Source organism: Anolis carolinensis, chromosome 5 (genome assembly GCF_035594765.1).
Source record: "Anolis carolinensis isolate JA03-04 chromosome 5, rAnoCar3.1.pri, whole genome shotgun sequence".
NCBI lineage: Eukaryota > Metazoa > Chordata > Lepidosauria > Squamata > Dactyloidae > Anolis > Anolis carolinensis.
Genome location: NC_085845.1, coordinates 11,234,887 through 11,306,975, shown reverse-complemented (window position 1 = coordinate 11,306,975; position 72,089 = coordinate 11,234,887). Strand labels below are relative to the sequence as shown.

At 40.4% G+C, this 72,089-nt stretch overlaps 1 protein-coding gene and 2 long non-coding RNA genes across 3 annotated transcripts in view; 2 read left to right on the top strand and 1 right to left on the bottom strand.

Annotated features, from left to right (window-relative positions):
• The window catches only part of LOC134299734 (uncharacterized), a 17,677-nt gene extending 17,310 nt beyond the window's left edge, over nt 1-367 (top strand). Inside the window, exon 4 of the long non-coding RNA XR_010006978.1 lies at nt 1-367. This exon is cut by the window's left edge and continues 1,199 nt beyond it. This is a non-coding gene — a long non-coding RNA (uncharacterized LOC134299734).
• A 17,335-nt stretch (nt 368-17,702) lies between these two features.
• LOC134299754 (uncharacterized) lies at nt 17,703-26,032 on the bottom strand. The gene is made up of 2 exons (XR_010006997.1): nt 25,894-26,032; nt 17,703-19,849 (listed from the first exon to the last, which is right to left on the bottom strand). It is a non-coding gene; the product is annotated as an uncharacterized LOC134299754 (long non-coding RNA).
• Nucleotides 26,033-30,400: 4,368 nt separating this feature from the next.
• suclg1 (succinate-CoA ligase GDP/ADP-forming subunit alpha) lies at nt 30,401-43,758 on the top strand. The gene is made up of 9 exons (XM_008112181.3): nt 30,401-30,558; nt 36,070-36,173; nt 36,941-37,057; nt 38,316-38,528; nt 39,039-39,096; nt 40,566-40,649; nt 41,832-41,983; nt 42,973-43,161; nt 43,495-43,758. Exons 1-9 carry the CDS (start codon nt 30,504-30,506, stop codon nt 43,519-43,521), a joined length of 999 nt encoding a protein of 332 aa, XP_008110388.1. The 5' UTR covers nt 30,401-30,503; the 3' UTR covers nt 43,522-43,758.
• Nucleotides 43,759-72,089: the final 28,331 nt, after the last annotated feature.

Below are 72,089 nucleotides of genomic sequence, written 5' to 3'. Positions count from 1 at the left end.
TGTCTAGAAGTATGTGAGGTTATCCAGAATGGTGGGGAATACTTTCAGATCTGGGAATTGTCTCTGGGTGCATCTCCACTGTAGAATGAATGCAGTTTTGCACCACTTTAATGGCTGTGGCACAATGCTATGGGTTTGAGAGTTATAGCTTGGTAAGGCACTCTTTAGCAGAGAAGGTTGAGACCTTGTAAAACGAATACACCCATGATTCCATAACATTGAACCATGGCAGTTAAAAGACTGTCAAACTACACTAAATAATATGGTGAAGGTGCAGCCAGAGTGTCTGTGTATAAATATACATATGGGGGACATCAGCACAAATCGGAGTCCTAAATCAGCATTGTGCGCTGTAGATCTCTGCCTGTGAAATTATGCATTCATTCTGCTACCCAACTCTTGTATTAGATGACAGTATTGTACAATGCTTGGATCTGTCAGTAAATGCACAACTGAAGGCAAAACCAAAAGTGGAAATGTGTCTATGTCCAATGGCGTGGCACGTGCAACACTATTCCCGCAACTTTGAATTGGATGCAGACCTTGAGCAAGTCCCACACGGTTGGCCTCAGAAAATCCCACGATAGGTTCACCATAAGTTGGAAATGACTTCAAGTCCCACAGCAGTAGATCCATGGAGAATGGCTTTGTGAAGGTAACTCCACCACCACAATTTTGAATTGGATATAGACACTCCACATTTTGGACAGACCTCCATAGGGGTACTTTATATGTAAAATTCAAACAGAAATCTGGCTATTTGTAAGTTAGTATCATTTTGTCCTGTTTTAAAGAAGGAAGACTCTCAGGAGCATAAAGCTGCAGTGTGAAGAGGCCAGAGAAGAACTCAAATATGATACCAGTGTCAACAGAAACAGAAACACAATCCCAACAATCTGAAGTCAAACAAAGTAACTGAAACCAAATCTGAATTTGAGAAGGAACTTACTATAGAGGTTAGTCCAGATTCAAGTCAAAGGTCAGAGATACACAAAGCTGAGGATATCAGATAAGGTAACAGGGAGATATTGGATCTGTTGCCCACAGCTTCATAATGACCTTAGCTGAGCCAATGTACAGCCGGCAGTAAATTAACCCTGCTAGTCTCATTAAGTTATATATTTGAATGGCATTTTGTAATGTTGCAATCTTTCTATTTTGATTTGCCTACTAAAAACTCTTTGTGACTTACATAAAATGCTGAAGAAATTGAATATAAACCATCTGCTTCAAACGAGTTTCAAAATAGTTGTCCCACATGAACTGGGAAGATGGCTCAAAACACATTTGAAATGTTTCCAGAGAAGGACAACCAAGATAACAAAAGCATTAGAAATGAAGCCCCAAGGGGTTGGGCTGGATTGGATAGCCCTGACGGATAATGACTGCCACCTTCAAAGATCTATCTGAACAGATATGTAGAAGATGGAGCAAACTTATTTTATGCTGCTCCAAATGAAAGAAAGGGCCAAAACCATCAGATTCAGTGTACAAAAATTGAAATCCTGACAAAACAACTCACAGTAGTAAAGGTCCTTAAAAATGAAATAGATTACCTCAAATGATGGTGGACTCTCTTTCAATGGGGGCTTTTAATTAGAAGTAAGATGGATACCTGTCAGAGGTGTTCTAGTTTTGATCTACATAGTGGCACAAGGTTAGACTAGTATGACGTTTACTACATGGTCTTGGAATACTTTCCAGTTCTATTATTTACTTTATTTATTTACAGTATTTATATTCCGCCCTTCTCACCCCGAAGGGGACTCAGGGCAGATCACATTACACATCTAAGGCAAACATTCAATGCTTTAACATAGAACAAAGACAGAGACAAACGCAGGCTCCGAGCTGGCCTCGAACTCATGACCTCTGACCAAGAGTGATTTGTTGCAGCTGGCTGCAGCTGGCTGCTTACCAGCCTGCGCCACAGCCCGGGCCTATGATTCAGTTATGTGTAATATGGGTGTATATTGAATCAGTAGTTTCCAGTCTTTAGTCCTCTAAGTGTTTTGGGCTTCAGCTTCCAGAATTCTTGGCAATTGGCCAAGCTGTTAGGGACTCTGGGAGTTGAAGTGCCAAACACTTGGAGTACTCAAGGTTAGAAACTATTCTATTAGATGGATAGTAGTGATCAAGCAGTTTTTCAAGGAAGCTTTTATTCACTTTTTCATTGAGGAGCTCGCATTAGCATTTCCTAGAATGCAGTATGGGAAGCACTGCTATATCTTAGCAGAAGGTGCATGGTGGAAAAACAAGCTTAGTGATATCTATCTATCTATCTATCTATCTATCTATCTATCTATCTATCTATCTATCTATCTATCTATCCATCCATCCATCCATCCATCCATAGAGCAGTGCATAGATCATACTGTAACAGAATTCAAGTCAATCTTGTAATGCACAATGGGACTTAAAGGAATAACAGTGTAAATGATTGTAGGCTTATTGCTGTATGACAGGATCTGTAGTTAAGACCGCATTTTAGGTGGACAGATGACTATAATTGGACTTAGGGAACAAATAATGTAGAGGTATTAGGATATGTGTGTGCATATCTCTGAGAAAGACTCTAAGAAATGAACAACCATGCTTTTTCCTCAAATAAGTTCTGTGAAAACATAATTTAGAGATGTAAAAAGTTTCCCAAAGAAGCTGTCAGACTCCCAAAGTCATTTTACAACTGACAAGATAGGACAGAAGTTTGAAGGGTTATGCTGAATTAAGCTTCAGAGCTTAAGCTCATCACAACCACCTGGAAGAGGAGAGAAATCCATCCCCTCTCTTTCCCCATCCGGCCCTTCTCTGATGCTTTTACAGATATAACCTTACTGAATTAAGGACCCTGTGCAAGATTTGTGGCTTCCTTTAAAGGGTTTGCAGTTGAATGTATTCTGGAGAGGAATAGTCAGCCAGATGGTACATTGTCTGTTCTGATAACAGGTCCAGTTCTATCTGCACTGTGATCTTGAAACACTTTTCAGGCTGTTCTGCACCTGCAGAATAGACCAGGAATTACTCACTACATTCCCTTTGCCATCTAGTTGTGTATCTTTCTCCTCCAAACAAGCATGCCTTGCCGATTGGCTTCCCTCTCAGTCACTCAGCTAATTGAACCCATAGTTTGCATCGGAACACTTGAAATAGTTCAAGGAGGGTGCAATTTTTCCACCAGAAATTCAAAAAATGTTTTGCATCCTTAAAATGTAATTATGACTAGTAAATATAGCAATTTACAATTATGTTTTAAAGCATAAACACTTCTAGTCCATTGCCATCATTAACAGATGAAGGCTGTGTGTGTGTGCCTTCAAGTCACCAATTGACTTATGACAATCTCATCAATTTCATATAATTTTTTAGGCAAGTAAAATTCAGAGATGGTTTTCCCAGTTCCTTCCTCTGAAATATAGCCTCCAGAACTTAGTATTCGTTAGTGGTCTCCCATCCAAGGACTAACCAGGGTTGACCCAATTATTACCCAAGATCTAGTGCTTTTAGAGTATTAGGCAGCTAGATCCTGTTAAAGATATGACAATATCCCAAGTCCTACTTCTGTGGCTCTCTAGAAATCTCTTTGAATAAATTCATTGCCCCATTTCTGACTAGAGGGACCAAGTCATCAGTCACTAAAGGTCCACAGACAGGGAGCTCCTGCATGTAAAGGTGGGTTGAGAAGAAAGAGGGGAGACATAACATAGGTAGATCTACCTGCAGAGGATTTACACTTTGTATCTGAGAAGTAGCACCTCAACTCAAATCTTATGTAGGTTTGCCATGTTCTATATACTGCCAGTTCACTGTTTCCACAGAGTTCATATCGGTCCTAACTGCAAGACATCTGGCACCTTTTTGCATGGATACCGTTCCACCAACAGTCCATACAACATGTTCTGGGAATCATATGTAGAAAATGGTGTAAAATGGTGGATTCTCCATGTGGCCAAAAAGATGTCAGTTAATTCCCCTTTTCCCCCTGCACTCTTGACTTCTAAATTTCTGGGTATCACACTGAGAAGGTGGAAATGGCCATTAGGTTACAGTCATAATTTTTGAAATAGAGAAGTTTCATAAGGTACAGGCTATTCTTAGCCTTTATCTTTTCTGACTACAGATAGGGGATTTCTGTGTAAAAACCACTGTTGTGTTTCATTAAAGCTACTTGGACAACTGAGTGTGGTTCTATACTGACCATATAATGCCATTAAATATAGTTGAAAGGAATTATATAGTCAATGCAGAAGCAGCCTGAGATGCAGCTTGCACAACTAGAAATTCTTTTGGCCCTATTTTTCTAGTGCCACCATGATATCTAAGACTACATTCTATCCATTTCAGCAAAGAAAGTGGGGTGTAGCTAGACACATTCAACAGGCCACATATTGTGTTTTGTGGCACAACCAATACACTATGCCTGCTTCTATAACCTTGATATCTGGAGATGGTGTTCATGCAATTCAGATTAGGGTGAGGAAATGCTGGAGGGGAACGGAAATAGGACTGTGAAACCTGTGTCCTTTGGAAGTGTTTGAACTCCAACACCCATCAGGCTCAGTCAGCACGGCTCATTGTTAGAGAAAGTGGGAGCTGTTGTCAAGCTACATCTGGAAAGGTTCAGATTTGGCAACTCAAGAGTCAGAACAATACTGTGGCAATTTAAAGACTTATTTGCCTGTCTTGTCTGGTTTTGTGGTATTATCTCATCAAACCTTTAAACCGCTCATCTTCTGGTCTGAAAAGTTTCCAAAGCTGCTACTTGAGCCTGTCATTTTACAGGCTCTTCCTGCCTTGAAACCCACTCTCAGCCGCATCTCTTGTTTCACTCGGTTTCACAGCCTGTTGGGGGAATAATAAATGCCATTCGGGATACTTTGGGTTTCATTTTTCCCTCTCTGGATCTGCCAAAAGACAAGATGAATATTTGTGGCTCTTGTCACACCAGAGCCAATAAACTATGTGTGTGTGTGCTTTTAAAGCCATTGCTTTCTAATCATTTCTCCAAGGAGGAATTTTGAAAATATGGACCAGACGGGGTATAGCTGAAGTTATTTTACAGGGGTTTAGCTAAAGTGGGGGGGGGGGGGGGTGTGAAGAGGGCATAGTCCATTAGTAAAAATTCCCTTTCTCCCAAAGTTTCTATCACTGCAATAACTTAAACTTTAGTTTAGAAATAGTTTAAGCATCCAGAGAAAAGGGGCAGTCAAGTTACCATGGGAAAATGAACACAGCTAATAGAAGAGTTCTAGATGTGAATGATTTTTCAGTGTCTCACTCTCTGTGGGGATAAACATTTGGGGCCTTTAAGAGAGCCAGCATGGCATAACAGACTGAGCATTGGACTAGGACTCAGGAAACCAGGGTTCAAATAATAATAATAATAATAATAATAATAATAATAATAATAATAATATTTTGGGTCATCAGCTGATGACCCAAAATGCAGACTGTGCAAGGAAACCGACGAAACCATTGATCATATCCTCAGCTGCTGTAAGAAAATTGCACAGACAGACTACAAACAGAGGCACAACTATGTGGCCCAAATGATCCATTGGAACTTATGCCTCAAGTACCATCTCCTTGCAGTAAAGAACTGGTGGGATCACAAACCTGCAAAAGTATTGGAAAATGAACACGCAAAGATACTGTGGGACTTCCGAATCCAGACTGACAAAGTTCTGGAGCACAACACACCAGACATCACAGTTGTGGAAAAGAAAAAGGTTTGGATCATTGATGTTGCCATCCCAGGTGACAGTCGGATTGATGAAAAACAATAGGAAAAACTCAGCTGCTATCAGGACCTCAAGATTAAACTTCAAAGACTCTGGCAGAAACCAGTGCAGGTGGTCCCAGTGGTGATGGGCAGACTGAGTGCCGTGCCAAAAGATCTCAGTCGGCATTTGGAAACAATAGACATTGACAAAATTACGATCTGCCAACTGCAAAAGGCCACCCTACTGGGATCTGCGCACATCATCCGAAAATACATCACACAGTCCTAAACGCTTGGGAAGTGTTCGACTTGTGATTTTGTGATATGAAATCCAGCATATCTATCTTGTTTGCTGTGTCATAATAAAATAATAATAATTTTATTTCTTACCCATCTATCTTCACGACTCGGGGTGGGTTACAACAATGCAGCAATGGAGACTCACTTGTGTAAAACATCATCTCAGCTAAATTAATGAGGGAAGACACACAAGCTAGGGGAGACTGCAGCAGTTTTCTTTTGCCTCAGCCTACTGGGAAAGGCATGATTCTGTCTTTCTCTATTGCTGAGTTAATTGAGTGCAAACTACTTGCGCACTTTGAACTCAGTTTTGCACAATTGAAATTACCTGAGGAAGAATGAAAGAGAAACTGGGGCATTTTAAAGGAGCCAAAACATGGTGCCGTCCCTGCCTCATTGGGAGACTTTAGGGTGTTTGTCACCATCATTCAACTGAAGGTAGTAATAATCCAAAAACCATAAAAACTGTCCCAGCCAAATCAGAATCCTTGGAGAGTATGCAAAGTATCTCCTGCCAACAGCTTTATTCTCAGAGTGAGGACAAGTAACATTTCAGGAAAGGGTCAAATTACTTATTTCCCGTTGCTGCATAAATGTATATAAATATACATTTGCAGTCCTGAAGGAAGACGCCTGGCATTCACAAGGGTAGCTCATGGATGCCTTTTCAACCCTTCTTCCAGTAAGAAAGCTCAACTACTAATATCTCACCTCCACCAAATCATATTCATAAAATAAGTCTTTTTGAAGTTCCAAGTGAACTAGGCAATCTCAGAGAGCTTAAGTGACTTCAGAAAGATTGGGAAGTTTAATAAGAAGGAAAGAAGGGGAGCCATGGTGGATCATTACCATACAAATATCCAGGGCCAACCGATAGATGAGTTGAAATGTGGCATTGCACTAAAAACTTTCTTTTCTTTCTTTGCTGTTGTTATTAAAAGAAGGATAGCATTTGATTCAATACTTTCAGAGAGGTCAGGGATTCCAGAACTGTTTTTAATCTGAGGGGGTTGGAAATTACTGTATTAATTTTGACTTGCAGGTATGTGTACAAAACAAGGAACACCCAATCTGTTTCTTGAAAGTCATCATTCTCTTCTTCCTCTTCACATGCCCTCCAAAAATGTTATGGATGAAAACCAGGACACACGTGTCCAAGCAGTATCAGAATGTGGTCAAGATGACAAAAGTTATTAATGAAAAGTATTAAGGTACATGGTTAAATTCCTGTGGGATCACTACCGGGTGCATGTGTTAAGAGGAAAAGACTCAACCTGATTAATTGCAAACCACAGGCTGAGTAATTAAGGTCAATCAGTTTGGGCCACTCCCAAAGGGGTATAACTGAGGAGTGTTTGTTCTGTGATTTGGGCTTACTGAATGTTTGCTCCTGGCTTGCTGAATTCTTGCTACTTGGCGTAAGCACCTGATTTGCAGCCCATTTGATGCTGGCGAGTTTGTCTCCACATCCAAGGAAGGAACATTGGAAGAGACCTATTTTCTACTGGAAGAATTGCATGAATCAAAAGCATGGACTATATGTGAGTGAAATACTGTGCAAGAACTGTGACTGCATTATTGATTTGTGTTGAAGTTGCTATTTTCTTGAACTCTGCTTATACAAGAGGAAATTTGAGTTTTGCATTCTTCTGTTTTGAACAAACAAAGGGGCTAGTCTTCTGGACCTGCATGCACTGTATAAACCGCAACAAAAAGCACACAAGTTAAGAGATGCTGCAGCAATTTGCATTTGCCTATATCCCTTATCAGATGGCAGTATTGAGAGGCATCATTAAGTTAAGTAAAGAGAGGAATCGGGCGCTGATTGTACCTTTCAGCCCTCCCTCGCTCATTTTCATTTGTTTTCCCCTCATCAGACTTTTAGTGTTTCTCTGTAAGTGCTATCTTCCTCATCACACATAAGCAATAAGTATATGAAGGTCAGCAGTTTGAATCGGCAAGATGGGGTGAGCTCCCATCTGTCAGCCCCAGCTTCCCATGCGTGGACCTACGAGAAACCTCCCACAGGATGGTAACACATCCGGGCATCCCCTGGACAACGTCTCTGTAGACTAGTGGTTCTCAACTTGTGGGTCCCAAGGTGTTTTGGCCTTCAATTCCCAGAAATCCTAACAGCTGGTAAACTGGCTGAGATTTCTGGATGTTGTAGGTCAAAACACCTGAGGACCCACAGGTTGAGAACCACTGCTGTAGACCAATTCTCTCAGACCAGAAGTGACTTGCAGTATATTCTCAATTCACTTCTGACATGATTTTTTTTTAAAAAAAAAAAACCTGGAATGCTGTGTCCAGTTTTGGGCACCATGATTCAATAAAGCTATTGATAAGCTGGTACCTGTCCAGAGAAGGGCAGCAAAAATGGTAAAATGCCTGAAAGCCAAGTCCTACGAGGAGCGGCTTGAGGAATTGAGTGTGTTTACCCCGGAGAAGAGAAGGTTGAGAGGTGACACGATAACTATGTTTAAATATCTGAAAGAAATTCCTGATGGTAAAAGCTTTTCAAAGGTATTATATGTTGCCTCAAAGTGTGATGGAATTTCCTTCTTTGCAGAAACCAGATAACCTTGTGTTGGAAGTAATTTGACTGTGTCTTCTTGCATGGATGGCCCTTGTGATCTCTTCCAAATCTATGATTGTATGATTCTACAGCCAAAAAAAAAAAAGAGTTTCAAGATAGCTTCTTGTTAGTTTGTGCAACCTTTCCTACAGAAATTGCTTGGATAAACATCCACATTCAGTTCATTGTGTATAGAGTGTAATTGTCCATGGCTGTGTCTATCCATTCCACATTGTTCATGGATATACATGCACATCTGTGGGCACATTTGTCATTTTGGTTCAGTCACATCATGCTGCTATCCAACAAATCTCCCTGCAGAGATTTCCACTACACAATGCAGTCTTTTTCCAAAATGAAAATGCCAATACAAATTGGGAAACTCCACAGAGACTTACAGGCCAGTCGAAAGCTCTTTTCCATTTGCAGGCAGGAAATTGGTATCAGGCCTGCAGCCTAAGCAGAAATCTCCCTCCGAGATAATACAGAACCAGGGCAGTCAGCCAGATCCATGGGCAAGTTCTTTCAAGATAAAGCGAAATGCTTAACACATTTCATGACACCTCCTTCATGCACTAGACTCTCTCTCTCTTTGAGTGTGCATTTATGTGAATGTACACACATGTAAGGAGCCAGGGGCTTTTATTGCTTTCTTCACATCCTTGATCTAAAATAGTCCTCCACATTGAGCCTAAGAATGACTCTTTCCTCCATCTGAAATATTCTTGTTGTTTGGTATTGTGCTCCACTTATACCAGATGTGCTTGATGAATTGTCTCTGAGAGCATTTCAATGTTATTGTTCCAGGAGTGGACTACAGCTCTTTAGCAAAGAATTCTTAGTACTTTTGTTTTTATTGTGTGCCTTCAAGTCTTTCTCAACATAGGATACCCTGAGGTGAAATTATCACCACATTTTCTTGGCAAGATTTGTTCAAAAGAGATTTGCCATTTCCATCCTCTGAGGCTGAGAAAGTGTGACTAGCCCAAGGTCACCCTGTGGGTTTCAAAGCTAAGGGGGATTTGATTCCCTAAGGTGGAATCATGATTGTTACAGTGCTAACAAACCATTATAATTATGTACAACAAATTGATCCTTGGGTTTGTGGTTTTGGTAAGACTTTTTTGACAGTCCATTTGGCCCTAGAGTAGTGGTTCTCAATCTATGGGTCCCAGGTGTTTGGCTTACAACTCCCAGAAATCCCAGCCAGTTTACCAACTGTTAGGACTTCTGGGAATTGAAGCCCAAAATATCTGGGGACCCATAGGTTGAGAATCACTGTCCTAGAGAATCTCAGGGACGTAAAATTGGCCCCAGCAGCCCATTCTTGAATGGGATCTACTCCCTTCCTCTCAAGGTGGAAGTATAATTCAATAAAATACCTTCCAAGGACCAACCATCCTTCTGAGACCAAGATGAAAACCATTTCTTGCTGAACACAAAAATTGACAGTGATGTTAAACACAAACCAAGTAAATAGCATCAACTCGATTTCATATGACCTTTGGGAAAAACAAGTTAGATTACTGAAGGAAATAATATCTTCCTTTGATGCTTTCACAGTTGGATAGGGGATTCAAAACTCTGGTGAAAAATGTTTTGTCTCAGCCTTGGAACATATGGGGTCATTACGGATGAATTTATCTCTACTGCCGAAGATGCTGAAATTTAGAAAATAAATTGAGCCAATAGCTTCTGATCTGTTCATTTCTCTCTCCCTTCATTGAATGGAATGTAGCCTTCCAGTGATTTCTTGTTTTCTTCTTCTAAAGAGCTGATCCCATGGCCAACACATTTCGCTTTGTTTGTTTGATGTCTGACCATATTTAAGGTCAAAAGAAGCAGGTGCAGGTCCACTGACAGATGGCAATTCCAACATAGAACATAATGTACGCTATGCTTTCTTCTGCAGACAACCTAATTGCCATTTGCCTGTTGGTGGAACACCAAGAAATGTTCCAGATTTCACACCATTGTTGGTCTTCATGATTTTGACTTGATACATATGTGCATGGAGAAACTGGCACCTAACACTATTTCTGTAGTTTTGATTATTCTGTCCTGCGTTTTAAGGCCAACTTGTACCCTCAAGGGACTGATACTTCTCCAACACAAATTAAATTGAATTGTGGAAAGGAATCTTCATAAATGAGAAGGTAATGGGAAAACTAGATCTCCATCAAGCACAGGTGGTGCCCTTGTTGAAACCGGTGCCCAGCTACATCTCTTGGATGTCAGAAAGAACATTTCAAAAATGAATCTGGGAAGAAAGAGGTTGGGAAGAAAAATTCCTGTGGCCAACGTCTGGCTACAATTAATGGGAACAATATTCAGACAGTAATGGCTCCAGCAATGTACTGGCAAGGGCAGTATCATAAAACTCACTTTCAGGGTAAAATTAAAAGGGCTGTTAAGTTAAGTAGCAAGCTAAGCACTCAACAGGGAAAGAAAAATGTGGTTAAGAAAGGCCATAGGATGTGTAAATGAGGTGGCCTTGTGCCCTCATCTATATGTGGTGACTTTCATGGCAAAAGGATGGTGAACCCATTCTGAGTGCTGGCCCAATCCTTATGGGAACTCTCCAAAGTGCTGATCCCTAACCTAATTACAGTCTCATTACCCTTGATAGTACAATTGCATCTCCATGATTATACAATTGTATTTCTAGGAATGTTGACCAGGAGAAACAAGGGGTCTCGTTATATACAGTATGTAGTGTCAGTTGATTGAAAGGCAGTGGCTAAAATTCTGTTGATTTTTTTACCCATGTGTAATCATAACTCTAGTTTTAATCCATTGAAAAACAATAGCTAATATCCCATTAAGGACCCTTCCAGACAGGCTCTATATCCCAAGATCTGCTCCCAGTTTTTGTTTTGCTTTAAACTGGATATCAGTCTGCACTGCCAGATAATCTGGGATAAACAAAAAAACTTGAGATCAGAATCTGGGATATAGGGCCTGTCTGGAAGGGCCCTAAGAGATCCAGCATGGTGTAGTGATTTGAGTTTTGGACTAGGATATTGGAGACTACAATTTGAATCCTCGCTTGGCCATGGACATGTCACACACACTCAGCCTCAGAGGAAGTCAAGGACAAATCCATCCTGACTATTTGTGCCAGAAAAAAACAATGATGGGGATGCCATAAATCAGAAATGTCTTGAAGGCAACAATGGAATCCTGTTGGTATCTTATTTGTGTGTAACTTACTTCCCCTATGAAAATGGGTGGAAATTTTGGTCAGCTTTGGAATGCCTTCATCCAGTTCAAGACTGCAGAAGTTGTGCACTTAGTGGACCCTTGGTATCTTTTGGGGTTTGCTTCCAACTGGAACCTACATGAATCCCAAAATCTCTGGATGCTCTAGTCCAAATATATACAATGGCATAGTAAAATGGCATTCCTTCTATAAAATGGCAAAATTAAGGTTGCTTTTTTGGATTAAAAAATATTCTCAAGCCATAGATAGTTGAATCCATGGATGCCGAATCCATGAATGTGTGAGACTGATTGTACAAGGCTGTGGAGTATTGACATCCATTGCACATGGATCCACATCCTCATAGAGATATGAGCACATTTGGTTATGTATTTTGTTACATATTTTTGTTCAATTTAGCCATGTTGCCTTTCAACTCAAGAGCTTCATAGCACAATTAGTGCAAAATGCTGCATGTGAAAATGTGTGCCATGCAACTTGGGTGGAGAATCTCAGGGTTATTTTTCTGTCTGTCAAATGGGAAAATGTCTGTTTCAAAGTTGGAAAGATGTAGGAGCTAAAACTTGTAAAGCTCTCTAGTACCCCAGGAAGTCCTGTAGAAATAGCCACATATATTTTTAGCTACCTTTTATTCCCATATTACAGTGGTCCCTGGTTTTATTAATGACAACATCCCGGAGGGATTTCCCAAAACTTCCCATCGTAAATCTGAACAACTGAGATCATACTGAAAGCTCTTTTAATAGCCCCCGGAAACTATTCAAGTGCATGCTTAACCCCCCCCCCCCCTTCCTGGTAATAATAAAAGCCATCTATAGATCAATGGAACCTCAAGTCTTTTTAATACACTTTATAGTTGAGGGAGGGGAGTATGCCCTTGAATGATTAAGTGCTAATGTTGCAGAGACAATCAACTTACTAATGAGGTCAAACTCGACAAACATATGGAGACAATTTGAAACCTCAGATTGGGACCCAGAAATTGCGCTTTTGATTCTGAAGCTGGAGAATGTTCAACTGTTGCTTGAAACTTATTATTATTTTTTTGGTGGGGTGTATTTGCTCAAGGTGATTACAGAATGGAAAAGATAGAAAAAGAGAGAGAAAGAGAGAGCCAGACGGTGGTTGTAATTTAAAAGAACGAAAACACAACCCATTTCCAAAGACAACGCTGCTGACAGACAATCAAGAGTCACATCAGTGCACACTGCACAATTGTTTTCTCAAGCAGTACATTTCTATCAGCAGTTCATGAAAGCCTCGTGCAGCAAAATGGACAGCTGCTAATACAGTATGGTGCATCGTCAGTCTATTTAGGCTGAATATTGCTTAATCTAAACTCCTTTTTATTGCATCATTGTGCAGATTAAAGTTGTGCAGACTAAAACAAGATCAATTGCGAAAGCTTGCTGTTTTCTTTTGACATTGCAACAGCATAGTCTAAAAAGTTCTGTCCCTCTATATTAGGGTTGGAGAAATGTGGAAAGTAGGGCTCCTTAGCTCCTCAAGAGATATTTAGTTCTGCACTTGCATCTGTAATAAATAAATAAAATAAAATATTTTGCCCCAAAGCCTCTAGAGCAGGCATGGGCAAACTTCGGTCCTCCTGGTGTTTTGGACTTCAACACCCACAATTCCTAACAGCCGGTAGGCTGTTAGGAGTTGTGTGTGTTGAAGTCCAAAACACCAGGAGGACTGAAGTTTGCCCATGCCTGCTCTAGTGGCATGGGAGCATTTTAACCATGTCTTGAGTTTTTTAAAAAAGTTTCATAAAAAACATTGAGCCATTTGTAGTTAAAGTGGTGCCAAACTGCATTCATTCTACAGTGTAGATGTATCTCTAGTCTCCTGTCTCTGTTTCTGATAGTGCTGACTGGCTCTTCATCAAAACACTCTTCTCAGAAGCCGCTTTTACAAACAGGATTCCTGTCTGGCGTTTGCGGGCTCTGCTTCCAAAACCAGAAACAAAAGGCCTAACAATAGCAAATCCTTTAGCTCCTCGCTCAAGAAACACACTTCATTGTTTGCTTTAGTCCTATTTTTCTCTTGGTGCTTTCAAATGTTTGCTTGGTTTGTTAAGAAGATTTAGGGAAGTTAACTCCTTCCAAAGAAACCATCACTTAGCTTGGGTGACACATATACTGCCACTTGAGGCCAGCCCCAATGTCCTTTAATGTGGGGTGGAGAGTCTTAAGTCCAGGGCCAAATCTAGTCCTCCTTGAGTCCCAATCCAGCTCTATAGGTTTCCTATTATCCTCCATTTGGTATCGTGTTTTTCCCCATTCTAAAACACTGAAATCCTCCTCCTGAGGGTGGATTTACACTGATGGTTTATCTCAGGGGTTCTCAACCTGTGGGTCCCCAGATGTTTTGGCCTTAAACTCCCAGAAATCCTAACAGCTGGTAAACTGGCTGGGATTTCTGGGAGCTGTAGGCCAAAACACCTGGGGACCCACAGGTTGAGAACCACTGCCTTATCTGGTGTGTAGCACTCCAAACTGTCCCCTCCTGCTCTCCTTGTCATGGTGGTCTTTGTCACGGCTGTTTACATGGGCCCAAAGTTGCAGATTGCTCCAAATTCTGGAGTAATGTTTGGAGCATTCTTCAGCTTTGGTTAATGTGCCTTAAGGTGCCCTTGCTCTGAGTTATTCCGGATCAGCGCCTTTCTTAGTTTGGCCACCAAGGAGCTGATTGACATGCTCTCCTCAGTAAGAGGTCAGTGTAGGGTGCCCTAAGGCTTCATTGATCCCATTAAGAGCTTGAAAAGTGGATGGAATTATTACATTTCCCCTGAATATATGGGTTGACAGTTTGGGTATACTCCTGGACCCAGCACAGGCTTCTGTGTTGTCCAGAATTGCATTTGTACAACTAAAGCTGCTGTACTGGATGCACCCATTCTTGGAAATGACACATCTGGCCACAGGGATATTACTCAAGGGTTTATGGGGGTGTGGACTGCACTCTGTGACACCATCAGAGGGAGTCACTCTGTAATTAGATATAATCACACACAAACATTCACAGCCCAGTTTACATGAACTCTGGCACTTTAGATCCCACAAATACCAGAAAATTAGCCTTGGTCCTGCTGTAGTTTCTCCCATTAGATGAAGCAAGTGAAGGGTCAAAATGTATTCAGTGAATTTCACCACTGAAGAAACTGAGCCCCCGGTGGTGCAATGGGTTAGATCCTTGTGTCAGCAGGACAAGTTGGCAGTTCAAATCCGGGGAGAATGGATGAGCTCCCTCTCTCAGCTCCAGCTCCTCGTGCAGGGACTAGAGAGAAGCCTCTCACAAGGATGGTAAAACATCAAACATCCAGGAGTCCCTTGGGCAATGTTTTTGCAGATGGCCAATTTTCTCATGCCAGAAGCGACTTGCAGTTTCTCAAGTCACTCCTGACATGAATAAAAAATCACGGAATTGGGGCACTCAGACAATTGGGAAAACTGTATCTCTCAGCATGAGCTCAGGTTATAAGATCCTTAAGGGAGGATTACCTCTCAAGCCAGTTACCATTGTAAACTCATTTGGAGAAATCATAGGAGAGGGCCTTCTTGGTGGCTGCCCCTGTGTTATTTCTTCGCATGGAAGCCTAGGTTGGCTTAATCACTACTCTCCTTCTGCCAGCAGGTGAAGATCTTTCTGCTTATATAAGGGTGATCACTGATTTTGGCAGAAGGTCTTTTGATTCAAGTGCACTGAATTTATATTATTATGTTTTGATGACCCTTTAAAAACCATATTGTTTTAACAATTGTTTTTTTTTAAAGTGTCTTTCACAGGCCAAGGGCAGCCAATGATAATACAGTAGACTCTCAGTTAGCCGGTACTCTTGGGGATTGGTAGATGTCAGATTAATGTTGGTTGAGAATTACTGTGAGAAACAGGCCTAACTATTACTCAGGTTAAACCACTGAGCTGCTGAACTTGCTGACCGAAAGGTCGTTGGTTTGAATCCGGGGAGTGGGGTGAGCTCCCACTGTTAGCCACAGCTTCTGCCAACCTAAGGTAAAGGTAAAGGTTTTCCCTGACGTTAAGGCCAGTCGTGTCTGACTCTGGGGGTTGGTGCTCATCTCCATTTCTAAGCCAAAGAGCTGGCGTTGTCCATAGACACCTCCAAAGTCATGTGGCCGGCATGACTGCATGGAAAGCCGAACTAGCAGTTCAAAAACATTCAAAATGTGAGTAAAACAATAGGTACCACTCCAGTGGGAAGGTAATGGCTCTCCATGCAGTCATGCTTATGGCCACATGACCTTGGAGGCATCTACGGACAATGCCGGCTCTTCGGCTTAGAAATGGAGATGAGCACCAACCCTAGAGTTGGACATGACAAGACATAATGTCAGGGAAAAACCTTTACCTTTACTATACTATACCATCGAATAAACTCTGTATTGACTTGATATTAATATTGAAATACAGTAATTAAAAGCAAATTAAGACAAAAAGACAAACTTAATATAATATTTCCACTAAAAATGTTTTTATTTAATTTTTATTTTAAGGATTTGTTCAATTTTTTGCTGGTTGATTGAGAGTTCTGGTTAACTGAGAGTCTACTGTACTATAACTATTGCAGCCTTGGTTCTGTGGGCTAGCTCTTTGAATCGGCTGTAACTTTTTTCCCTCTCATGAGACTTTACGCAGAACTGGGACACCTGCAGCAGGTTTGGATTGTAGGTTAATGGAAACATTCAATGGCAGGTGGAGAGCTTAGGAGAGATATTTCAACACTGTGCCAAGTGGGTGCAGGGTCATTCCTTTGCAACCCCCCTTCCTGCAATCCATGTCAACAAAAGAACATCCTCCCATCCTCCCTTGCCTGGGAAGATTTCTGCTTTTTGGAACAGAGAGCAAGGAGACTAAAGGGCCCTTCCAGCTGAAATACTGTAGCATTGTGAGACACGACATTCTTTCCCTTGTTTCTCCTGGACGTTAACAGAGAAACGGGCACTTTATAGGTGAAGAATTTCCAGTAAAGCTGCCCACAAGAATGTGCTGTTCAGGCTAAAGGAGAAAAGCGTGTGAGCTTCCATGGGCGAAAAGGGAAATGGAGAGCAGCTTGCATCGGATCTAATCAGTCGACTCGCAGGTAGTGATGGAAACACGACAGACTGTTTACGAATGGCAAACTCACTCATTCTCTTGTGCCAACTGGGGATGGGAAGAATATTTGAAAATATTCCCACCCAAAATGGTTGAAAAACATGTTTATCAAATGTCAAGAAACTCTGATGAGAAGAATCTTGGACTGATGAATATCTTCACAGTTTAGATCTTATTCCATGCAGAATTCGCACGTCTTTGTATTTTGCGGAAAACAACATTTTCTGCATAAAAAAGCTATGTGCTGAAAATGACAAAATGATTGTGCGTAAATACTGTGCAAACTCTGAATTGTCAACAGAAAAGATAGTTTTCTCACAGGGAAAAGAAAATTGCAAAACAAATTGTTTCTTCCTTTGAGAATAACATTAGCAAAGAATTACAGCCCTACTGTACACCTTTAATAATAATAATAATAATAATAATAATAATAATAATAATGCTTTATTTTTGTATCCTGCCACCATCTCCCCGAAGGGACTTGGGGTGGCTAACATGGGGCCAAGCCCAGAAGAAGACAAAGTGTAAACAAGTTAAAATATAAAACAAAATGATAAAATAACAGAACAATATAATAATCAAAAAGGAATTCAAGCACAATTATACAGATAAAACCATAAAACAAGATAAAAAGTTATAAAACAATTTCAGTTTCACCACCAAAGGAATAAAATGGGGGTTAAGAACAAAGTGCCTAATAACTAGATTATTCCATAAAGTGCCTGAACGAGTGTTTCCATGATAGTAGCAGCCATACTCAAAAGAGATGCATTTGAAGATGTGTGTATGCTCCAAGATTTGCAGAAATAGTATGCATCCATGCATCTATTTTTTTGTTGGATGGGATTGCAATATCAGTCCAAATATTTCCCAAGCAAAACATGGAGCTGGAATGAGCTCTGAAAATGAGCAGGAAGCCAAATAGACAAGAAACAATAACTTTCAACAAATGATCTACCAAACTCCAGCACTGCTTTTAGGCCAAACTACTCACAGCAATGGTTAAGATAAAGCTTATTCTATGCATCATTGTGTTTTAGAATTTCACAGTTATACAGACAATGACACCGTGCCCATGAGTAATATCTAACGCATACATGTTAATCATCTATCTATGAAAAGAAAACTCTAAGGGATGAGGGTTAGAGATACTAAAGCTGGATCTACACTGCCCTATATTCCAGGATCTGATTTATATGAGGCCCCTTCTACACTGCCATATAATCCAGATGATCAAAGAAGATAATTCACATTATTTGCTTTAAACTTGATTATATGACTCCTCAATGTCGTAAAATCCAGTTCAAATAAAAATAATCTGGATTTTATATGGCAGTGTAGAAGGATCCTGAGGCCCCTTCCATACTGTCCTTATATCCCAGGATCTGATCCTGGGCTATCTGGCAGTGGAGACTCATATAATCCAGTTTAAATGGGATAATCTGGGATCAGATCCTGGGATATAGGTTAGTGTGGAAGGGATTTGAGTTTCCACTGCCAGATAATCTGGGATTATCAGATAATCTGGGATCAGATATATGAAATAATTAATAACACTAATGACTCATCCTGGGCCCTTGCACACAGCCATATAAACCAGAAAAGCAAGGCGGATAATCCAAAATAACTGCTTTGAACGGGGTTATTTGAGTCCACACTGCTATATATCTCAGTTCAAAGCAGATAATGTGGGATTTTATTCAGCTGTGTGGAAGGGGCCTCTGACAAATATATAAAAGAGTAATAATTATTTAAAGCCATTGTCAACCTTTTCTTCACCATAGACCCCCTTTTAAATACTTTTGTGGCCGCAGACCCCCAAGACTTAACTCAAGATTTAAGGCATATCAAATAATTATTTCAGTTGTCTCATTAACGTTCCTTCAGATTTAGATAGAAAGGAATATACATTAATCTGTTAATGCACACACTCCTATTATAATATTATAATGGTTCTATATCAAATTTAAATAATAGTACCAACACTAATTTTTATCATGTCCGAAGCGACTTAAGAACATACTGCAAGTCGCTTTTGGTGTGAGAAAATTGGCTGTCTACAGAGACATTGCCCAGGGATGCCCGGATGTGTTACCATCCTGCCTGGAGGCTTCTCTCATGTCCCTGCAAGTTAGAGCTGACAGACGGGAGTTCACCTCGTCTTGTGGATTTGAACCGTAACCTTCAGGTCAGCAGTCCAGCCGGCACAATGGTTTAACCCATTGCGCCACAGTGGCTCCTATCAGCACTAACAATAGTTAATAATGTAATCCTTCACCGACCACATGTGACAAAATCATGCATCCCCAGGGGTCCCTGGACCCCAAATTGAGAACCACTGCCTTGAGCCCCATCAAGATTATTTGCTTTGAACTGGATTATATGGCAGTGTAAACTCATATAATCCAGTTCAAAGCAGATAATCTGGATTCAGAAACTGGATTATGTGGCAGTGTAGATACAGCCTTAGAGAGATGGAAAGAGAATGATAACATGCCAAGTTTTTCCTAAAGACTTTTGGCTGCCTGCTTCTTTGGCGTCCGTCTTTTGTTGGCCACTGCCAGGGCCCGCATGTTTGATTGAATCTTGGCACAATGAATTTAATTCAATTAAACGCGGCAGGTCTTCCCGCTCAGTAAGAAAACAAACCCAAGAGGCAGAAGGGATCTATTCTTCTCCCACCTGGGCATCTTGCTACAAACACAGAGGGCTTTGCAAAGTCAGCTGGAGCCACAAGAGCGATTGCAGAGGCACTTGGCAGCTTCCCCTTGACCCCTCTGTCCCTGAGACGTGGATCAACGAGGTTGGTTTTTCTCCATTCATCTAAGGATCAGGTTAAAATATCAAAGGCCCATAGCAATGAAGTGGAAACAACAGCAGGCTGGACACTGGAAAGAAATAGGGTGGTTTTAATCTGAAAGAGAGAAGAAACAGATTTTTGGACCTCAAGGGGTACTTCTCTCATTGTTCCATCATGATCTTAACTCGTTGTTCTATTCTGATCTGCAATCCATCTGTTGCAAAAACCATTTTAAAGAAAATTTTAAAACACATAGATATTCAGTAGCCTCTCCACATTCATTGGGGCTAGGGGTGCAAGACCTCTATAAAAGTGGGAAAAGGACCAAATAAACTTCTTTTTACTTGAGAGAACCATTTTTGGACATCTCTAGGTCCTTCCACTAAAAGTTGAGCAAAAAGTTGTGCTTGACAACCTAGAAATTACTGGAGCGATATTCTCTCTAGAAATCTGTAGCTCCTCCAGTGCAACTTTATGGTCAATTTCCAGCAAACGTTGACAATATAGACACATTGGAGGATCTAGAAATTCCTAAAGAGATCATATTATTCAAATCTGCCAATAATAATACTGTATCTGCAAAAGCTAGAATCATAGATTGTATGAGGAATGGAGAAGCCAACTTTGGAATAAAATGCCCTAAGCCTTTGATCTATTTTACAATGTAGATAAGGCTACATGTGAACATGATACTCAACTACAGTTTCAAATTGCATCTGGCTAGATGTAGCAGACTCTCACATTAGATGTTTGAAAAGGACAATATTCAGTCACCCATTGTGCAAAGCGAATATGAATCTAATGGATGACTGCCTGACCTTCTATGATTTGATGATTCGGAAAAGTGAGAAAAGGCAGAACTGCAAGCCCTGTACTTCTGAAATGTCACTCTAACTTCTATTATTCTGTTGCCTTGTGAAGTGAAATGCTTCTTTAAAGCAAGCGAATGGCATTGGCTATGGCTATGTCTGAAAACAGCTTCAAAATCAAGTTGCGCCTTTACTTCAAGACGTGAAATACTAGTGACATCTCGTGGACTATTAAGGAATTTAAGTAACTAGGAAAAGAAGAAATAGGGTTGCATCTACACCATACAAGTATGCATTGATATCCCCAGTGGCGCAATGGGTTAAACCCTTGTGCCAGAAGAACTGCTGACTTGAAGGTTGGGTTGCTGATCTGAAAGTTGCGGGTTCGAATCCAGAGAGAGTGGGTGAGCTCCCCCTCTCAGCTCCAGCTCCCCATGCAGGGATATGAGAGAAGCCTCCCAGAAGGATGGTAAAATGTCCCCTGGGCAACATCCTTGCAGACAGCCAATTCTCTCACACCAGAAGTGACTTGCAGTTTCTCAAGTCGCTCTTGACACACACACATACACACACACACACAATTTAAGTGCCCTGGACTGATACTATGCAATCCTGGGTTTAGATTTGCAAGGTCTTTAGGCTTCTCTGCTCATGAATACTAGTGCCTTAGCAAATTACAACTCACAGAATATCATAGCATTGAGCCATGACAATTAAAATAGTGTCAAAATGCTTTAGTTCTGTATTATTTGAACAGGTTTTATCATGTTTCCCTGGGGTCTGAGGAAGGATATTAGTTTGGGACGTTAATAAATACCTCTTGCCACTTATAAGCCCCTGGATTTGGGAGCATATGGGAAGGAGGTAACCATTCCTATTGGATGGATAGTAAACTTCCCAGCTATCTCGATTTGCCGATAGATTAGAGATAGAGAAGGGAGGGGGAGAGATGCAATTGCTTGATTCAATGCTATTCCACTTTTTGAGAAACGTTTAAAATATTTGTTTGCCATCTTCCCCCTTTCTTCCTTTGTTTGCTGATTACTTAACAACAGAATAGAAAGCATGTGTATCAAATTTGCAGGTGACACCAAATTGGGAGGGATAGCTAAGATTCCAGAGGACAGGATCCAAAATGAAATTATACAATAAGTAGCAGATTAGACAACTGAATGGCCAAAGTTAACAAAATGAATTTCAACAGGGAGAAATGTAAGATGCTATAGTCTGACAATAAAAATGAAATGCACAGATATAGATGATGACACCTGGCTGCAAAATGGTACATGTGGAAAAGTATGTAGGTGTCTTTATGGACCACAAGCTAAACCTGAGCCAACATGTATTGTGGCAGCTAAAAAAGCAAATGCTTCTATTGATACTCCTATATCAATAGGAGTATAGTGTTGAGATCAAGGAAAGTCATAGTCCCACTCTATTCTGCTTTGGCGAGACCTCGCCTGGAATAACCCTGTGTCCAGCTCTGGCCAACAAAATTCAAGGATATTAACAAACTAAAATGTGTCCAGGAAAGGGTGATCAAAATGATCAAAGGTCTGGAAGCTATGAATCCCTCTGAGGAGCAGATTAGGAAGCTAGATATGTTTAGCTTGGAGAAAAGAAGGCTGAGCAGGAACATGTCCAAGTTTAAATATTGGAAAGGAGGTCACATTGAGGAGGGAGAAAGCATATTTTCCGCTGCTTTGGAAACCAGAGCACAAAAGAGACACAGATTGAAATTATAGGAAAAGAGATTTCACCTAAACATTAGGAAGAACTTCCTGATGATAAAAGATGTTCATCAGTGGAATAGGCTGCCATAGAGTGTGGTGGAGCCTCCTTCTCTGGAGGGTTTTAAACAGAGGCTGGACAGTCATCTGTCAGGGATGCTTTGATTGTGTGTTGCTGCATGGCAGAATGGGGCTGGGCTGGGCGGCCTATGATTTGATGACATTAGCTAATAGGATTGACTCCATATTATTAATGCCTCTGAATACCGAGGCTTTATTTGCTAGACTGGCTAGCCACAGTGTAAGGGTGCCAGATGTAAAAGATGTTTCATTTCACCTTGTGGTGAAATTCAGTTGCACTGAAATTCTCTCTTCTACATAGCAATTAAAGCCGCTTTGAGTCTTCTTCGGGAGAGATAAGTAAAAGGTAAAGGTTTCCCCTGACATTAAGTCCAGTCATGTCTGACGCTGGGGTGTGGTACTCATCTCCATTTCTAAGCCGAAGAGCGGGCGTTGTCCATAGACACCTCCAAGGTCATGTGGCCAGCATGACTGCATGGAGTGCCGTTACCTTCCCGCCGGAGTGGTACCTATTGATCTACTCACATTGGCATGTTTTCGAACTGCTAGGTTGGCAGGAGCTGGAGCTAACAGCGGCCGCTCATGCTGCTCCCGGGGTTTGAACTGAGCTGCAAGTTCAGCAGCTCAGCACTTTAACACACTTCACCACTGGGGCGATAAAGTGGGGTATAAAGAAACATAATAATAACAATTAAAGACACAAGATCTTTATTTTCTTTCCCCCTCCTCCTGGATTTCCAAGTACTCACTGGAATTGCATGGACTTCATACAGTTACCTTCACTCCAATTTATTTTGTTGGGATGCAAGCAAATCTACCCTATTTTATTCACCTAACCTCAGATCTAAATGGAAAAGTGCATGGTTTCACATAGTGAGGAGAGCTGAACTGTCATCAATTCCAACTCTCAAGATCCTCTAGGCACTGGCTCTTCTGGCTGGGGAAATTTTGGAGTTGTATTTCAAAAAACTAAAACTGAAATCTCCCAACTCCTATAAATTTTCCCAAGTTAACATTTCCCAAAGCCATGGTGGCGTTTTGCAATTTGGTACTGGTCAAGCATCATCATAGTGTGTTCAAGAACAGAGAAGCTAGAAGGTGCTGCACTTTCTTTGTAAGTTTTTAAAGAGTTTGGATGGCCATCTACTGGGAGTGATTTGACGGTGTATTCTTCCATGGTAGAATAGGCTTGTATTGAATAGCCCTAATGGTTCCTTCTTTTCTATGCTTCTATGATTCCATGACAGAATTCGGGACATTTTAAAAGCAGCTTCAAAGTAGCATGACTTTTTATGAGATTGCACTCCTGGAGAACCTTTCTTTGCTCCTAAAACCCTTGGTAAACTGCTTTCATCTCTACTACTTAGTGAAAACAGAAAAGTCATTGAATCGGAACGAAGTCTAGCCCATGTTTCAAAGTCTTTGTTTTACTTCTCGGTCTCTTGAGTTTATTACCTCTGAGGAGGGTATTTACCTAAGTCTAGCAGCAATGCATTTGTTTTCACAATGTTTTACAGCCTTGGGCTCCTTCATAAAATGGGCAAGATGGTCTTATTGGGTTGTACATATTTGAGAAGGAGGAAATATCCTACTTGAAAGTGCAGTGTATATCACTGGTGAAGCCACCTTTTAAAAAGACAACTCAGTATATGGCAGCTGTAGTTAAAGAAAAAGAAATGGAGGTGCAACATGGAACTAAGCATCACCCAAAGACTGTTTCTCTTCTATTTTTATTACTTTTTATTATTACTTTAGTATTAAACCTTATAAAAGGAAGGCAAATGTGCATGAATCCAAAAACTATGAACTCCAATAACCTATCCTTTGAGAGCCTTCCAGACAACACATCCATACCCCAGATGCCAACCAGAGGTGGGTCATGATCCTTAGACAAAGGACCTTTGTGAATCCCAGCAGGAGGAAATCTGTTCATGGCCCTGGGAGATCCTCTTGGAGATCTTGGACAGTAACAAGACAAAGGTCCACACTGAAACTAGGATTGCAATCCCTTCCGCAAATCTACATCTCTGGATTCTCCCTTTGTTTGTGGACATGGAAACCCATCTGGGAAAACAACTGATTGATTGACTGATTGATTGATTTACAGCATTTACATTTTGCTCTTCTCACCTGAAGGGGACTCAGGGCGGATCACAGAACACATATATGGCAAACATTCAATGCTGTTATACACAGACAGGACAGACAACAGTACAGTGTTCCCTCCCTACTTCGCAGTTCACTTTTTGCGGCCTCACTGTTTCGCAGGTTTTCAATAAATATTAATGTATTATCACGGTATTTTTGCTGCTTTGTGGGTTTTGGGGAGGAAAGGAGGGGACAGGCTTATAATAAAGGGTTTTGGAAGGGGGGAAAGGGAGAAATAAAGGGGGGAGGGAGGAGGGGAGGGAAGGGTTGGAAATAACAAAGGGATACTTAGCTTCCCTTCTTCTTCTCTGCCGGTGTATATTGTAACTGCTAAAATGAAGTATAAATATTAAAATAAATATAGCGTCCCTACTTCGCAGATTTTCACTTATTGCTGGTGGTCCTGGAACATAACCCCCACGATAAGCGAGGAAACACTGTACTTAATTATTGTTTCGTTCAGTCGCTTCCAACTCTTCATGATCTCATGGACCAGCTCACATCAGAGCTCCGTCGGCCGTCGCAACCCCCAGGTCCTTCAATGTCAAGTCAGTCACTTCAAGGACACCATCCATGCATCTTTCCCTGATCAGCCCCTTTTCCTTTTTTCTCAATTTTCTCAACAGTACAGATAGAAATATATAAACATTTCCCATATGCAGCGTCCTGGAGATTGTGCTTGATTCCAGCCACTGGGGGGTGCTGCTGCTCCATCCTCCATGTCAAACAGCCCTGTTCAGAGAATTCCTCCTTTTTTGATCGCCGGCATTTTTCTGGTATTTCCTTATCGTGCCATTAAAATACCTCCCTGCTTAAGCGGTGTCTATTTATCTACTCACAGCTGTATTTGACCTTCTAGATGGGCAGTGATCTGGGTTGAAGGTTGGGCGCTCACCCCCAACCTGGGCTTCAAACTGCCAAACTTTTGGTTGTCAAGATTTATTGCAGCTGGTGGTTTAACCTGCTGCGCTAAAGTCCGGCCCACATTATGTCATTCAGCAGGGCAACACATCTACATAATCCTGTCAGATCAGCTTTAGAGTTTTTCTTTGCTGCATTCCTGAACTACAAATCCAGCTGGGGGGAATCCCCAGTTAGGTCACAAATGCCTCTACCAATCGGGGGGAAGTATGTCAGCTTGGACCCGCCTCCCAGCCAATCAGAGGCCAAGAAAAGCACTGTCCGGCTCCACTGAACTGGCTAATCAGGGAAGGGGGAGGGAAATTTTGAAATGGGACAATGTCAGTGAATGGGAACTTATGTCTATAAAAATGTCTGCTTATTAATGTATTTTTACAATTGTATCCTTTGAGCACCTGTGCTGTAGAAGTGTCCCTTTTGCACAAATTAATTAAGTAATAATAAATAATAACCAAATTTCATTTCTAACCTGTACTCTCTCCCTGAAGGGACTCTGTCACTTGCCTTCATCTTAGTGAAATCTTCGGTTCCTGATTGTCTTCAACTCAAAGTCACTACAATGGGATGAGTGGGAGGAAGAAATGGCATGGTTACTATATAAAGATTAGGAAATATTGTTCAAAAATGCATATGTTTATGTGTGTGTATATGCATATGCACTTTGAATAATATGAGCACTTTATTATTATTATTTCATACATTTATATTCTGTCCTTCTCACCCCCAGGGAGTGGGGGGTGGGAATCAGGGCAACCTCACAACTGGAAGCCATTACATGCTAAACACAACAATTACAATAACAATTACAATTAAAACAGATAGTTAAAGCATCACTCATAAAAACATCCATTTAAAATTGCAAAAATTCAAAATCATAATCCAAGGTCTGTCCATTGTCAGTCACATAAATCATTATCATTATTACCACTACGTCTGCTGCTCAAATGCTTGGTCCCATAACCATGTTTTAAGTTTTTCGTAAACAACAGGAGGGAGGGAGTTTCATTTATTTTCATTAGAGAGGGGGTTCCACAGACAGGGAACCATCACCGAGAAGGCCCTGTTTCTTGTCCCTACCAATTGCTTTTGAAAGAATGATGCAATTGAGGTGGATCATAGAGGGAGATTTGTTCTGACAGGTAAGCTGGGCCGGAACCGTTTAGGGCTTTATAGGTGAAAGCCAGCACTTTGAATTGTTCTTGGTAGCAGACTGGCAGCCAGTGGAGTTGACATAACAAGTGGGTGGTACGCTCCCTGTACGCTGCTCTGATGAGCAATCTGGCTGTCGCCCGTTGGACTAGTTGAAGCTTTCAAAAAATCTTCAAAGGCAACCCCACGTAGAGTGTGTTGCAGTAATCTATTCAGGGTGTAACAAGAGCGTGGACCACCATGGCCAAGTCGGACTTCCCAAGGTATGGGCGCAACTGGAGCACAAATTTTAATTATGCAAAAGCTCCTCTAGCCACTGCCGAGACCTGGGGTTCCAGGCTCAGCAATGATCTAGGATCACTCCCAAGCTGCGAGCCTGTGTCTTCAGGGAGAATGTAACTCCATCCAGGACAGGCCATAGCCCTTTGCCCTCTTCAGCCTTTCAACTAACAAGGAGGGCCTCTGCCTTGTCTGGATTCAATTTCAATTTGTTCACCCTGATCCAATCCGACACAGCTGCCAAGCAATGGTTCAAGACCTGAACAGCCTCCTTAGTAGCAGGTGGGAAGGAGTGACAGAGTTGGATATAATTCTGTATACAGATGACATTGTACTCCGAAACTCTGGATGATCTCTCCCAAAGGCTTCATGTAGATGTTAAACAACATGGGAAACAGTACTGAGCCTGGCGGGACCCCACAGGACAATGGCTGCAGGGCCAAGCAGGTGTCTCCCAACAAGACCTTCTATGTACAATGTTCCCTCACTTATCGCTGGGGTTAGGTTCCAGGACCACCCGCAATAAGTGAAAATCTGCAAAGTAGGGACATTATATTTATTTTACTATTTATGCATTATTTTAGCAGTTATATACTATTATAAGTCTTTATCAACCAATTGTGTGTTGATAAATCACCTCTTTCTCCTCCCGTTGCCGCTTGGTCTCCTTTTCTCTCCCTTTGGCTTTTCCTTCCTCCCTTCCTTAGGCTGTAAATTGTAATTTTTTATGATTTATAATAGTCTTTTAGAGTTTATTGAAAAACCGCAAAACAGCAAATCCGGGAAAAGTGAACTGTGAAGTAGTGAGGGAATACTGTAAAGATTTTTATTCTTTTTGATAAATGTGCAAATTTAAAATTAAAATTAAATCTTGATCAAAGGAAAAGGAGGAGCAAATCTGGCAGGCCTACCCAGCCAACTTTTAACCGTACATTTTATATTATTAAGTGTATTTTAATACATTTACTTTACAGAAATATAGATACTGTTCCATTATCTGGGCAGAGGCCACAAGGGGGTGCTGGAGAGAGGATAGTCTATTTAATGGGGGAAAGGGGGTTGAAGGAGTAAAACAATTTCCCCCTGTTTTGCTGTCATTCGCCCCACCCCCATGTCCCTGTTGTCAAGACAACCGTAGTTTAGGGGAAGCGGGGGGGGGGGGGGTAACCAGCAAATCTGGGGGAAATGGTTTTGCTCCTTCAATCCCCTTCCCCATAAAAGCACCCCCTTGTGGCCTCTGCCCAAATAATGGAACAGTACCAAAATGTGTTTTGAACAAAATCTGGTTACTACTACAGTAGAGTCTCACTTATCCAACACTCACTTATCCAACGTTCTGGATTCTCCAATACATTTTTGTAGTCAATGTTTTCAATATATCATGATATTTTGGTGTTAAATTCATAAATACAGTAATTACTACATAGCATTACTGCATACTGAACTACTTTTTCTGTCATTTTTTTTGTTAAACATGATGTTTTGGTGCTTAATATGTAAGATCATAACCTAATTTGATGTGTAATAGGCTTTTCCTTAATCCCTCCTTATTATCCAACATATGCGCTTATCCAACGTTCTGCCGGCCCATTTATGTTGGATAAGTGAGACTCTACTGTATTAAAAAATAACAAAATTAAGACAGTAAATAAGGAACACCACTAAGAAACAGGGGAACTCCAGACAATAATCAATCAAGGGCCAGTTAACACCTCCCTGAGGATGCCTCCAGGCAACATTGGTCAGGCTACCTCTATGCAAATACCCTCACTGATTTACTTTGCAGCTTCACGGCTAATTGAGCTAGCTAATTGAAACGTTCATACTTGATTTAAACAGAAAAAATGTTATTTCTCCCTCCCTGGACATTATTCCACAGGTATATATACACTCCACTTGCTTCATTTCCAACAGACCTCTGAGGATGCCTGCCATAGATGTGTTGGGGTGGAGAGGTCAAGGTGCGTGCTGGGTGTGTTTCTTCAAACTCCATCAATCATCTTCTCCAGCACCCTGATGAATTGGTTGCAATCGTCTGCTACACCAATTCCTCTGTTCAATGTTAGACTCAAGCACATCTGTAGTCTGAAGTCCAAACATTTATTTAATATCTATAATACATATTTACAAAGCACAGCAATAGCCATCGCTCTGAGCTGGCATTCTTCTATAGCCTCTTCGCTCGGCAAGCACCAGCTCAAATCACACAGAGATAAGAAAACACATTCCTCAGTCTGCAGGAAGTTCCGACCTCCAAAGCCGGAAATCATGCCTGATAGGTCATAGCAGTCACAACAGGCTGTCAGTCAAAACTAGCCTGCTGTTAACTGTTTCATTACTGAAACACACACTCTTGCAAAACAGTAGAAACACTTGATTTACATTTCATACACATACAACCATAATCCAACAAGATGCAGGTGAAATGTCAGGAGAGAATGTTGCTGGAACATGGCCATACAGAGCCGGGCTGTGGTACAGCTGGTTAGTAGCCAGCAGCAATAAATCACTACTGACTGAGAGGTTATTTGTTCGAAGCCTGAGTCGGGGTTAAGTTCCTGATGTTAATAGCCTAGCTTGCTGTGCACTTAAGCAGATTGAAAACAGTTGTGTCTGTGAGTAGAGAATTCTAGGTACCGCTTAATACGGGGAGGCTAATTTAACTTAATTTACAATACCATAAATAGAAATACTTTAAATAAATAAACAATACAGCCCGAAAAACTCACAGCAATCCAATAAGGAAGTCTGTCGTTGTGTGCCTCCGAGTTGCTCTTGATGTACGGCAACCCAAAAGCGACCCTATCTGGGGCTGAGAGTGTGTGACTTGCCCAAGGGAATCCATGCCCAAACGAGGAATCCAACCCTGGCCTCCAGAGTCATGGTCCTGCATTCAAACCACTATACCATATTATCTCTCATAAAGAGATCTGGGTTTAAACGGTCATGGAAACCCACTGGGTGACTCTGAGTTAGTCACATTCTCTCAGCCCCAAAGGAAAACAAAGCCTTTAAATCCCCAATTTTCCATGGAAATCCACTGGGCGACTCTGAGTTAGTCACACTCTCTCATCCTCAGAGAAAAGGCCTTTCTACCTAAAACTCTTCAAGAAAATTAAGGTCTAACTAAGGGCCCTTCCACACAGCCATATAATTCCTAATATCAAGGTAGAAAATCCCACACTGAGAGTTATCTGAGTCCACACTGCCATTTAGTTCATTTCAAAACTGAAAATGTGGGATTTTATTCACCTGTGTGGAAACGGCCTGTGCATTAGTGCCCTGTGTCAAGGAAGGGGCGGCAGAGAGCCATACAGCAGGAGTTTCCCAATCTTTGATACTACAGGGTTAATTTTGGACTTCAACTCCCAGAATTCCTACCAATTGCCCAAGATAGCCGAGGCTTCTGGGAGTTGAAGTCCTTTGGAGGACCCGTTTGGAATCTCAGGCACCTCTGCAGACGCCTATGTGTAGATATTGTTTGATGACGATCTCCGTAGCTCACTCTTTTCTGAAGGTACAAAAAAAATCAGGCGTTGGCCACAGACAGCTAAATCCCGCTCCGCGCGCAGGCGCAGTGAGGAGAGGAGTGATCCTGAGACGGCGGCGAGGCCCTCTTGTCATTGGCACCCGGGGCGAAGGAAGGCCAGGATGTCCGGCTGCGGGAGCGGCGCTCGAGGCCTGGCCCGCCGGCTCCTCATCCTCCGTAAGCGAAGGCCTCGTCCCAGGCTAGGCCTCACCTTCTGGGGTCCTTTTGCGTCATGTGACGCTAGGGGGGAATACTCCCTCGACCTTGGAGCTTTGGAAAAGTTACTTATTTAGGACTACAGCTCGCTTTGTAGGGCTAAGAAAGTTACTTTCCCAAGCATTGCAACCGTGGCCTGTTGGGAGTAGGCCTGGTGGAGGTTTCTGAGGTTCGCAGCCTCAAATGAACTCACTGCCTCAGGCCCCTGTAGCACTGCCATATCAAATCCAGATTATCTGCTTTGAACTGGATTCTATGGCAATGTGGACTCATATAATCCAGTTCAAAGCAGATATGGATTATCTGCTTTGATAATCTGGATTATATGGCAGTGTAGACTCATTATCCAGTTCAAAGCAGATAACATGGATTATCGTATTTGATAATCTGGATTATATGGCAGTGTAGACTCATAATCCAGTTCAAAGCAGATAACCTGGATTATCTGCTCTGATAATCTGTATTATATGGTAGTGAAGACTCAGAATCCAGTTCAAAGCAAATAATGTAGATTATCTGCTTTGATAATATGGATTATATCATAGAATAGTAGAGTTGGAAGAGACCACATGGGCCATCTAGTCCAACCCCCTGCTAAGAAGCAGGAATATGGCAATGTGGACTCAGAATCCAGTTCAAAGCAGATAATGTAGATTATCTGCTTTGATAATCTGGATTATATGGCAGTGTGGACTCATATAATCCAGTTCAAAGCAGATGATGTGGGTTATCTGCTTCGACAATCAGGATTATATAATAATGATAATAATTTTATTTCTCACTTCATGGAATAACTAAAACAGATAAACATTGTAATTTCAGTAGAGCCTTGCTTATCCAACGTAAACGGGCCAGCAGAACGTTGGATAAGTGAATATATTGGATAAGGAGAGATTAAGGAAAAGCCTATTAAACATCAAATTAGGTTATGATTTTACAAATTAAGCACCAAAACATCATGTTATACAACAATTTTTACTGAAAAAATAGTTCAATACACAGTAATGCTATGTAGTAATTACTGTATTTATGAATTTAGCACCAAAATATCACGATGTATTGAAAACATTGATTACAAAAATGCATTGGATAATCCAGAACATTGGATAAGTGAGACTTTACTGTATTATTATATTTATTTATACCCCACTTTATCTTCCCCAAAGCAGCTTAACATAAAAGCATCAGCATAACCATTTAAAAATATACAAATATACAAACATTAAAACAGGATTAAATATAACCAGTATTTTTTAAAATTCCCAGTTGAAGTACTACAAATCCACATATTAAAATGTATTTCTATAAAATCTACATATCAAAGCATTTTTCTATAAAATATTACTATTATTTATATCCTGCTTTTCTCCCAGGTTGGGAATTCAGAGCGGCCAACAACAAGGTATAAAACATACAGGTACTTTAAGACAAAAAGGAAATAGCCATAGTCAGTAATAACTTTCTTAATTGGACTTCATTGGTTTCATCAAGGAGTGGCTGAGATATTAGTGTAGCGTAGAAGGAGAATTCATTGGAATGCAGCCTCCTAGTGTAGGAATTGTCCCCCGTTTCTTGCAGTTTGACTTAATCTTGAGGGCAGTGAGAAGGTACTTTTCATTTCAATATAAGATAAGCCTCTTTTATCCAGAATTTGTACATCCAAAATTCTCCCCAAATCCAAAATTGTCCAAATGGGTGGCTGAGATGGTGACATCTTTGTATTCAGTGCATGCAAATGTTGGTGCATGCACAAAACCATTTCAAATGTGCATAATATTCACATGTATAAGGTGAATATGAATCATACAGACCCCAAATTAGGAACAAGATGGGTTCTGTAGGTTTGTTCTTAAGTTGAATTTGTTTGTAAGTTGGAACAGGTACATTTTAAAAATGTAGCTCCAGCTATATATATGCTTTGGATAGAGTAGGGAAGGATGAACATCCCTGTGATGTTTGTTTTGGTCTCTATGCCGGTTCAGAAGATTTCATTTCATTTCCTGTCTCTGTAATAATTGGATTTTTTAAAAAATTAGCCTGTTGTGGAAACAAGGATTGGTGAAAAAGCTACAGTGGAGACACCTTTTCGCCATGATAACTCTTTCAGAAGTGAATTTGCCTTCCAAAGGGTAGATTTCTTTCACTTCATGTTGTCTCACCCCCATTCTTAAATATGAGTCTTTCATAAGTCAGATGTTTGTAACTCAGGGACTGCCTGTACATGAATTTCCTGTATAGATTTGGTTCCCATCTCCCAAGATCTTTTGTTAAGTATTCAGAAATCCGAAACATTCTGGTCCCAAGTGTTTTGGGTAAGGAATACTCAGCCTGCACCACTGACAGTAACAGTTTTTTTTCCTTTTAATAGTCCTGGGTTCTCTTCCAGTCTTGAATGCAAATACTGTCCTAGCATTTCTTCTTTTTACTCCTATTCCATTCCCAGATTGCTTTTCTCTGTTCTCATATTTCTTCGTTGCTATATTAAAACAAGAGTTTGATTTTAGAACTGGAATATAAGGGAGACAGTAGAGTGTATTGGTTTGAACATTGGACTAGGATTTTGGAAAGCCAGGATCCAAATGTATATGGAAGCACACTGGATGACCTTGGGCAAATCTCTTAGGGTGTATCTACACTGTAGAATTAATACAGCTTGACACCAATTTAACAGCCATGGTGCAATGCTATGGAACAGTGGAAGTTGTAGTCTTAAAAGGTCTTTAGCCTTCTCTGTCAAAGAGTGCTGGTGACTCACTGGAGATCCCAGAATTCTATAACATTGAGCCATGGCAGTTCAAGAGATGTCAAACTGCATTAATTCTGTAGTGTATATATACCTTAAAAATAAAAGTGCTAGTAAAAGAGGATGATTGCATTACAGTGGATTGATTCAATAGAAGACAAAATCAAAGCATCAATTCACATTGATGTTTTGACTGTGCTTTTCCTGCATGGCAGGAAGTTGGATGAGATGGCCTATGTGGTCTCTTCCAACGCTATGATTCTAAGAAGAGTTTTCAAAATCAGAGGAGAGTTGTCAGTAATAAGAGTTTTTTTGGAGGTCTCTCATTCCTAGAGTCAGTGTAACTTAAAGCTGGCTAGAAGGCATATAACAGCAATAACAAAAATGCATTTCATATCCTCTTTTCTGGAACTGTTCATTTTGTTCTACACAGTTAAAATGTGTAGCAGTGTGGGATTAGTTTAGAATTTTCCCCTATGAAATATAGGAACTCCTGGTTCTTTGTGGCATCCACAAAATGTGAAGACTTGACAGTTTGAAAAATAAAACCCTAGCAAGCCAGAATGGTTGTCTGCAGTCCTGGAGAGTTTTAAGATTAGCTATTGTAATGATTTCCCTGAAGCATCTTTCTACACATAATCGTTTTCTATAATGGCTAAGATTTCATTGCCTACAACCTTCTGTTCAAGAAAGAGCCAAGAAGGACGCAGAATGAGTATCTATTTTCTATTTTGTTCAAGATGTGTGAATTCAAATCTTTCATCGCTAAGGCTTGAGATCTGAAATCAAAATTTCATGAGCTATACCTAACTTGGCTTTTTTGAGGCACACAGTTAACAACAATTGTAAGTTAGCTTTGAACTTTGAACTCCAAACTATAGCTAAAGGACACATCCCATTTGGCGTTTTAAAAAACTCTTCTAATTTTCTCTTTTGCTGTAATAACAAATGCCTCCTTGGGATTTGGCATACATGTCCTTGGAATTACAATTAATTTGGACAGTTTCCATTTTCTCCTTGTTTCATTTTTTTCCTGCATTCATGCTGTTGAGCTTTGTTTCTCTTCCTGTTTCCAGGCAGCCAGCAGGCTGCAGGAAGCTGCCTGAAGAGAACTATGTATCCCATACTGCAGCTGAAGAACCTTTGGAGAGCAGGGAATTATTCCAAACCTTTAGTTTAAAGGAGATGCCACAAATGGACAACTGTTACTCAAACTTATGAATAGGACTATTTGCAAAATGAGGGAACAAAAAGCAAACCTTTTCTTGCTTGGGACAAGCTAATTCTTCTTGAGAAAGTTAGTTGAAGTTTGTACTAACAGATTATTTCTGCTTGCTTTGGCAAAATACTCTGTTCCCTAAGAGATTTTGCCTTTGCCATCTTGTGCTCATAGCGGCTGGATTTGTTTCCAAAATGACACAATGCTGCCTCAGATTTATTCTTGCAAACTGCATTCTTGGTATTGCTTCAGGTGCATGTCCTCTTTTTTCAAAGCGAAAAACAACTATTGTCCCCATGAAGATCTGTTTCTAGTGGAAAATATAATCCAGGAAAGGCAGCTGGTAGCAGTCATAATTGTTTTATAGTCTCTAAACACTGCAAATGAAGAAAATTACCTGAGAGTGGGATAATAAAGTCAGAATAACACCTGAGTTTTATGCAAGTTTATGTTCTGTTATTGGATAAGTTCTCATATTCAAAAAACTCAATATACACTTTTTAAAAACAATTGGGAACCTTTTATGTCTTATGTTAAAAAGAAAGAAAATATGAATATACTTGTGGGATTTGAAGAGCAGTAAAATATTAATGAAGTTAGATGATGGAAATTAAGTTTTTTTTCCCTATAGTACGATAGTGAGATAGGTAATTTTGCATTTAGTATATCTTTGGTTTGGAAGGTGGAAATAGATTTTAGTCTCTTTCCCCTTTTTCATTTTAATAAGACTGAGTGGGATAATTTTTAGAGCGTAATGAAACAGTATAAGTACGATTTTAAATAATTATATACAAAGTAACAATATGTAACATGAAACATATACTTGCAATATACATGTATTCGTGTTGTTCTATTTAAGGTCTAAAGGGTGTTTTCTAAATAATAAATCATAGCACATAGCTTATCTTTACTGATTTATCACATTTGTTATACTCTCATCCAGTAGAAAATGCACATTAATACCTTGCTTAATTAGTCCCATCTAAAGTTAGACTGCATTACATTACTCTTTCTTTCTTATTTTCCTTCTCTCTCTCCAATGAAAACTGTCTTGGATAAGTGACCAGTTGACAAAATGTACAATTCAGTTTAATTTGCGAGTACTATAGAAGTGCATAGTGAAAGTATGTGTACAGTGTTCCCTCACTTATCGCTGGGGTTAAGTTCCAGGACCACCCGCAATAAGTGAAAATCTGCAAAGTAGGGACACCATATTTATTTTAATATTTATACATTATTTTAGCAGTTATACACTATTTTAAGTCTTTATTAACCAGTCGTGTGGATAAATCACCTCTTTCTCCTCCCGTTGCTGCTTGGGCTCCTTTTCTCTCCCTTTGGCTTCTCCTCCCTTCCTTAGGCTGTAAATTGTCATTTTTTATTATTTATAATAGTCTTTGTGAGTTTATTGAAAAACCACGAAACAGCAAATCCGCGAAAAGTGAACCGCGAAGTAGTGAGGGAACACTGTATAATGTTTTCTTGTATCTTTTCCTCTCTCTTTTTTTAGTGCAAAAAAATGGGGTACGGCATTGTTCCTATTCAGCAACACGGAAGAATCTTTACATCACGAAAGACACAAAGGTCATTTGCCAGGGTTTTACTGGCAAACAGGTATGTATTTCAGTGACCAATTGGTTCCTTTACTCATAACATAGCAAAGTGACTCTCATACTGTGTCTAGGGAGCCCAACGGGGTCATTGAACTTGCATAAATAATTTGTTTATATAGAAGCTGATGCTGCCTGTGGGTACAGTGAAAATGGAATGAAGAGATACCATTTTACTATGCCATTATATATAATGGGACTTGCTCTTTTAAATTCAAATGAGCCATAATGCCATCTAGTGGTCAAGAATTTTCTTTGCTTCTTGGGTGTCCTGAGACAAACCATTTTCCTTCTGTACTTCTTGAGTTCATGACATTCTTTGGCTGACCTTGAGTAATAAGTATCAAAATGCTATTACTCTGTAAATTTGCTACTTTATTTTGAAAAATTGCATTTTTCTTGGGTTTGAATTTGCAGAGTTACTTCCAAGGAAAATATCTGTGATTCTTCTTTCAGTACAGAGTTAACTTTTTTTTTCTTTCCTACAAGAGTGCTATAAAACTTACTGGCTGTCAGAATTCATATGTGAATTTAATCAATAAGTATTTTATGCTTGGTCTTTTCCAAAGAGTATGCTACATTTTTGAAGTTATAACAGTTTAAATGATTGCTGTACACTTTCACCATCTTTCTTCCATCAGTATTTCCTTATATGACAATACAATAAACATGTATCTCAGTTGTGACAAATTATTTCAGTAGGGCTTGTGCTCAGTACCATTTCACTTCTGTTCTAATCTGGATTTTGTCATATTTGTATCTCTCTTGCAGGGCACCTTTCACAGTCAACAGGCATTGGAATATGGCACTAACTTAGTAGGAGGAATTTCACCGGGCAAAGGGGGAAAAACTCATTTGGGCCTTCCAGTTTTCAACTCTGTGTCGGAGGTAAGTGATGACACTACGTTTGGTTCCATGAAGTGTAGATTGTAATGCTTGTTTCATAGGCATAGCAGATCCAAAGATTGATTGGTGGGGAGCGCAGCCTCTAGGATACTTTCAAAGTCAAATGTTTGGATTCTGTACCAGTTGCATTAGTTGCTCCTTAAAGTGTTTCACCTTTAAGGCCCTAAACTGTATGGCACAAAGTTACTTCAAAAACTGCCTGCGTTCATATGAAGCTTACCTGGGTCCCAAGAGACTATATTCTTTGGACTGGTGACTATTTTGGATGGTCTCACATTAATTGAATTCCATTCCCCAGGCAATGTACATGGCCCCCTCCTTCGTGACTTTTATAAATAATTGATATTTTTTTAAAAACAAACAAACATTCACCTTTTATTGACTTTATTTGGTTTAATGTTTTAGTTGCTGTTTTTTGAGTTATCAACTTCTGGCTTTTACTTCTAAAGTTTAGTTGTTTGATAACATGTACTTATTCATTGCTGCAAGCGTTTTTGTAAAGCTTTTACCTTCAGGATAGAATATAATTTAATAGCATTCCAAAACTTGGGAAAGTTTCTGGGAAAACTTGCAGTGTCAGAGATCTGCATCTTAAAGCCTGCTTATCATCCTGAGCACTTGAATCAGCTGAAATAGCGAATTTAAAATTTAAATTTAAACATAAAAAATGGGGGCTATGTATTTGAGTAAGTGACTGCCTCTTGGTTAACTCATAGATCATAAGGATGGGTCTAACATACAGCGACTTCCTAATAGCTCAGAACCATAACAGATTGAGCACTCCTTCTCTGGAATTCCAGAATCTAGTATACTCCAAAATCATCCACATGGGTTGCTGCGATAGTGACTGCTTTGATTTAATGCAGTATATGCCAACAATGTTTCATGCACAAAATTATGTAAATCATTGTATAAAATTACCTTCAGATTATGCGTATGAAACATATATAAATTTCTTGTTTAGATCTGGGCCCACCTCCAAGATACCTTATTATGTACATATATGGAAATGCAGGTATTCACAAAATCCCCCAAAAATCCAGACCTCAAAAAACTTCTGGTCTCAAGCATTTCGGAAATACAACCTGTACAAATATTTGGATGGCAAGAGAGAGAGAGAGAGAGAGAGAGAGAGAGAGAGAGAGAGAGAATTATTGGTCCTGTTGACATGAATATTCTTATGGCAAGCTGAATATTTCCCTAATATGACACAGTTTTATTAATGTTCTTGAATCTTTAGGCTATAGCAAAAACGGGTGCTTCTGCCTCTGTCATATATGTGCCACCGGCATTCGCTGCTGCTGCAATCAATGAAGCCATTGATGCCGAAATCTCCCTTGTTGTGTGCATTACAGAAGGTATTCCTCAACAGGACATGGTGCGTGTCAAGCACAGGTTGCTTCGCCAGAACAACACTCGGCTTGTGGGCCCAAATTGTCCAGGAGTTATCAACGTAAGAGCTCAAGTGACATTAAAACAGAATGGTATCCTTTTTCTTTTAATTATTTTTAAGAGCATGAAAGGCTATAGATTTTTACTGAAGACTAAAAGACCTTGCAATGTGGGATCCTTGTCTATATATTGCGATTGTAATCTTGATAACCAGACATCTTCAGATAAAGCTTTCTCCCTGCAATGATATATGAATTAATGTGGTGTAGAACTTGGTGTTTCCAACCAGTGGCATTCTGCAAGGCTTGAAAACATCTTATCTGCATAATCCACTGCTTTTGTACACAGTCTGACAGTGTATTCTGTGTACGCAAAATGCTCATGGTGGGAGCAAAACATTTCTTCACAGAGCAGAATGTATGACCTAGAATGAATCCAGAATTTTCTATAAAGTTTAGCAATTCTGAACTGGGTAGACTCTTGATTTCCTAATGGCTTTTGGGCTAGAGTAGAAAAGAAAGCCTGATATGATCAAGGTCTTTTTCTTTTCTAATCTTATTTTCTTTTTCAGCCTGGAGAATGTAAAATTGGTATCATGCCTGGACACATTCACAAAAAAGGAAGAGTTGGTAAGATCTCAGTTTAGTCTGATGAATTTATTGGAAACTGCAGAAATATTTATCATGTAGCACATTTGCAGCTCATTTAATGTATCAGTATAGGTCCAAAATAATTGTTAGTGTTATCTAGAGTAGACTTATTGAATCACTGGAACGTACATAATTGCTGACTTTCAAGATCCTATTGATTCAATAAATTGATAGTTAAGACCAGCAATGATTTTGAATTTTCAGTAGTTGCTGCTGCTGTGGTTGTGTGATATTCATGCCAGTTTCTTGTGCAATGTTGAGCACATTGCGGCAATTTATTCAGTCCCTATGACTCGTGGTGCACTAGCAAATAGTTAGGTACCACCCAGGAAAATTGTGTGAGGAGTATACAGCTTCACTTACACAAGTATAAACTAAATCTGATCATTGCTAAGAAAGTGCAACTGCATGGCTAAGGAGATGGATGTGTTCTTATAGTGCTAACAGGTTTCTTTCTTGGCAAGGGGTTGGGATGGATGGCCCATGAGGTCACTTCCAACTTTATGATTCTACCCTGGTTGTTTTTGTTAAGTGCTTTAAAGTCATTTCTAACTAGTGGCAAGCCTGAGACGACCCTATCACAGGGTTTTCTTGGCAGAATTTGTTTAGAGAAGTTTTGCCTTTGCCTTCCTCAAAAATCAAAGAGCATTAACTTACACAAGGTCTATTAACTGTATTGCCTCTCCTAAACTTCATAATGGTAGGAAGTACATTCAGTTAAAACATGCTGGTATTTTTGATTCCAATCTTTTGCCTACATCCACCATTGGAATATAGCCCTGAAAGTTGGGATTTGAATTTGGATGGTTGCGTAGTTGTATGCTATTATTTATTTCCTCCTGGCAAAAAGAGAATCAAAGGGATTTCAGATCCCACTTGCTGAACTTGTTACTGTCAAAGCTTATTGTTGTTTCAGCCCTACATCTGCCATAGACAACATATAAACAGAATTGTGAAAACTTGAAGTTTCCTGTGTTTCAGATCCAAAGCATTTCAGTAGATGTACAGTTCTGTGTCTATTATTTATGGGATCTTTGATCGATTGTAAAATCAGGGAATGATAGCAGATCTTATTAATATTTGGGGATGTTTTCATTTCTTTTCTCTCACAGTGTATAAACTTGTACAGTGAGTATATAGGCTCCAACTGCTCAGAAATCTTTTCTGTAGAATGTCTCATCTCCTGCTGAAATGGTTTTAGTCCACTTGTGCAAATCCATTTCAGCAAAGCTGATGCAACGGGGACTGCAGGTTTAACAGGGCCCTCTGTATTGCATTTTGGCTTAGGAAGTGTTCAGTGTCTTGTAAGAATAATTGAATAGCACAGTGGATTTTTATAGACTGTTCACTGTATATGCATTGTGGCATAGATATGAATACATATTAAGGCTAGCTTGTCATTTAAGCTGTTTATCTGCAACTACTCTTTTTTCCTCCTTACCCTTCAGGTATTGTATCAAGATCTGGCACATTGACATATGAAGCTGTTCATCAGACAACTCAAGTTGGACTGGGACAATCCTTCTGTGTTGGTGGGTTTTGAGAGAGACTCAGTCCATGTGTAAGAAAACACATCAAATTGTAGAAATTACTTAGAAATGCTAATACACTTTTCCTTCTGCCTTTTTTTTTTGGGGAGTAGTGCTCATTTGAAATTCCTCTGCTATAGCCTTTGCAATGGGTGTTATTCAAAAGATGTTATAGCCATTGGGATGTGTCATCAGAGTTTAGTTATAGGAATCATAGTTCCAGGTTCTTCTGAATACTGTTTAAGACCCACACACTGCAAGAGTGGGAACTGTTGCAGCCCCTCTGAATTGCCTTCAGGGCTACACCATGCATTGATGTCTGAAGCTCATCTGGCAACACCTCTGGCCCCTTCTCTCATGTTCTGTGGGGTAAACAAATAAATGGTATCTGGAAGCTTGGGACCCATTAACAACTGAATCATAATAATACTGTGATGGGTTTGTGAAACCTTGCCCTAGAGCCCATTGTAAATAAAAAGATTCCTATTAGAGCTTTTGGCACAATTCTTGTTTAGAGATATCTCAGGACGCTTCACAAGTAACCTTTTCTTCTGAAGATGCCTGTTTGGCATCATACAAAGAGGATCTGAACCAAGGTGTGATAGATGTCTTTCTCTTCACAGCATGAAAGAAACCTTCAGAGATATGTGATGCTAAAAGTAGTTATGGCTTCTTTCCTTGCTTGTTGGGAGTATCGGAACATTGTGTAAACATCATATTGGCATTTTGAGTATGCAAAATGGCTCAAAACTTCTTCCAGACATGTCCATTTCACTCCCCTGTTCCATCCCCACTCCAAAAATGTATCTGAAAATATATTTCAAAATGACTTTACATCAAGTTTTGTTAGGAATGCCTGAGTTCCATCTCTTAGATTATAAAATGCCCCTGCCTTCTCCACTGGCGTACATAGTACCAGTTAAATGACCTATTGGTTGTAAGACTGTTTGAAACAGAATACAACTACTTTTAATTTTATGTATCTGAAAACTGTTTTTTTAAATAGCAGTGAAAATGTTTAATATACTGAAATAATTGTTAGGAAGTACAAAAATGATATTGCCATTGAAGTAAAAGCAAGAGTTTAAAAATATAACCTTGATAGCCAGCAGTCCCTAGTGTCTCTGAAGCACGTTTTTTGCCTCTAATGGTCTTTATTTTATTATTATTTTTTACTCGCTTCAGGAATTGGTGGAGATCCATTTAATGGAACAAATTTCATCGACTGTCTGGAAGTCTTCTTGAAGGATCCTCACACTGAGGGGATTATACTGATAGGCGAGATTGGCGGAAATGCTGAAGAAGATGCTGCTGAATACCTAAGGAAAAACAATTCTGTAAGGTTAAATGATCAAAAGATTTGGTTCTTGAGGAGGAAGAAAAAATAGTTGTTTTTTAAAAAATCACTGACCTTTATTCAACTCTAAATCCATTGTTTTAAATTCAAAGATGCCCTCCCATTCACGGAACAGCTTTGACAATTTTCACTAATACATAGCATAACAACAGGGAAGATAAGTCCAAATAAGTGCTGCTTTTTGCACAACTCCTTGCAGAAGCATGGCTTACTTTAGCAAAGCTGTTTGTTGTCATTTTGCACAGATTGCCAGTTCTTGGCCTCCTAGGTAGTTTTAACCACGTCTAGTAAAATTCCAGATTTTTTAAAGTGCTTAAAAAGTTTTGCTCAAAACATTGCAACATACCTTTGCCCACGGAGTGTATTTAGATCAGGCATGGGCAAACTTTGGCCCTTCCTCCAGGTGTTTTGGACTTCAACTCTCACAGTTCCTTACGGCCTACTAGCTGTTAGGAATTATGGGAGTTGAAGTCCTAAACATGTGGAGGGAGGGCCAAAGTTTGCCCATGCCTAATCTAGAAGGACAACACATTTTTGGAATTTTTGCAACTTTTTAACACTTGGGAGCTATAAATATGCTGGAAGGTGTTTTGATTTTTTTTCATCCATTTTTGAAATACTTGGGATCCTGGGAGCCCAGGTATGCCTATGTGCTTTCACATCACCTGTCAATTTATGGTGATCCCTGAGGCCACATTTGGCCTGTTGGTCACAGATTTCTGGTTTAAAGATTTCCTTGTGTTTTAAAACCCATTTTTGCTCTGTGAAGGATGTCTATTGCACATCCGTACTCTTTTTTTTTTTTCTGTTCATGATCTTCAGAAAAAATAGTGAGCAATGCCTCACTATTAGTTAGGTAGAGTTTTGTTGTCTCTTGACTGCCAATACAGTTAACTGCACTTGCTGTAGTAATTGAATTTCTTGCCTTCTCTCTTTTCCTTTTATGACACAAATCCTCTTTCCTCACAGGGCCAGGACTCCAAGCCAGTTGTATCATTTATAGCAGGCGTTACTGCTCCCCCAGGCAGGCGAATGGGCCACGCGGGGGCTATCATTGCTGGAGGGAAAGGTGGCGCAAAAGAGAAAATCATGGCCCTTCAAAACGCTGGTGTCATTGTCAGTATGTCTCCTGCTCAGCTGGGATCTACTATATACAAGGTTAGTTAATAGATTTATAGCTGCGTTAGTCTGGAATGTCTTACAGCAGCTTTGAGACGAACGTGTCAATATCCTCTTTGAATTGTGTTGCCCAGAACTGGACACAGTATTCCAGGTGAGGTCTGACCTTAAAGCAGAATAGAGGGGTGCTTTTACTTTTGCTGATCAAGAGCTGATCAGTTGGGACCATTAAGAAAAGGCAGAGAGCATTCAGGACAAGAGTTTATTTGCAGATATGAAATTACCCATTCATATAGAGAAAGAAGCATCTGGCAAATACTTGTCATGACTATAACGAAGCCTTGTTTTCTTTTATTTAAAAAAATCCTCAAGGAGTTTGAGAAGAGGAAAATGCTGTGAAAGGGGAGGAAGAGAAGGTGCTGCCGTCGGAAAAAAAACAGGCCCCAACAGAAGTACCAGCACAGCCCTTGCTTCCGTCCATGCTCTGTGCTTTTCTCCTTGTCATTTTTCTTTGCTGAATACAGCCAACATCAGTCTTATGGCTCCAGCTTTAAAGCCACAAACTTTTCTTTCAGTGGCTCCTTTGTTCAGATATGATTGTACATCATAGCAAATGAATAAATCTACCACTATGAATCTTTGTACCTTCTTTTTTCCCCTTCAGTCATTCTAATGCAAGCAATTAGAGTTCAATACCAAAAATACCTAGAAGCTTTGAGATTGCAAATACAGTAGTCTAACTTATTCAACCGTTGCTTATCCAACATTCTGTATTATCCAACACAGTCTGCCTCCCGCCTAGAACCACAGCTGCTTCTCTAGGCAGCAATGTGCAGCTGGCCAGCACGCCCAGTAACAACACAAGTGCGGCCACACTCAAGTGGCAGACTTGTTGTAAAACATGATGTTTTGGCGCTTAATTTGTAAAGTCATAATGTAATTTGACATTTAATAGATTTTCCTTAATCCCTCCTTATTATCCAACATTTTTGCATATCCAACATTCTGCCAGCCCCTTTATGTTGGATAAGTGAGACTCTACTTCAAAGGAAAAGCACTTTCCCCCATGATGTGAGTTTTTAAACTTTATTTTGAATGTATGATTGTGGGCTGTATAGAAATTGGTAACAACCACAGGTTATATCCAGTTGGTCCAGTTGCACACAAATACATGGTTAAATTTTGCTGCGCTGCATAGAACTTAAGTCTAATATTGGTGAGTCCCTTAATAAATAATAATAACAATAACAACAACAATAATTTCGGGGTAAGATGTCATCTGTACACAGATGATGTCCAGCTCTGTCACTCCTTCCCACCTGTTACTAAGGAGGCTGTCCAGGTCCTGGCCGCCTTGTCGGACTGGATGAGGGCCAATAAATTGAAATTGAATCCAGACAAGACGGAGGTCCTCCTGGTTAGTCGCAAGGCTGAACACGGAATAGGGTTACAGCCTGTGTTGGACGGGGTCGCACTCCCCCTAAAGACGTAGGTTCGCAGTCTGGGGGTGATCCTGGACTCATCGCAGAGCCTGGAGCCTCAGGCTTCAGCGGTGGCCGGGAGAGCCTTCGCACAACTCCGCCTTGTGCGCCAGCTGCGCCCATTCCTTGGGAGGTCTGACTTGGCCACGGTGGTCCACGCTCTGGTCACATCCCGGCTGGATTACTGCAACGCACTCTACGTGGGGCTGCCTTTGAAGACGGCCCGAAAGCTCCAGCTGGTGCAGCGGGCGGCAGCCAGGTTAATAACGGGAGCGGCTTACAGGGAGGGTACAACCCCCCTGCTAAGCCAGCTCCACTGGCTGCCGATATGCTACCGAGCCCAATTCAAAGTGCTGGTTTTGACCTACAAAGCCCTAAACAGTTCTGGTCCTGCCTATCTATCCGAACGTATCTCCTCCTATGAGCCCGTTAGAACCTTAAGATCTTCCGGGGAGGCCCTGCTCTCGATCCCACCTGCCTTGCAGGCGCGGCTGGTGGGGACGAGGGACAGGGCCTTCTCGGTGGTGGCTCCTCGGCTGTGGAACTCCCTCCCCAGCAAACCCCATATCCGGCAAACCCCATCCCTCCTGGGATTTAGAAGAAAACTAAAAACTTGGCTCTGTGCCCAGGCATTCAGCGAATAAGCTCATTGGCTGTTGTAATCGGGTCGCAAATCTGTAATTGTAGCAGTAGTGAATGACTGAGGATGGTGCAATATCGCTGCTTTGCAGCGTTTTAATTTTTGTATACTTTTTATCATGTTTTTATCATGTTTTAATTGTTTTGTTTTTATAGTATATTTGTTCCTGGCCCTCGTGGCAGAATGTAAGCCGCTCTGAGTCCCCTCGGGGAGAAGGGCGGGGTATAAATGCATGTAATAAATAAATAACAGCCTTTTAATGGATTGAGGCAGAGTACAACACAGTCAAAATGCATCAACATAAAATACATATATCAAAACACACCACTGTAAAATACATACAACATAACATATCGTACAAAGAACAAAATATATGTAGCAGCAAGAGAATGAAAAACCAGAATTCATGGTTCAAAGTTGGCTGGGTAGGCCTGCTGGAGGAGATGGGTCTTCAATTGTGCTTCACATTTTGACAACTGAAGACCTATCTTTTCCTTCAGGCCTACCCAGTCAACTTTGAACCATGAATTCTGGATTTGCATTCTATTCTCACTGTATTTACAATGACTGGGGGAGAGGGTGGAATAATCGGAGTATTCAAATCTTTGTGTATGTGTGTGTGTGTGTGTGTGGAATAAATGGGTGGGTGGGTCTTGACTGAGCTCAGATGTTGGACACGTGAATTGATTAAGAGAGATTGAGATTTCTTGCTGTCTGCTTTTGGCCAGCCACTATCATCATCATCATCATCTTCTTAATCTTCTCATTATTATTATTATTATTATTATTATTATTATTATTATTATTATTATTAAAAAATCCAATTAATGCAACAAAAAAGGACAAAAGGGAAAAGAGGAAAGAGGAAAAAAGAAAAGGGAGAGGTGGAGTTATTATTAGTAAGTAGATTAAACCGTTACTGTTTTGCAAACTTAAAAGAAGCTGGAATGCTAAAATTTAAAAACAACATCCCTTTCCCATGCTGTGAAATTTCTGGTGGTGTAGATGAACCCTCCTAATCCCTTCTCTTGGCTCCAAACAATTTAAAATTTACAATTAATTCTCCCTTCAATATTTCTCAGTATTTTAATTGGGCTTACTCATTATTAGTTAACTTAGAAGAGAGACAACACTTTAAATTTCCATTTCTTAACTTCTCAAGCAGAAAATCTCCTATTTTCTCTTCCATAAGATTATCGGTTAATAACTACTTTGGAATGGTCTGTTGGTTTTTTAAAATTCTTTTTTAATGCCATTTAATTCAATTCATTTACCATTCAATCAACTACTTTTGGTACTTGTGCTCTGGGTGTTTGTAGTTCTTTCAATTCTTCCTTCATCTATCTTCCTTCCAACTCTCTTTTCCACTCTTCACTTCTTTCTGCTCTTTAAGGGTGTGCCATTGTAATGAATTTGATATTACCAAGATGACTGTATCATTGTGAGTGTTGTGTTTCTTGCACTGGGTCTCACATACATTGCACTCCCAATGTGTCTTCTGCTTCTTATGTCCTACTTCCTTTTTTAAAAAATCTAGCTTCCAATTTTCTTTTCCCCCTCTGTACACTATTATCTTCCACAGCGAATGGCTTATGCCATATGCTGTGTGAAAGAGCAGATCTTTTCCCAACAGAGATTCACTTGCACAACATCTGAGTTGATTAATGCTCCCCCACCCCCCTCTATAATCTATAGTAATTGGAGAAAGTTTTAATGGGCCTAGATATACATAATGATGTAACCAGATCTGTAGCTCAAATGGTGTTTAAACATGTATTGCTCAGTCTGTGATGGATTGGTGAAGTATAGATGTTGAAACACACTAGAGTGAGCAAGTCACTTGCATGTCTGAATATAGCTCCTACACTTAAACAGAATTCTCATAAAGCTCCAGCTTCCATATTGTCGAATATCTTTATTAGGACAGCTTTGAAGACATAACAATGTTTATAGACCATTGAGATCTTTCAATCCCTTCATCAGGTAAGTGCTGATATTAAAAAATCTGAAGTGCTTGTCTCAAATGCTTGTCATGTTTGTACCTTTTTGGTTGGCCTCATAAAGGTATACCACAATATGGATTGTGTGATTTTTCTTACAGCCAATATGTCTACTTTTGTGTTTTGTGGCTGATGTAAAAGCCTTGATTTATATCTCTGATTAATGTTATAATATTTTTTTTCCTTGCTCCTGTGTGATACTTGTTTTTTATGTGGCTTGAACTACTAATGAGTTGTGGCACCTTTAAAGATGGAATATTTATTGGGATGCATTTTTTCTGCGGATAATTAACAGTGGTCCTCTACTACCAAGATTTGCTACTTCTAGGTACAGATGAAGTGCGATGATCGTAAATGAACCTTATGGCCTACAACAAAATTTGATGTAGTTTTCAGTTAGCTTTCATTTATGAATGGAAATAAAATCAACAAAAGCAAAATGAACTTGGCTGCTTACAAAATATGACATTAATTACTTAGAAGGAAAAAAAATGCCTAAAGGCAGAATTTTGGAATATGAGAAGTAGTAACTTTGCAATTCACATATTCAGAGAAGTGTTCCTTGTGAGACTGAGTCCAATTTCAAAGCTTCCAACGCTTGTTTTATTATATTTTTGTTTACTTTTTTTGCTTTAGTTGTAACAGTAAGGTACTAAATGCAAGTTCATCTAGAAGAAGTTCTAGATGGTTCTTAGCCTTTCATCCTATAGTTTTTGGGACTTCAGCTCTCACAGTTCCAGATCATTGGCTGGATTGGCAAAGACTTCTAGAAGTTGAAGTTTCAAACTTCTGGAAGAGTAAATGTTAAGAACTGCAGGTCTAAAAGTAGCAATAACGGTTCCTGGCTTCTTAATGAGACATAATTTGCCTTTGATCTTTAGGAGCGAGCAAATTGCAACCTCTGCAACCTTAGAGATTGTTTATCTTCTAACTAGAGTATGCTCCAGAATGCAGCAATTTGGACATTTATGATCTTTGGTAAAGCATTTATTTGAGGGATAATTTAGTGGAAAAGTCACTTGTATACATACTGTTGAAATAAACACAAGTAGGACAATGGATGAGGTCTTGCCTGTGTGAGCTTTCCTGGCTGGACCATCCCTCTTGTGATTACAGAAACTGGCATCAATTTACAAATTGTGGCTGGGCCTTTGGAAATCCCTTTGAACAAAGTAGCCTACAATGTTGTCCGTGTATATGTTGCCTTGGGGAAATGTCTATATTTCCCACATGTTATAACCCTTATTCTAATTTCTTACACACATATACACACACAACTACTTGGTTCCCTTCATTTCATATAACAAATGTTCTGTTCATTTGTGAAGAAAGAACAGGCAATTCCATCTAAACCAGTGGTTCTCAACCTGTGGGTCCCTGAGTGTTCTGGCCTACAACTCCCAGAAATCCCAGCCAGTTTACCAGCTGTTAGGATTTCTGGGAGTTGAAGGCCAAAACATCTGGGAACCCACAGGTTGAGAACCACTGGTCTAAACATTAGGAAGACCGTCTTTACTGTTAGAACCTTTCAACAATGGAATAGACTGCCTTGGGGACTGGTGGACTCTCCTTCTTTGGAAGCCTTTCATAGAAAAAGGAACCTTTAAACCTGTGGTTCTCAAACTGTAGGTCCCCAGATGTTTTTGCCTTCAACTCTCAGAAATTCTAACAGCTGGTAAACTGGCTGGGATTTCTGGGAGTTGTAGGCCAAAACACCTGGGGACAGGTTGAGAACCACTGCTTTGAACAGAAGTTGGATAGGCATCTTTCAGAAGTGTGTACGTTATGTTCTTGCATAGCAAGGTGTTAAGCTATATCACTCTTGTGGTCCTTATAAGTCTTTAAAGTTTTATATTTTTGTGGGTGTATAATAGCAGGCAGTCCTTACCTTGTGTGGGACGAAACAGTGGGTGCCATAACGGTGGGCTATTGTCATGGCACAGTGTGTTAAAGCGCTGAGCTGCTGAACTTGTAGACCAAAAGGTCCCAGGTTCAAATCCCGGGAGTAGAATGAGTGCCCACTGTTAGCCCCAGCTCCTGCCAACCTAGCAGTTCGAAAACATGCCAATGTGAGTAGATCAATAGGTACCGCTCCGGCGGGAAGGTAACGGCGCTCCATGCAATCATGACCCTGGAGGTGTCTACGGACAACACCGGCTCTTCGGCTTAGAAATGGAGATGAGCACCAACCCCCAGAGTCGGTCACGACGGGACTTAACGTCAGGGGAAAACCTTTACCTTTACCTATTGTCATCTCAAGAGTGGCATGGATTCCCCTTTCTGTTTCACCTCTACTTTGCTACCTAATATTTTCAGTTGGAGATTGGAGATCTCAACTAATGTGAGATTGTTTTATGTCAATTAAGTGAAAGGTCAATTGGAGGCAGGGGGATATAGAGATGACAATTATGGGATCCAGGAACCACAATCTGACTACTCCTGTTCTAGGTTTATATGTTAATGTCCTGAGATCAGAGTAATAGACCTTGGAAATGCAGGTAGTCACAGTTACGAATACCTGACTTACAACTCATAAATACGAATGGGGCAGAAGTGGCCAGCTGGGGCGTGGTGGAGCTAGCTCCCTGTTTCCCTCCAGCCAAGGTGAAGGAGATTGGTGAAGGTAGCTGGCAACAGGCTCCTTCACCCCTTGTCTCCAACCACAGCTGGGGAGCCTTGGTTTCTGTCCAGTCTCCTTCACCAGAGCCTTGGCCGAAGAGGAATGCAAGGTAGACTGTCAGCACACTCCCTCTCTCCCTTCCTCCCTAGCCAATGCTGGGCCAAGTTTCATTTAAAAGATGTACCTATTCAGGCTTACAAACAAATTCAACTTAAGAACAAACCTCACAACCTCTGAGGATGCCTGCCATAGATGTGGGCGAAACGTCAGGAGAGAATACTTTTGGAACATGGCCACACAGCCTGAAAGACATACAACCCTGTGATCCTGGCCATGAAAGCCTTCGACAACACATAGAACATAGTTTGTTTGCAAGTTGGGGACTGTCTGTAGTCAAATGGCATCCTATTCCATACATCTCATGTTTCGTAGTAGACATGCATTGAACTTTGCTCCTGCATATACACCACTTCAGCAAATACATAAAAAATACTCTGCCAATGCTTATTGCTTTATAGTTTTATGGTGAATAATAAAACTGATAACAATGTGGCTCCTCTCTGCTGAATTGTGTGCAAATTTGGACTCTGAACTCAGCAACTGAAATAATCTGAGGACAAAGGGGGGTAAATGGAAGGAGGTGTGAGAAATGGGTATTTCAAAAGCAGCTGAAAAGTGGGATTGGATCATTCATGCCAATATGAGTTTGAGCCTGTAAGTTAACCTTTAAATACCTTTACTGTAATGGTAGTCCGCACTGTCCTTGTTAACAGGTATTCCAACATCTCTGAACTTTCAATTGTTTTAAAATAAAAATGATGGTTACAAATTGATCCTGGGGAATTTTAAATTACAGATGAGAGGCACAGCATCTTCTCAAAGACTGGCATTTTAGTGAGAGCATTAGGTCAATCGATATGGTGCAGTTAAGCCATGGCTAAATCCGTTGAAAGCAGTCCAAGTTTCATAAAATCAGCTTCTTGGACATCATATGCAATCAGAGAGGTAAACCCATCCTCATAAGAAGGAAGTGCTTTCCCCTGCAGCTCTTGCAAAATCACTACAAATGTTCCAAGAGGATGTCTTAATAACTCTAAAACACCAATTTTGCTATCATACTCAGGGCCTGAACAGTAAAAATCATGGCAGCACAAAAACGAGTGCTATCATCTTAATGAAGCGTTGCCCTAATTCATTTGGGAGTTGTTAAAAAGTTTGACATTATTTTCTTGTGATAAAAATGGGAAATGGAAGGAGCTCATGTGAAAAGGTTGCTTTGTCAGGTCTGATTTAATGTCTGAGCAATCACAGTATAAAGGGAAAATGTAGTCTCCTGCAATGATTTTCATGGTCTTCTGACTTCTTACTTCTGCCTAGGAACATAGCTAATATGGAGAAGGCCAAAATGAGGGCACCATCCTCCCTAATAAGAATTCTCAAATGTTCCTTTAGTCCCCAAATTTCGGGATTGTCTCAGTTTGAAAAGTTTGTTGAACATTTAGAAACACCTGGAGGATCGAAGTTTGCCCATGCCTGCATTAAAGAATCTACCAAAATCCCAAAGATACCTCACTGTGAATTTTCTAGGTCCTTCAGCATGGTAACTTCTGATGGAAATCATTCATTTCAATGGGGTCCAGTATTATCCACAGTTTCCTGTTAAACAATAATAGTGCATGCAAAGGTCATACGCTATATACATTTTACTCTGATCTGCCAGAGCTATTTATTACTCCAATCTTTATGACAATGATCCCATATCCTGTACTATTAGATACAGAAGAAAACTAAGTGCTGGACTTTCTAACATTATAAATCTTCCAGACTCATCGTCTTCGATAGCCATGGCTTTCTTGCTTGTTGACAACTCCTAGAAGAGAGCTTGCAGGTCCTGTAGGGAAAAAGAAGATTGAGTGTGCTTTTCACATTAAATAACCATCATCCATTGAGAGGTCTCTGTCACTCGCACAGCGGTGCGTTCTCCTTGTATTGTCATTTCCAGGTGACAGCTCTGATGTTACAAATCTACCCAAATGCTGTTTCTGATGTACTCAGGGAAAGAAATGATAAAAATCAGAGCGTTAAGAATTGCAGGGCTGGTCTAGCTTGTGGCTACTCCAGTTTTCTGCAACCCAGACTTCATTACATAGGTGGGACTATAAACAACACCATCCCATGGTTTGGGCATTGTAATTCAATCTATCTGGGTATGTTTAGCAAAGAGAAGAGTAAGAGGGGACATCATAGTTATGTTCACATATTTGAAAGGATGTCCTATTTATATGAAGCATGCTTGTTTTCTGCTGCTCCAGAGGCTAGGTCACAATGGAGCAGTGGATTTGTACTCCAGAAACAAAGAGATTCTATCTAAACATTAGAAAGAACTTTGTGATGGTAGGAGTTGTTCAACAGTGAAATATTCTGCCTAGGAATGTGGTGGCATCTCCTTCTTTGGAGGTTTTAAGACAGTCTAGATGACCATTTTGTAGAAGGGCTTTCACGCGTATTCCTGCATGATAGAAAGGGTTGGACGGGATGGACCTTGGGCTCTTCCAACTATCCAAGTAAGAGATATAATTGTTCATCAAGTTTATTCTTGAAGGATAGAGATATTTTAGCAGTTTTCTTCCTACTGCAAGCTAGTCTGAAAACCACAATACCCCACTTTAACTGGTAGCTGGAGATCCAGAGAGCATAAAGAAACTTACAGGTCATTCAGATTATATTGGAAGTAGTAAGACCCCTGTTTTCTATTTCCCCAATGGGTCTGGGTCATAAAATATTTCTGCAGTTCTCTCCCATGTTTCAGATATTTCAGGACACAGTGCATTCAAATAACCCATTTGCAGCCAGCTTTCAGCAATAGCAACACCACTCTATCCTGAGATTCTTGGCAGCTTCAACTGGCAGCAATTTTGCTTGAAAAATAGCCCTATGACTTCCTAGCAACACTGACAGTTTTACAAACCCAGTGCACTTTCTTTCCTACCCAAGAAGAGCTTTCTTCACTCTTAATTGACTTAATTTGCTTTCATTCTTATAATCACACAGCCAAATCTGGTTGGCTTCATGGTCTATTTGTCTCCATTTTGCTCCACACACAAATAAATGAAGGGGAATCTACAAACATTAGAGGAAACCCTTCAAAAAGTAACAAAAGGGCAGAAAAAAATGGGATACATTCTTTTGTGGAACTCTTAATAACTTTTTGTGCTAAATATAATTACCAGAAAACATTAGGTTCTACCACAATGCTAATATCTAAACCAAGGTCCCAGATTTTCTTCCCTGAGCAGATTTTGGAGAGAGGGTTCAAAATCGAGAATTGCTACTCCTGGAAACCCATAAGAAGAGCAATTCCTATCTAAAGGAAGGTCTGAAAAATCTGCATTTCTCTCAAACCCATCAATTTTGGGACAAATACACTGTTGGTGAGCATTTGAGATGACCATTTCTGTCATTGCATCTCAGTTGTGGAACTTCTCCCTGGAGCCTCAATTGTCATCAACTTTGGGATAATTTTGGCATCAAGTCAAAACATGATTTTTAATTAAAGCTTTGAGGCCTGATTTCATCCAAGCTGCTCATGTCATATGGTTGAACTTTATACAATTGTCTTAACCAGTTTTAAATGGTTTAGTTTTTTTCATGGCTGAACTATTTCATATATTTTTCATCTTTGATATGATTACTATTATTCATTGTTTTAAATCATTGTTATTGTAAGTCACCCAAATATAGATAGATCAAGCAATATATTTGTATCTATATATACAGTAGGTTCTCAACTTTGACCAGGGTTAGGGACACAGAATTGTTTAGCTTTGATCTACCTTTAAACAATGGAGTAAAAACATATTTCTCTGTTTTGATTTATAGGAAAAGAGATGGTTCTTCATTTTGTTGTCAGATGATTATGCAGGTGAATTGCAAAGTAAAATATACCAGTATATCTATTTCTATACAACTAAATAAAATAGAGGTAATGTTGCGGGATTGGTTACCTGTCTACTTTTAATTTGGTGCCATTTCCCCCACAATTAACAGAATCAATCTCAGTAATTTTGGGGGAAAATGTGATACTCTTTGTGTTCATACCAGTCTGGGGAAGAGCTTGTATAAGTTGCATGCATTTCAGGTGGCTACAATAACTTGAAATGCTGAAAACTACAATGCTGGGAGTGTTTCATTGACATTATATAAGTAAATGGAACTGAGAAGACTGCTTGTTGGGGACATGAAAAAGCACTTGGCCTCTTTTTTTCTCCCTCCAACATGAAGGGTTATCAAATCCTTCTACACGCAAATGGTGCTGCATTGATCTGACATGGTCACAGAGAGTTGGTTTCATTACTTGCAAACTCTATATAACTTTCGTGACTAGATAGTAGTCTGAAGAATGGAGTAGGAGCTTAGATGGAAGCAGAAAAGTGTTCTAAAATAAAGAATTTGTTCTTTCTGTTCCTTGTAGTTGCTCTGAAGTCAGTTTTGATATATGGTGGCCCTATTTATTAGAACAAGAGGTTTGAGTCATGGACTTGGAAGCTGGAAGACCAAGGTTCAACTCCCTGTTCATTCATGGAAACCCGCTGGTTGGTTTCGGATAAGACTCACTCTTTTAGCCTGAGACAAAAGCAATGACAAATCTCCTCTGAGCAAAGATGCTCCAAAACTCTTGTGATAGGTTAATTTTAGGATCAACCTCCAAGAGCCCTGATCTTTGATTATTATTTTTTTTGTCCAGGGCTTGCAAACACAGACCCATGACTTCACTGATTGAATCAATATATTTGTAATATGGTCCTCATCTTTTCCTCCTGCCTTCCACTTTGTCAAGCATGATAATCTTTTCCAATGGGCACATTATCTCATGATATGTCTAAAATGCAACAGGGTTAGTTTAATTATTTGGCTTCTAGAGGGAGCTGTTGTTTTGTGCCTTCAGGCTGACTGGCTGGATGATCATCCTGAAAATGTTCTAATATTTATAGCATATGTAGCTTTAAGACTGAAACATCTTTCCATCTAAGATTTTTAAGCTATATCTACAGGAATGGGTCTTTTATATGACCTGAAGGCTACAAAATGTACCATGCAATGTAATCAAGATAGATTGATACCAGCCACCTGATGCAGGATCTGCAATTGACATGCAGAGACTATAGCTGGAGGATGTAGTTAGTAATGGAAACAAAAACTAATTAAGATACTTCATGTACCATGAAAATATATTTTCAATGGAAATCCATCCATCTAGTCCAGCAAAATGGAAGACTTGCAGAAAGGTTTGCACATCAATAGGTAAACGACATAATCTAGGTCTAACAGGACTATAACTCAATGGTAAATGTGTCTCAAATACAAAACAGCAAGCAAACAACAAAAGAATCCTGCAGCTTTCATCTCAAGACATATTTCTTTGCTTTCATTACTTATAAACAAACCTAACTTGCTTCATTCCTTTGGCTAGAGCCTAAAAGTTATCATTTGTACCCAATGACTTAGATCTGGCTTAGATCTGTTTATTTCTGAATTCCAGTTCTCATACTCTCAAATGTATTGATCAAGGGAGAAGTACCAAATGGAAATATTTATTTATTTATTTATTTATTTATTTACAGTATTTATATTCCACCCTTCTCACCCCGAAGGGGACTCAGGGCGGATTACAATGAACACATATATGGCAAACATTCAATGCCAACAGACAAACAACATACATTAGACAGACTCAGAGGCATTTTTAACATTTTTCCAGCTTCACGATTCCGGCCACAGGGGGAGCTGTTGCTTCACCATCCAGTAGTGGCTGTACTTCCTCATTCCTTTCCTTGTGTTTTGCTGGCAGTTTTATGGTGTTGTAAATTGGCCTTCCAATACAATTGGCCTTCCACATTTGAAGGTTTTATTTTTGAGAGTGAGATAATTCATATTCAAGGTTTTTCACTTTTACAGGGGTCCCAGTGAATTCCTCAACACGTAATATAATTGGTTTACTTCACTACTAGCTGCTAAAAAATAATGCTAGTGATCTGGACTTATTAGCCACATACTGTCCAAATTCTTGACTTTGTTTCAGCAGTTTGCAATCTGTTGTGACCTGCTTGCATCTGTACATCAGCCCTGCCAAGATATATGTATATATGTTCTAAGAAATGGAAGGCTATTAGGAAAGCCTCTCTTAATCAAATCTTGCAGGCAGCGTACATTTCTGAAAGAATGCAGTTCCATTATTTACCAATACCAGGTATGTCAAGATTTCTGATTAAATTCCTGAAATACAAGATGTCCCCAGGCTTTCTTTCACAAAAATTGCATTGCTAAGAAGGGCCAACTTTGGCTCAAAGACAATCAGCTCAACACTCCTGAGATGTCTTTCTTTAATACGTTGTTGTTGTTGTTGTTGTTGTTGTTGTTGTTGTTGTTGTTTGCTCCCATGCAGTTTATGAACTGCGGCAGCCCTAGGATGACCTTATCATGGGGTTTTCTTGACAATATTTGTTCTGAGGGGATTTGCCATTGCCTTCTTCTGAGGCCGAGAGAGTGTGATTCACCCAAGGCCACCCAGTGTGTTGCCATGTTTGAGTGAGGAATGCTGAAAGCAAGATCTCCAGCCTGAGAATCCCCAGCAGGTAACTTTCTACCTTCTTTTTTATAATGATATCTAGAGAAGGAGACCCTATCACCCCTCAAGGCAATTGGACTCATTGCCAAATCATTCTTACTCTCAAGAGGATGCTTCAAATCTCCAATTGAAACTACCACCCTGTAACTCAAAGCCATTAGACCTTGTTTTACCGCATGAGGGCACAGTCAGCCTCCATATCCATAGATTCTGTATCCATGGTTTGAATATATTTTTAAAAAGTCCCAAAAGCAAATTTTGATTTTAACATTTTATATAAAGGTCACCAACTTGCTACACAGCTGTAAATAATCAGATTTTTGCACCCACAGAACCAAAACCCTAGCAGATAGTAAATTTTATTTATTTATTTCAGTATTTATACTCCACCCTTCTCACCCCGAAGGGGACTCAAGGCGGATCACATTATATACATATAGGGCAAACATTCAATGCCCATACACACATAGATCCGAGACAGAGACAGACGCAGAGGCAATTTAACCTTCTCCTGAGGGGATGTTCGATTCTGGCCACAGGGGGGAGCAGCTGCTTCATCATCCACTGTGATGGCACTTCCTCATTCCGACATCGTAAATTGGTTAAATTTGCCTCCCCACTTTATAAGTGGTACCTTATTTCCTACTTGACAGATGCAACTATCTTTCGGGTTGCTAGGTCAGCAACGAGCAGGGGCTATTTTTTTTAATTGACGGGTGCTCACCCCGCCATGGGCTGGCCTCAAACTCATGACCTCATGGTCAGAGTGATTTATTGCAGCAGGCTGCTCACCAGCCTGCACCACAGCCGGCCCCCCTCTAGCAACATAGCATAATACAGAATTAGACCCCACCTCCAAAAAAAAGCAGTGGGTACATACAGGGACTAATATATCAAATTGTTAATAATGAAACTCCTGTAAGAACAGAAAAGTCTTGACCTAGTTCAAAGACAAAGATATGATTTCCAGATGAGCTTCAGGAGAAAAGAGCATTGCAGTGACAAGGTGTTACAACAGAAAAGCCCTTTGTAGCTAAAAGGTTATATGCTATTATTAAGCTTGTCTTGCACTTTGGAAGAATATGGAAAAGGAGGATTGATCTGGACCCAGCTAGCCTCATTCAAGCCATCTGAATTTCTCCTTCTGATTCAAAAGACCGGAAACTGTTTTACAAATGATACTGCCACAGGAAGGCATTTTGGTAACAGCTCTGTGGATCCCGACCCATAATTTTCTGAATTGCTTGACAGAATAAGAAAAAATTGTGACCAAGTGCCAGATGATGAGTAACTTTCTCACTCCACTTCTTTCTATTCATCCCTAGACTGAGACAGATCATGAATCCTGTTGGCCTGAACATAGTGGAAATAATTCTGTGAAGCACAGAAATGGGGCTCTAGAAGGGAAGGTGAATCATGACATTGCCTCCCCCCACCCAAATATGCATTTTGACCCCTTCAAGAGAAATTTTCCTGTATTACCTAATTTCTGGCATTGTGCCCACTTAAAACTTCAGTGGAAGATTTAGAAATACATTGTAGGCAACAAAAAAAGGGACAGGTTACCAAGAAAACACAGAAGCAATAAATAAATACATTATGGAAATGAATAATCTTCATCTCACTCTGCACTGAGAGTGAAATGAGACCTAAAGGAAAATTTCATGGGTGAATGAAGAATATTTATCTATTTTCACCCTGAGATACACACCTGGTAAGGGGCTTCTGCTGCTGTCTTACACAGGTGTTTAGTTTCCCTACAAGATGCGATTTGGCATTTCAGTCCAATATGCAACAGCCACACTCAGTTCAAGACTGTGGAAGCTACATTACACATTTCATGCCATTGCAAATGAATGTGCATATTTTGCAAAAGTGTGTAATTATTTTATATTGCTTTTAGCTGCACGTTTTTTGCCTTGGTTCAGTTGAACAACACACCCTTTCAGTGCAAATATTTTAATCACATGAACCTGCCAATCCACTACAGCAGAGCTTTCCAAACATTTAATGTTGGTGACAGGTTTTTTTGTGTGACATAGTAATTCAGCTTTTCTAGCAAAACTGAGATTAAACCAACCCCTTATAAGAGATATGGACACAATCATACACTAACAATGTAATGTATGGGAACACAATGTATTTCATTAAAATGTGATTTGTCAGATAATAACATACATTTCTAAGATGTTTGTTATTTCTTCTTATGTTTATTTGACATAGGTAAAGGTAAAGGTAAAGGTTTGCCCTGACATTAAGTCCAGTCGTGACCGACTCTGGGGGTTGGTGCTCATCTCCATTTCTAAGCTGAAGAGCCGGCGTTGTCCATAGACATCTCCAGGTCATGTGGCCGGCATGACTGCATGGAGCGCCGTTACCTTCCCGCCAGAGCGGTACCTATTGATTTACTCACATTTGCATGTTTTCGAACTGCTAGGTTGGCAGAAGCTGGGGCTAACAGCGTGCGCTCACTCCACTCCCCGGTTTTGAACCTGGAACCTTTCGGTCCATAAGTTCAGCAGCTCAGCGCTTTAACACACTTCGCCACCGGGGTGAAATACCTATATTTTATTTATTTATTTGCTACATTTATACCCCACCCTCTCTCACCCTGAAAGGGATTCATGAGCAACTTACAAGTAGGCAACAATTCAATGTCGCATAAACAGACATAAAATAAAATAAACATATACCTTAAATACCAAAAGTTTAAAAACATCAAAACATTAAACCAATTGTTTAAAACCACACAATCCAAAATCATATTCCAGGAGCCATTCCGGTCGTAATTGCACTTATTCCATATTCACTCATTGCACTGAATTTACTGTCTGGAGACTTGGTTCCACAGCCACATATTTAATTTCTTTCTAAAGTTCAGGAAGTAGGGAACTGATCTGATTTAGCTGGGGAGAGAGTTCCATAGCCGAGGGGCCACCACTGAGAAGACCCTGTCTCTTGTCCCCACCAATCGCAACTGCGAAGGAGGTAAGACCGAAAGCAAGGCCTCTCCAGAAGATCTTAACCTCCAAGGTGGTTCATAGAAGGAAATACGTTCGGACAAGTAAGCTGGGCCAGAACCATTTTGGGCTTTATAGGCTAAAGCCAGCACTTTGAATTGTGCTCGGTAGCAAACTGGCAGCCATATACTACAGCTGATGTGTCACAACACAGTTTGGAGAGGTCTTTTCTAGAGTCATGTTATCATTGATAGTGGATACATATCTTGTTGAGCATCGCCTTCTCTTCATTAGCACAGTTATGCCAATTCACTATTCCATGGTCCTGTGATCATACTTCAGCATGCCTTCTTGATCCTGTTTTCCACAGTGCTGCTCTTCCTTAATTTTTAATTTTCTGTGCAATTGTGTGAATTCCAGCATTCAAACAAAAAAACAAAAAAGTTTATTTAAAAATTAAAAAGAGAATAGCCAGCTTGGGAATAGCAAAGAAGATGGAAGAGAGGGGGGCAAGAGGAGGAGAATCCTGAACCCAATGTCCTTTTATTGCTGGCATACTGACACAGAAGGGACCCATATTTTGAGGTAGGTGATGAAACATTATGAGATTGGGAGCTTTTGAAAAGTTATAACAATTAATAGCAAGGGATGGGAGAACCACGGGAGAATGGGGAGGCAATGGACATTGTGCAATAGAGAACATCTCCAAATGTGATGGTTCACCTGCAATGCCAGTTTGCCTGCCTCATGCGATAAAGTCCAAAGTTTGCACAATTACTGTGGAAATCCTCATGCAGAGAGTTAGGCTAATTATGTACAATTGCTACTACTATTTGCTAATTAATCCCAAAATTTGGAAATAACACTTGGGGGTATTAGATGCCCCAGAATTGTCCTGCTGGCATGGCTATACTATCCGAAGGATTGTGAGAGTTCTCTTCCCAAAAAAACTAACACCTCCGATCTCTGAACATTTCCAGTGTCCTCTGTGAGTCTCTTGCTTTCCCCTGAAGGCAAACTCCTCTGGCTTCAGCATCCTTCAATGGCCATTTGCCAGGCTGTTCCTACTCCAAGATTTGTCTCCCTCTTCACAAGCATTTATACCTGTGCTTTAGAGATAGGAGCCCATTAATCCTCATACTAATCCTTGTTGTTGGCACTCCAGACATCTATTTCCTGCGAAGATAGCTGGGCCTGATAGAATCTGAGTGCTTCTAAAAAGCAAGTATCAGAAGGGATATGAGGCTGGCAGGTGGGAGAGAATGAAGATGTACTTCAAATGGAATACATCTTTGTAACCAGAAAAGCGGAGGATTTTTCTCTTTTCTGCACCCCAATGCAATTTCTGATGTTAAGGGGTCTGTTTGAATCAGGCTTGGGAAACTGGTGGCCCTTCAGATGGGACTGGACTCTGTTTCTACCAACTCCTGCCAACTTGGGGTTTACTAACCTCTTGTAGTTATTATTTTTGTTTGTTTATAAAGTCACCAGCAGCAGTCTCCTTGATCCTTGGACAGAGTCCAAACCCCAATGATCCAACATTACAGTTCGCAGTCTCTGATACATTATGAAACTGATAAGTTTTTATTGTTATTGTTTGTTTGTTTGTTACATTTATGTCCTGCATTATGTCTTCTAATGAACTCAATAATGTGTTCTCCTCTGTTTTCCCCCTTTTTCCTGGACAACAATGCTATGAGGCAGATCAACACTTAGTTCCAGAAATGAGTGCAGTTCCACAACTCCTCAAAGATTCTTTCTGGAGCTGAAAACTGACACTAATCACTTCTTGTATGTTTCCTGTTGACATATGGCCACCCCATTGATTTCATAGGGGTTTCTGATACTCAAATGGTGGTTTTGTCAGTTTCATTTTCCAAAACAGAGCCTATAGTATGGGTTGACTATTTTTCATCCAAGTATTAACTAGGGAAATGACCCTGCTTAGCTTCCAAGAACAGAGAAGATTCGTGTCCTTTAAGGTTTAAATTTTATAGGTACTAAAAGATGCAGTAGATGCAGAGAAACATTCTAGTCCCTGGGTTGTTGTATGTTTTCCGGGCTGTATGGCCATGTTCTAGAAGTATTCTCTCCTGACGTTTCGCCCACATCTATGGCAGGCATCCTCAGAGGTTGTGAGGTATGAGTCCCTGTAGATAATGGAAACCAGCCATCTTTCATAGCTAATGATAGAAATGAGTCACCAAACAATTTCTATCCAAACTATCCCTTGGGTGGCAATCAAATCAAGTCTCAATTGCTGGACATCTAGGGAGCACACCAGACACACACCTTTAGCTTTAGTATCACTGCTGCTGGCTCTGAGATATCCTTCGGAAGAGTCATCCCCACTACCGGTATTACTGTTGCTGACCAGTAGCTGGTTGACCCATGTTGTTGTGACTCAGCCTCAAAGTGACTCTGATGAGGATTTTGGGATACAGGTTCAAGATGAAGGGATTCAGGTTCAGGATAAGTTTCAAGATGACTCTGATGGGAATTATGGGATTCAGGGGCAGGGTGTTCCTGCTGTAGAAGATGAGGAACAAGGAGGCTTTCCCACGGGAGGAAATAGTGTTGTTGATGCTGATGTTTCACAGGTGCAAGAAGCAGGAAGGGAGAGCAGCTCCCAGCCTGATAACACTAACGAGCAGTTTGGCCTTGACGATACAGCATCTCTGGACCGGGCCAGCTGCTTGGAATTTAAGGGGGGGGGGGGTTCGCAGAAGTCTTAGAATAGCAAATAAGAGAGAGGTCAAAGGGCAAAGGAATGCCTTCATGTTATGCTATTAAAACAGTCTGCTGAGAGAGGAATCTTTGTCAAAGCAATGTCTCTTTGAATCAAGAAGCAAGTTCTGCTTTCCTGGGTTGCCTTGTAGCCTTGATGTGTTCTCGCTCATGGGACTTTGTCATGTACTGAAAGGACTTCCTTTCATGCCAAGTGTTTCTTTGGATTATTTCTTACAGCTTTGTTTTGCTGTATCTTTTCGAACTGAACTTTTGCCTTTTAAGAACTATCTTTTCCCCTATTTCCAATAAACTACAAAAGACTATAACCTGTGTACTGCCTGGTGTATTTTAGCAAGGTGAAGCTAACCTGAGGTGCGACACATGTAACATGGTTCCTCAGCAAAAGCTTATCTGATATGTGAGACTCTATAAGCAGCTCCATTCTCATCAGTATAGTCTTTTGCCTCAGAGTCCCTCCCTCATGGAAAGGTAGCACCACAGTGAAAATAAATACATGGCAGCCCTCCACATTCACTAGGGTTAGAAGCAGATGGCCCATGAGAAGGGTGTGAGTAAATACATTGCTAATTTTTTTAAAAAAAAATCTGAGGGAATACTTATCAGGGAATTGCTAGGTCCTCCAGTCGGCCTTCTACTGTAAGTTCACCAGAAATAAAGAGGCAGTCTGTCTAGAAATCTCAAAGTACTCCAGCATGACTGGTGGAAGTTGGCTCACACTGAAGGATCTAGAGATTTCTAGAGAGATGTCAATCATATCCTTGAATAATCAGATCTGCAAATGTAGAAGGCTCTGAGTGCACTGTATAAGATGCATAGACTGCACTGTAATGAATTTCCTGAAGCAGAAGAGGGCAGTCTATGCTCAGAATGAAAAACCAGATCACGCAAAATAAGTCTGAGGTTGAGGAAAATATTGTGAAGTTCCTCTTCGCAAACTGCAAGCCACAAACAACAGGCTTGGTTCATCAGCTCAAGACCTCATCTTTTTAGTTCTGTGATAATGAATCTGTCATTACGGCCACCTCTTTATTCATCCTTTAGGACTAGCATTGACCCAAGTCAGAATATGCAGTATGTGATATTCTTAAATTTTCTGAAATAGGGATTCTCTGCAAATTTTCTCAGCCTTCCAGGACCTTGTTTGTCCACCTTTTGAACTCAACCTTGCTCTTTACATAGCTGGGGCAACGGGTGCATGGTCCTGTGATCATACCGCTGCACGCCTTCTTGATCCTGCTTTTCCACAGTGCTGCTCTTCCTTAATTTTTAATTTTAAGTGCAATTTTGTGAATACCAGCATTCAAACAAAAAACAAATGAAGGTTCATTTAAACATTCAAAGAATAACCAGCTTGGGAATAGCAAGGAGGATGGAAGAGAGGGGGGCAAGAGGAGGAGATTCCTGCACCCAATGTCCTTTTATTGCCGGCATGGCAACACAGAAGGGACCTATAGGTTAAAATAAGTGATGAAACATTGTGGAACACTGTAGAATTAATGCAGTTTGACACCACTTTAACTGCCATGGCTCAGTGCTATGGAATTGTGGGAGCCATTATTTTTAGCCTGATTAAGAGTGTTGGTGCCAAACAAAACTAAAACTCCCAAGATTCCATAGCATTGAGCCACAACAGTTAAAGTGGTGTCAAACTACACTATAATTCTAAAGTGTAGATGCACCCAAGGTTTAAATGAACTGTGGAAACAAGTGTCTGCTATCTTGGAAATATAATTGCTGATGGGTTGTATGATAAATAATATTTCAAGACTGGTAGTTCTGTGGATCTCATGGTCTGGACCTTCTTCTCTGGTCGTCAGGGCAAAGGTTGAAATTCTCTCTCTCTCTCTCTCTCTCTCTCTCTCTCTCTCTCTCTCTCCCCCCTCTCTTTGCCATGTGAGTGTGTGTGTGTGTGTTGTGACATGAGTGTGTTCCGTCCTTTTGTTTTTGCAGGATATTTGGAACATCACATGCAGATAGTTTTCTGTACAAAGGGAAAGTTTGGAAAACTTTCTTTGTATGGACTAATTGAAAGCAAGGTATTGAAAATAGAGCTTTAAAAAGTGTTCCTTTTGTGTTTTGTATGGAGCTTGTCAAACTTTAGCTTTCAACCAGAGAAATACCTTGTTTTGTGCTAGATTTGATGTTTATTATTTGAATGGCAAGCTTTACTTTTGCACTCCTTTGGTCTTGTTCTCTGTGTCAGTTATTTGCAATATGTCATAAAGGGGACAAGTCCCCCACTGTTGCTTTTTCCATGTCACAGTCACTACACACACACACACACACACACACACACAGTAAGACCCCATATCCATGGAGGTAACCATGGTTTCACATAATTATGTTATGTGAAACCATGGATACAATTGAATCTTATTAAACTACCTCACGTCTAATTCCAGCATACTATAGAATTGTTATGGATGATATAGAGATTTTAGAGAAGTATCCTCATTAGGGCTGAGTTAGGGGCCATAGTGGTTCTACACAGGATCTTGGAGAATTGCATCCCTACGAATTGCACCTCCAAATCGGTGGTATTCAATTTTTGGCTTCCAAATATCCAATATCACCACCAAATCATTGGAGGAAGTTGGGGGTGTCAGTTGGCATCTTGTCACATCACTCACATTCTAAAGGCCTCTAAAGGATTAATTCCAGTAACAATTGGAAATGGCTCCTCTGCCCTTGATGGGTGTGTAGAGGTGGGCATTTCAGAACATGTTGTATGACAAGAAATGCCTGCAGAAATTTCCTATTAGAAGAACACAAGCCCTAGTTTGCAACCCTATTCCAAAATGAAGAAGTTTCTGTTCTGGTCACTTGGCTCTGAAATAGCCAAAATCACCTCCAGGCCTTTGGGAGGAATGGAGGGTGTTTTGATAATGGGTGTTTATGGGAAGATCTAAAAGAGGTGAGATAGGGAGAGCTTGTATTCTGCTCCTCCAGAGACTAGACTACAAACCAATGGATTCAAATATAAAGAAGAAAAAGATTCAATTTCAAGGTAAAGGTTTCCCCCTAACATTAAGTCTAGTTGTGTCCGCCTCTGGGATGTAGTGCTCCATTTCTAAGCCAAAGAGCCGGCGTTGTCCGTAGATACTACCTAGGTCATGTGGCTGGCATGATTGCATGGGGTGTCGATACCTTCCTGCAGAAGTGGTACCTATTGATCTACTCACATTTGCATCTTTTTAAACTGCTAGGTTGGCAGAAGCTGGGACTAACAGCAGGAGCTCACCCCACTCCGTGGATTTGAACCACTAATCTTTCGGTCAGCAAGTCAGCAGCTCAGTGGTTTTACCCACTGCGCCACTGGGGGCTCCTTTGCATTTGTGGTATGGACATAAAATACAATCCCCATGTTTGCAGGATCAGTATCACTCACCAAAATAAGCTCTCTGAAAACATTTTTCTAGGTTCTCCAGGACAACTCTATGGCATTTCTTTTTGTTTGAGGTGTGATTTCAGCTCCGCAAGAACCACGGTGTTGGATTCCTGGTGTGCCTAGGCTCCAAAGGTCAAATGAGACATGAGAGGGTTGCAGGTAAGGATCAGAGGTTTTCTTCACTTCAGCCAAAACTAGATGTCAAAGAGTTTGCATTCTCAAATCCAACATTAGGCAATGGATACACAGAGAAAGATTTATAGAGAATTGATAGCTATTCATACCACAAACTTTTGCCACTCTGGGTGCTGTTTGGATGAGACATATTGACAGACCTGGATGGCTTCTCAGGGAGAGACAAAGACAGAGTGCTGGTTGACTTTGTGACCTTTCCTGTTGGACAATGATTAGCTCATTGTTGGGTGTAATGGTTTGTTGTGGCAAGAAGAGGGCTGGCTACTCCTGGGTGGCTATGCCATCTGCCTTAAAGAATAATGGGATTAACCCTGTCTTCCTCTTTGGTACATGCTTGTTGTGGGAGGAAAGTTGGCTTCAGACATTAGCCTTTGGTATCTTCATGGTATCTTTCCCTGGCTGCGAGCTTTGGGGTCTTTTGTGAGTCCAGAGTTTCAACTACAGGTTCAATAGGGTTCACTGTTATCTGAAGTTTTGCATCCATTAATGTGCCCCCACCCCCCAATGGATATAGGTGTCATTTGTTGTTGTTTATTCATTCAGTTGCTTCTGACTCTTTGTGACCTCGTGGACCAGCCCACGCCAGAACTTCCTGTTGGCCATCACCACCACCATCACCTTCAAGGTCAAGCCAGTCACTTCAAGGATGCCATTCATCCACCTTGCCCTTGGTCGACCCCTCTTCCTTTTTCCTTCCATTTTCCCCAGGATCGTGATCTTTTCCAAGCTTTCCTGTCTCCTCATGATGTGGTCAAAATACTTCAGCTTTGCCTCTAATATCCTTCCCTCCCGTGAGCATTATTTCCTGGAGTATGGACTGGTTGGATCTTCTTGCTGTCCAAGGCACTCTCAGGATTTTCCTCCAGCACCAGAGTTCAAAAGCGTCTCTCTTCCTTCGCTCAGCCTTATGGTCCAATTCTCCCATCCATAGGTTACTACAGGGAATACCATTGCCTTAACTATGTGGACAGGGAATACCATTGCCTTAACTATTGCCAGGGTGATGTCTCTACTCATCACTATTTTATCAAGATTGATCATACTGTAATCTAAAACAAGATGTTCAAGTCCTTAGTTTGCTACATTTCTAGGAAATGAAGGTGGAGTATGGAATAATCCGAGAAGCTCCTTAAAACAGACTATTTTAAGAGAAAGTCTGCTTGCAACTTTTTCAGTTAAAACAATTGAGTAAAACGAATGGGAGACAAAACACTTAGTGAACTGGCCCAGGGGCCTTTCCTTTGTAGTGTTCTTAGCAGTAATACTTTGCAATGCCCCTTGCATTTAGAAGTGCTATGGAAACTGGATTCCCCCAGTGCCTTGTGCTTTTGATACAGTCTTTGAGGCTCTGGTTCACTTAGGCGCTTTTGATCTGTTTTAATCACAGCTCTTTGATGATTCTTAGGCCTTTGGGTTTTGCACCCGCTGCTCCTTCTTCTTAGGAAAAAGTTGTGTTCCTGCATTTAGAGCCAGCAAGGCGATTATGGTGATTTATAGGTTGGTTTACCTGATTCAGACAGTGATGTGATGGCAGGGATCTCTCATTCCCTGTCAAATGAGCCATTAATTCCAGAGCTGTGAAAATGTTTGGCTTAACTTTTCCAGGGGTCCCAAGACTCATACATCTCTCTCTATTTCCTCAGATGGATGAAGTCAATTAAATCTTCTATTAAGGTTTCTCTCCCCCTGCTCCAATTTTGCAGATGGTCTTTTGTATTTCCTGAAAGACTAATACTACTAAAACTGCATGCAGAGTCAGTTATTACGTAGAATATCAGATTCTTTTCTATTTCTAAATCAAATCAACTTGAGAAGCACATATATGGTCTATTTCCCTTAGTACGGTGTTACTTTCATATCTGCCAGCTGTTATTATTTACAAAATACTATGGGCTAAATCCAGTTGTTGCCCCAAATAGATCCCTTCAATCAACTGATGTAGGTCAATGCTTGGTTAACATCCTATAGGAAGGAGGCAGAACCTATCTTTCTTTGCATGAAGTTATATGATAAATAGCAGCATTGCATGATCTGCTTGTGCAATGCACCAGTGGCCATCCATGCATAATGTGTAGCAATGCATAATGTGCAACGTGCACAGCACATGTCCAGTTTCCCCTATGAAACCTGGAACCAAATTTGAATGTTTGGAAACTTATATGTCTATAAGACAGACACAGGTTTATGGCAAATGATGTAAGTTCAATTGATTCAGCTATTCAACTGGTTCTACAGATCTGCTCTATTTTGGACTAGCAAATGAATGTATCCTACTTCCTTAGGGTTCATCTCGAATGGATGCAGTTTGACATCACTTTAACTGTCATGGATGAATATTATGTAATTATGGGCATTGTAGTTTGATGAGGAACCAGCTAACTTTGGTAGAGGTGGTGTCAATCTGCATTAATTTTGCAGAATAGATGTATTCTTTCACTTGCTTCTAGGATGAAAGGATACATCACTATTTTTGATTTCCTGCTAGTTTTTCGGTTAGTGTCCTGTTTTGTTTCAGAAACAGCTTTACAACATGAGCAAAAGTAACCAAAAAAACTTTACATCAGCAAAATGATGATGATGATGATGCAAACAGCCTTGTAGGAAACAGAAGGTAAAGTTCAAAAGCAATGCAAGGTCTTGCAGCAGACGTGAAACAAAAATATTTGGCAACAAGTCTGCACAGTAGATAGGACCAAGAGTCTTTGGCAAAATAGACTTATAGTATACAGGAACAAGAGTCTATGGCAAGAAGTCTTTTGCAAAGCCAACGCTATAGCTGTAGCATAGAGACCGAAACACAAACACACCAAGTAGGTCAGTTGCTGCCAGCACTGACTACTGGCTTTGCAGCTAATTTATAGCCCTGAGCTCCCAGCACAGATGTTCCTAGCTAAGCATTTTTGCTGTGATTCTGACTTCTCCTTTCTTCTTTTGCCCTTCGCTGTTCTAAAAATGTAGGAACTTGTAGTATGTCTTCCTTGCCTTCTCCTTCCTCCTCAACACTTGTTCCCATATCCCTAAGTGCTACCTATTCAGTGTCCTGTTCTACCTCCTCCTCAGAAGCAGAAGAGTAGTCCACAACAGTTAGGATCCTTCCACACAGCCATATAATCCAGAATATCAAGACAGATTTTTTTTCGTGTCAGGAGCAACCAGAGTTGCTTCTGGAGTGAGAGAGTTGGCCGCCTGCAAGGACATTGCCCAGGGGACGCCCGGATGTTTTACCATCCTTGTGGGAGGCTTCTCTCATGTCCCCGCATGGAGCTGGAGCTGATAGAGGGAGCTCATCCGCGCTCTCCCCGGGTGGGATTCGAACCTGGCAGCCTTCAGGTCAGCAACCCAACCTTCAAGTCATGAGGCTTTTATCCCCTAGGCCACCGGAGGCTCCAACATCAAGACAGATAATCCACAATATCTGCTTTGAACTTGGTTATCTCAGTCCACACTGTCATAATGCAGTTCAGTGTGGATTTTATGCATCTGTGTGGAAAGTGCCTTAATGTGGAAGACCAAAAAAGATGCACATCAGTATTAGTGAGGTCTAGTCAACATTGTTAAGCACATAGTGTTGATTTAAGACCTGAAAGCTTAATTAACAGCTGCAGTGGCATTGAACTGGAGAATACACCATCCAGGTTCATGTTTCAGGAGTCCCTCCAAAAATTTCTGTCCTGCTCTCAATTAGAGCTGCCTTTTTGGACTACAACTCCACAATTCCCCAACTAGCATGACTGGCAGTTGTGCCAGCTGGGGATTTCAGGGAGTTGTCACCTGAAAAATCAATTTTTCCAAGCTCCCATCTCCAGCCCTGCATGTACTGGCGGCAAGACTAATGGATTATGAATGTAATATTGAGAATGAATCAAAAGTTCCATCTTTTGGAAAATGGTTCAGATCATCTAATGGCTCTTTGAAAAGTGACTCTCTTTCATTCAGAAGATTCAAGGGTGGAATCTTCATTAAAACCTCATGATAAATTAATTCAAATGCGTGGTCACTGAACTCGAAGACATTAACCTACAATATATTTGAAGGGGGTGATTTATTTTATATCACTGAGCCCTAACGTGTCCATTGTCTGGAAGTTTTGGTTGCAGATGCTTAATGTTTGACTGTGAAAAGCAAGGTGGGGAGAGACCAGGCAGCCTTCCACTAAAGCCTCATGCTGTTTATATATCATTTATAAGCTATTTTTCTCCACAGTTTAAAATGGAGCCCAGTTGACTCCCCCTCTTTTCATTTTTTTTCTTTCCCTTCGGAAAAGTCCATTTTGAGCAAGAAGAAAGGACTGTAATTCCGTTCCTATAGAAACAGACTTTAATGAAGGTGATTTTAAACACTGGAATAATCTTTGTCCGCTTGGAGGGAAAAGGGACAAAGCCAGTGTTTTTGCCTTACATGGTAATGAGTTGCATTTAGTTCCTGAACTGCCTTTTTGGGGGAAGAAGGCAAGGAAAAGACACATTTGAAAAGCAGAATGGAGCATGAAAAGAGAGGTTCCAATCTATGCAGATATAGGGTGCATCTACAGTGTCGAATTAATACAGTTTGACCACTGTTCAATGCTATGGAGCTGCAGTTATATAAAGTCTTTAGTTTTCTCTGCCAAAGAGTGCTGGTGCCTCACCAATCTGCTAATCACAATATTCCATAGCAATAGCAATTAAAGGGTCACTAAACTGAATTAATTTCACAGTGTAACAATCTTGTCGCATGGCCGCTGGCATTGTTTCTCTTCTGGGGGGGTGTCTGATTTTTGTTTTGTGTATTTTCGATATGTATTTTATGGAGATATGTTTTAATATGTGTATTTTACAGAGTATTTTAGGGGACACAGAAAGAGCCTCTGTGTAAAGAGACTGAGTAAATCCAGTCGGGCATCCCCTGGGCAATGTTTCTTGTAAACGGCTAATCTTTCCAATCCAAAAGCATTGCTTTTAAACATTTTTAACATTTTAAATGTGTTTTATCTCTCCACAAATGGATGAATACCAAAGGTCTTTATCAAGATCATTGCTAACGTGTTGTTGAAGGCTTTCATGGCCGGGATCACAGGGTTGTTGTATGTTTTCTGGGCTGTATGACCATGTTCCAGAAGTATTCTCTCCTGACGTTTCGCCCACATCTGAAGATGCCTGCCATAGATGTGGGTGAAATGTCAGGAGAGAATACTTCTGGAACATGGCCATACAGCCTGGAAAACATACAACAACCCATCATTGCTAACGATTATGTCTATTAATATAGAAGGTTTGTCACTTGTTAAAAGAAGAGCTACTATTCAAAATGTCTGAGGACATTTTGTGTGACATCTTATGTATACAGAAACACACAGAGACATCACAAGGAGAAGACCAAAAATTCTTGGAATGCAATTGGGAGTGGAGCGACCTCACAGACAATATGGTAGTGCCATTTTTGTATGATCTGGTGTCGCAATCTCTGCAACCTCTCTCACAGATGTGAACAACATAAACAAAGTATTTTAAAATGATTTTGTTTGTTTATGTTTTAGGGTCATAGAATAATAGAGTTGGAAGAGACGACATGGGCCATCTAGTCCAACTCCCTGCCATGCCGGAAAGCACCATCAAAGTATCCTTGACAGATGGCCATCCAGCCTCTATTTAAAAGTTGCCAAGGAAAAAGCTTCCATCAAACTCGGAGGCAGATAATTCCACCGTTGAACAGTTCGTACAGTCAGGAAGTTCTTCCTAATGTTCAAATGGAATCTCATTTTCTGTAATTTGAACCCATTGCTCCAGGTCCTAGTTTCCAGGGCAGCAGAAAAAGAAGCCTGTTCCCTCTTCCTGATGACATATTTATACATGGCTATCATGTCTCCTCTCACCCTTCTCTTCTGCAGGCTAAACATGCACAGTTCTTTAATCCTCAGAGGGATTCATGGTCTCTAGACCTTTGATAATTTTGGTTGCCCTTCTCTGGACACTTTCCAGCTTGTCAACATTTCTTTTGAACTGTGGGGCCCAGAATGGACACAGTTTTCCAGGTGAGCTCTAACCAAAGTAGAATATTTGCTGCTCAAAATCCCATTGCTGCATCACACTGGTGGCTCATGTTCAACTTGTTGACCACGAAGACTCCAAATCATTTTCACATGGACTGTTGTCGAGCCAGGCATCACCCATTCTGTATCTTTGCATTTCATTTTTTTCTGGCTAAGTGTAGTATCAGAACCCTGTCTTTCTATTTTGCTATTCATACAAGGTCATCTTGGGTTTCTGCAGGCAGCTGGTTTTATCTTGCCTGTTGGAGACAGGTACATTCAGCTATACTTTAATCAATT

Excerpts from the sequence above, each read along its gene's own strand:
- suclg1 (XM_008112181.3), top strand. The coding sequence starts at position 30,504 with ATGTCCGGCTGCGGGAGCGGCGCTCGAGGCCTGGCCCGCCGGCTCCTC. Across the intron at positions 40,650-41,831 it reads GGGACAATCCTTCTGTGTTG|GAATTGGTGGAGATCCATTT; the intron begins GTGGGTTTTGAG and ends TACTCGCTTCAG. Across the intron at positions 41,984-42,972 it reads ACCTAAGGAAAAACAATTCT|GGCCAGGACTCCAAGCCAGT; the intron begins GTAAGGTTAAAT and ends CTTTCCTCACAG.